Raw genomic sequence first — 72,089 nt, 5'->3', positions numbered from 1 at the left:
AGGAGAATCTGTGTGTATTTGGATTTTCAGAAGGCCTTTAATAAGGTGCCGCACACGAGGCTGCTTAATAAGAGACCATGGTATTAGAGGAAAGATACTAACTTGGATAGAGCATTGGCTGATTGTCAGGAGGCAAAGAGTGGGAATAAAGGGAGCCTTTTGTCATTGGCTGCTGGTGACTAGTGGTGTTCCTTAAACACTGCGCTAATGGCTGACTACAATTTTTACAATGTTCAATCAGTGGTTCCAGAATATTTCAAGTCTCCAATTATTCTAAGTTATTATTCTAGTCTCCAACTAAAAATCAAAGATCACTGGACCTAATGACTACAGGCCAATTACAGTCACCTATCTCTAAATAAAATAAATTTTTAAAAAAATCAGTCATGATGAGGACTTTTGAAAGGCTGGTCACGTCATTTCTCAAATCCATAATTCAAAAATTTTTTAGGTCTGCTACAATTTCCTGCAGAGCCAACATATCTGTGGCTAATGCAGTTAACATCACTCTGGACTTCATACTACAGTACCTCCACTCCCCGAAACATATGTCAGGATTCTCTTTGTTAATCTTCATTCAGTCTTCAATACCATCATCACTGAGCTTCTGCCAGAGAAACTCTGTAAACTTAACGTATCAGATCCCATATGCAGATTGATCACAAACATCTTCTGTGACAGGAGGCAGGAAGTGAGATGAACAAGCACATCTCAACATCCCACTGACTCAACGACGGTGTGCCACAGGGGTGTGTTCTCATCCCTCCACTATTGTCTCTATACACCAATGACAGCATCTCCAGTGATCCATCAGTTAAACTGATAAAACCTATGGTCAACATCACTGTCATTGGGCTAATCACCAGAGACGTCAAATACAAGTACCACTCGAAGTAAACAAGGTAGTGTCCTGGTGCAATCACGACAACTTAGAGACGAATGCCCTCAAAACAGCAGAGATACAACCGCTTCAGGAGAAATGTGCCCCTCTCCACCCACTCATCATGATCAACTCTACAGTTTGCACCACTTCAATATTCAAGTTCCTGGGCACCATGACTTCCCAGGACATCAAGCAGGAGAACGTATCTCCTTCATTAACAAAAAAAGCTTAGCATTGAATGCATTTCTTCCCTGGAACATAATGGAGCAAATCCAAACTGCTCTATTTGAGAGTATCCTCACATCAGCCATTATTGTCTGCTTTGGTGCAGAAGTCTCTCACAATACATAGAAACTACAGTGAACTGTCAGCTCAGCAGAAAACATCATTGGCTGCAGTATATCATCACTGCAGGATTGAATGTGTCCAGGACAAAGAAGCAGGCAGGAAAAGTGATTCTCAACACTACCTATTCTGCAAACTGCCTTTTCCAAAAACTCTCTTCTAGAAAGTGCTATTAGTATTAAAACTGCCATCTTAAAAGTTTGTTTCCCCAGCTTAATCATTCTAGTTGGCTCACTCTCATTGCAATGCACTGTAAACACTTAAAACACTTTTTCTTAATAAATGCCCCTAATATATCTGCTTCTACCACCATCTGTGGCAGCATGTTCCACACACCCACCACTCTACCTGTAAAAAACCCGCCTCTGACATTCCTCCCAACAAGTTAAAACTGTTCCCCCTCGAATTAGCCATTTCCACCCTGGGAAGAAAATCTCTAGCTGTCCGTTGGATCTATACCTATCATCTTGTACACCTTTATCAAATCACTTTCTCTTCCTCTTGTTTTCCAAAGAAAAATGCCTCAGCTCACCATACATCATGCTCTCTAATCCAGCCATTATCCTGGTCAATCTCCTCTGCACCTTCTCTAAAACTTCCACATCCTTCCTATAATGAGACAACCAGAACTGAACACAATTTTCCAAGTGTGGTCTAAGCAGACTTCTACAGAGCTACGACATAACCTCATAGCTGTCAAACTCAACCCTGACCAATGAAGGCCAATAACACCAAAAAACTTCCTAACCACACTATTTACTTTTCAATTATCAATCTATCTGTCCTTTTGCAAAGAAATCTAAGTTAGAGCACAACTACTTCACATAATATAATTTCCTGTTAAATTTAGTCTGGCACCCCACCCACGTTTAAAGTTCCTATACTTAAGCCAGTGCTTTTGGCTTGTAAAACCAGTGAGGTTATGGGCTCCTTGCATATCAAGTGGACCAGATCTCCTGCCAAGTTGAAATTCAAACCTTGGCGCACAGGGACTCTCCAGTCCTCAGGCAATGCTGTATTTGGGCATTTCATACCCAAGGGGGCGGGTCCACTTGGCACTCTACAATTAATTGAACATTCAAAGGCAAGCAGGGTCCCGTTGTTGTGTGTAAAATTCAAACAGAATCATAGCAGACACTCTCAGCAGATGCCGGTTGCAGGCCTCAGTCCCCGGGCCCACTTACTGTGAAACTCGGCGCTCTTGGTGCCCCGCACGATGTCCTTGTGCTCCGAGCCATCTCTGCGGCTCAGCCGCACCAGGATGTATTTGAACACCCCATCGGGGTCGATTTCCACGTCCGCGACGCCAGCTAAGGCAGACATGTCCCTGCGGTGTTGCAGTGGACCGGATGAAGGGGCAGCGGGACGCCGGGCGGACAACACGCCAGACGGAAGACAGCGCGAACATTGCGCCGGGAGCAGGCGGGACTTGGCTGGGACACCAAGCATTGTCCTGCCAGCTGGAGGTGTGGTCTCCATAGGCAAATAAAAACACCTTGGATATGGAGCAATTGACATTAATCCGGGACCCCGCCCCCAAGGAGCCAGCTGTTGAGTTAAAATTAGAAAACACAGTGCGGGCTCTTCGCCCCACAACGTTATGCCGATCTATATAAACATAATCCATGATCAATCTAACCCCACCTACAGAGCCCATAACTCTCCATTTTTCTTAGATCCATGTGCCTATATCAGAGTCTTCTTAAGTGTCCCTGTTGTATCAGCCTCTACCATCATCCCCTGCAGTGAGTTCCAGGCACTGACCCCCACCCCCTCCATTCCCCCTCCTCCATAATCTATCACTGACATAGCCCCTAAATTTCCTCCCATCCGTTTAAAATGATGCCCCTGGTATTAGCCATTACAACCTTGAGAAAAAGGTGCTGGCTGCCAATGCTGTGTCTCTTAATCATCTTGCACACCCTTATCAAGTTACCTGTCATCTTCCTGTGCTTCAAAGAGGAAAGACCTAGCTCAAACTACCTTCATAAGACGTGGTCTCTAATCTAGACAGGTCCTGGTATATCTTCTCTGCACTTTCTCTTCAACATCTTTTGTGAAATGAGTTGAACAGAACTGAACACAATACTCCAAGTGTGATCTATGCAAAGTTTTATGGAGCTGCATAATTACCTCATAACTCTTGAACTCAATCTCCAACTAATGAAGGCCAGAACACTACACACCTTTTAAACCTTCCTAACAACACCTAATCACCATACCAAATCCCACTTTGAGGGATCTGTGGACTTGGACCCCAAGATCCTTTTGTTCCTCCACACTGCTAAGAATTTTGCCATTAAACTTGTATCCATCTTCATATTTGGATGTGTTGCCCAGCTCTGTAAAATGTTTTATTTCAGCTTTTCAATGTTTTCTGTCTAATTTTCAGCTGCCTCTGGAAAGCAGCCAGCATAATCAATGATCCCACCCACCCAGGTCATTCTCTCTTCTACCCCACTGGGCAGAAAATGCAAAAGCTAAAAAGCACAGACCACCAGAATCAAGAGCAGCTTCTACCTCAGTGTTTTCAGACTTTTGAATGGACCTCTCACATGCGAAAGGTGAATTCCTGATCTCCCAGTTTACCTTATCTTGGGTCCTAGACTTTATTTGTTCACCTGTAATGCACCTTCTCTGTAGCTGCTACATTATATTCTGCATACTGTTTTATTTTTATGACCTCAATGTACTTATGGTATGATCTGCAATAGTTAGCACATAAATAAAAGTTTTCCAATGTATCTTGGTGCAAATGACAAGAATAAACAAATTCCAATTCTGAATGCAGTTTGCATGTACCAGAAGTAAGTTTACCGTGATAGATTGAGGAGCCTCACATGAGAGGAACATTTAAGAAACAAATTCAGATACTGAACAAATACGAGGAAATCTGCAGATGCTGGAAATTCAAACAACAACACACACAAAATGCTGGTAGAACACAGCAGGCTAGGCAGCATCTATAGGGAGAAGCGCTGTCGATATTTTGGGCCGAGACCCTTCGTCAGGACTAGAAGGAATTATAGATGGGGAGCAGCGAGAGAGGGTTTCACTGAACTCCCGTCGAAGAGAAGATTTAAACTTCTTCAGTGTAGACATCACTGGCAGAGGCTTCGCAGTAGTGAATTTAAAGAGCAAACATGAGGAAATCTGCAGATGCTGGAAATTCAAACAACAACACACACAAAATGCTGATAGAACACAGCAGGCTAGGCAGCATCTATAGGGAGAAGCGCTGTTGACGTTTTGGGCCGAGACCCTTCGTCAGGACTTTGAAGGGTCTCGACCCGAAACATCGACAGTGCTTCTCCCCATAGATGCTGCCTTGCCTGCTGTGTTCTACCAGCATTTTGTGTGTGCTGTTCAGATACTGAAACTTTTACATACCTTCTGGAGCACAAACATGAAAGGAAAATGCTGGCATACAAAAGGTGGTGAGGGTTGTATGAGAACTGAAGAAGAAACAGACACTATCAGGCATAGGAGCCAGCCTGGGAATTTGAAGCTGTTATGAATTCAGCAAATAAGGACTAAGACTTTGATTAAAAGAGGAAGAGCAGAGTATGAGAGTAAATTTTTAAGGAACTTAAAATAGAACCAGAAAAATTGCAAGCATATGAAAAGAAAAAGGTTAGAGAAAACTAATGTAATCCTTTACAGTCAGAAATGGGAGAATTTACAATGAGGAAGAGAGACTTGGAAAGCAAGTAAACAAATATTTTATTTCAGTCTGCAAGTGAGAAAAAACAAATAATTTCCTGAATTGTGAGGAAAAGAAGATCATGAAAAGGAGAAATTAAAGACAATTGTTAGTAAAATGATAATGCAGGAGAAATAAAATAGACAGTCAGTAAAACTTCTCTGATCATCTGCATCTCACAATTCTAAAATAGTGGAAGCTTTGGTTGTCATCTAGTGGAGGGTAGCAGATGTAATTCTACAATTTAAGCGGTAAGAGAGAGAGAGACACACACACACACACACACACACACACCACCCCCCCCACCCTCCACCCCGATCAGTAGTTGGGAAAATATCTACGTTATGCTTACTGAAGATGTAACATAAAATTAGCAGGAGAACCTGGAAAAGATTACCTTAACAGTGAGGGATCGAAGAGGTCTAAGACAGATAATCTGGGAAACCTAATTCATGATTCAATTAAGGTTATAATAGTTATAGCAAATAATTGGGAATGCTTACACATTATTATTAATTGGAAATCAAATACAGAAGGAGGAAGGTCATGCTTTAGTTTTATAAGATTTTTATAAGGTCACATCAGGTCACTACTGAAAATGGTATTGATCTTTTCACTTAAAGAAGGAGTCAGATAGAGAATTAAAGTGGCCTTACTTCTTCACTTTGATTCACTTTGGCCTACCTGTCTGTGGACAATGTGCTTCATTACAAAAAAGTCCAGTGTAAGCACTAGGAAAAAAATCAACTTCTGTATCAATAAGTTGCAGGTGTTTGGACTTAATATTAAACTCTTCCATTTTAGATATGTTCTTTTTATCAAACATTCATTCTAGGGATGTAGGCTCATGGGCTAAGCCACCATTTAATTGCCTATTGTTTGGTTGCCATCTACAGTTCACAGAGTATGCTAAAAAAGAATAGAAGGTGTTAACTCCAAACCCTCAGTGGTTGATATATTTGTTCAATGGTTTTTCAGCAATGGCAGCCTTGACAAGGCAATGCTCTGTGAGGATGCTTACTGGATGAAGAATGGTAGAATCTGCAGGCCTGCCAGCTGCTGTTCCTCAGTGTCACTCATCTCTACATAACAAAAGGTAAGAAAACATTTGGACTTTGCCAGTATGTTCAGAATAATTTACAACAATAATTTTTAAAAATTACATATAATAGTAGTTACTAACCATAATAATTGTTTTCAACTTGAATTGTAGTACATTTCCCACTTACAATGCTGTATGTGGGTATTGATATCCTACTGAAAGTCAATGGGCTGAGTAAGTATCCCCTGTGACTTGTCCCTGGCTACTACCTTTGCCTGTGATTATGAAGAGAATCCCTACTTGCCCTATGTGGGCCAACTTCAGACAGCTACCCAGGGCCAATGGAAGGATAACTGGTTGTGGGGCATGCTGTTTGGAGGTACTGGTGGACAGAGACTTGAATCTCACATGAAGAAGGATACTGATGTCCAGAACCTACAGGTGAGGGCCACAGTCTGCTGGCACTCAGACTAGAACAGGCATGAACTGGTAGGTTCCCCATCTTAACTCATTGCCATGGAGTCCACTCTCAGGACTTCCTCCAGCTGTGCAACGGTGTCAGGGGATGGCCACCTTGGAGGGTGTGTGGAGTGAGGACACAGTGCTGATTCATTTGCTGGGTTGATGACAATCCCATCACGTAGACCCCACAGGTTCAGGAGCTGTCTGATGTGCACACACTGATAAAATCCACACAGTCTTTCTACTTACATTTATGCAGTTTCATCCAGCTGCAGATGAATCTTATGGAAAAGGAAAATGAGCTGGCTATGTGGGCCCAGAGTTACCCTGTCACTGAGCACAATTACGACTAATTTGATTTTGGCCTTAAGTCCACTTTTCTACTTGTTCCCCATGGCCCCAATCCTTTATAGTTACCTCAGCCCTGAGTGAGTCTTCACATCTCCTTGGAGTAGTGAATTCCAAAACACAAATTGCTCCTCATCACCAACTTAAAATGGGTGTCTGATTATTCTGAAAATGGCTCAATGATTGAATATTCCTCGAGAAAGAAAACATCCCTTTGGCATTTATTTGTGTCAATCACTTACAAACTTATCTTTTAAAGCTTACCTACATTTTTCTGAACCCCAGTCAGTCCAAAGCTAATCTGCTCAGTCCCTCATTTTAAGACAGCCCCCATCTCCAAGTGTGCTGATCACATCCCAATTGAGCACATGTTTCAGAGTATAAGTCACCTGGACACTGATTTAAATGTCTTTTTGGCTCCTCATTATTAATTTTATGTGGATTTGCAAGGATGTATCTCATTTTAAACACTATCTCAAAGCTGGCTGAAAGCTTTGGAGATTAGTTCAATATTTTCAAATAGTGACAGTTAAGCAGGTTGGATATGAAGAAGTACACCTTCAAATGTTCACTGCTCGGGACAGCAGTCACTAAACAAATTTAGCAACTGAACAAGTTCAACATTTGTTGTTGGCTCAATGAAAGGTGGTGACGAATCAGCATATAGAAAGGACATTGAAATTCTGGTTGAATGGTGACACAACAGCAATATCTCACCCAACACCAGCAAAACAGAAAGGCTGATTGTCGACTGCACGAGGAACAAACCAGAGGTCCATGAGCCAGTCCTCATTAGGGGAATGGAGGTGGAAAGGGTCAGTAACTTTAAATTCCATGATGTTATATCAGCTGATCTGTCCTGGGGCCAGCACGTAAGTGTCAGCACAAAGAAGGCACAGGAGTTCCTCTACTTTCTTAGAAGTTTGCGTAGATTTAGCATGTCACCTGAAACCTTGACAAACTTCTATAGATGCACAGTGAAGAGCATCCTGGCTGATTGCACCCTAGCCTGGTATGGAAACACCAATGTCCAGGAATGGAAAAGTCTAGAGAAAGTGGTGGATACAGCCTTGTCCATCACAGGAAAAGCCCTCTCCACCACATGGATGGTGCACTACCACAAGGAAACAGCATCCATCATCAAGGACCTACATCACCCAGGCCATGCTTTCTTCTTGCCACTGCCCTCAGGAGACTTTGGTCCAACACCACTAGGTTTAGGAACAGTTATTCTGGCTTCTGAACCAGTGTAGGTAACTTCACTCATCTCAACTCTGAACCGATTCCATAACCTACAGATTCATTTTCAAGCACTCTATAACTCATGTTTTCAGTATTATTTATTTGGAAACTTTCTCTTCTTTTGCACATTGGTTGTTTGTCAGTCTTTGTTTATGTTCATAAATTCTATTGTATCTCTTTATTTACCTGTAAATGTCTCCAAAACTGGATCTTAATGTACTTGGATAATAAATCTACTTTGACTTTTATTGCTAAACTGGCATAGTTAGGCATTTAATTGTACTCATATTTTTAATAACAAGTTCACTGGGTGAAGTAATTCAAACATCATTTCTGATAAATGCTTTCCTGTGTCCATCAAGGCTTCAAAAGATTTTTTCCTGAGCCTTGCAAAGGATGTTTTCTTTTCAGACAGCTGTTTTCTCGCTTTGGGTCTTTCATAACTGTGACTTTTTCCTTCCCTATTCTGAATTTATAACTGTATCATTGTTTGATACTGTTCCACATTTGAGTTCAATTATGTCAATAATCAGAATTTGGAGGAAGAACATGTTTATCTTTCGTGGAATTAGGAACTGAAATCAGAGCTGATTCTGAGTATTCTTCATATTTATTCCCCACTGATCCCTGTTCTTGGTCAGTGATTGGAAGTGTAATCTGATGGGAATATTCTTCAGTTTTTACTTTTTTTGATATATTTTGGTTTGACTTACTGGAAGTAGGTTCACAGATCTTTATTTTTCCAGAATATTCCACACTTATAGTTTGTTTATCATCTGAAACTCAGATCTTAGAAACATAGAAACATAGAAAATAGGTGCAGGAGTAGGCCATTCGGCCCTTCGAGCCTGCACCGCCATTCAGTATGATCATGGCTGATCATCCAACTCAGAACCCTGTACCTGCTTTCTCTCCATACCCCCTGATCCCTTTAGCCACAAGGGCCATATCTAACTTCCTCTTGAATATAGCCAATGAACCAGCCTCAACTGTTTCCTATGGCAGAGAATTCCACAGATTCACCACTCTCTGTGTGAAGAAGTTTTTCCTCATCTCGGTCCTAAAAGGCTTCCCCTTTATCCTTAAACTGTGACCCGTTGTTCTGGACTTCCCCAACATCGGAAACAATCTTCCTGCTTCTAGCCTGTCCATTCCCTTTAAAATTTTATACGTTTCAATAAGATCCCCCCTCAATCTCCTAAATTCTAGTGAGTATAAGCCTAGTCGATCCAGTCTTTCTTCATATGAAAGTCCTGCCATCCCAGGAATCAATCTGGTGAACCTTCTTTGTACTCCCTCTATGGCAAGAATGTCTTTCCTCAGATTAGGGGACCAAAACTGCACACAATACTCTAGGTGTGGTCTCACCAAGGCCTTGTACAACTGCAGTAGAACCTCCCAGCTTCTGTACCCAAATCCTTTTGCTATGAATGCCAACATACCATTTGCCTTTTTCACCGCCTGCTGTACCTGCACGCCTACCTTCAATGAATGGTGTACAATGACACCCAGGTCTTGTTGCACCTCCCCTTTTCCTAATCGGCCACCACTCAGATAATAATCTGTTTTCCTGTTCTTGCAACCAAAGTGGATAACCTCACATTTATCCACATTAAATTGCATCTGCCATGAATTTGCCCACTCACCTAACCTATCCAAGTCACCCTGCATCCTCTTAGCATCCTCCTCACAGCTAACACCACCATCCAGGTTCGTGTCATCCGCAAACTTGGAGATGCTGCATTTAATTCCCTCGTCTAAATCATTAATATATATTGTAAACAACTGGGGTCCCAGCACTGAGCCTTGCGGTACCCCACTAGTCACTGCCTGCCATTCTGAAAAGGTCCCATTTACTCCCACTCTTTGCTTCCTGTCTGCCAACCAATTCTCTATCCACATCAATTCCATACCCCCAATACTGTGTGCTTTAAGTTTGCACACTAATCTCCTGTGTGGGACTTTGTCAAAAGCCTTTTGAAAATCTAAATATATCACATCCACTGGCTCTCTCCATCCACTCTACTAGTTACATCTTCAAAAAATTCTATAAGATTCATCAGACATGATTTTCCTTTCACAAATCCATGCTGACTTTGTCCGATGATTTCACCTCTTTCCAAAAGTGCTGTTATCACATCTTTGATAACCAACTCTAGCATTTTCCCCACCACCGATGTCAGACTCACCGGTCTATAATTCCCCAGTTTTTCTCTCCCTCCTTTTTTAAAAAGTGGGGTTACATTAGCCACCCTCCAATCCTCAGGAACTCATCAAGAATCTAAGGAGTTTTGAAAAATTATCACTAATGCATCCACTATTTCTTGGGCTACTTCCTTAAGCACTCTGGGATGCAGACCATCTGGTCCTGGGGATTTATCTGCCTTTAATCCCTTCAATTTACCTAACACCACTTCCCTACTAACATGTATTTCCCTTGGTTCCTCCATCTCATTAGACCCTCATTTCCTTACTATTTCCGGAAGATTATTTATGTCCTCCTTAGTGAAGACAGAACAAAAGTAGTTATTCAATTAGTCTGCCATGTCTTTGTTCCCTATGATCAATTCACCTGTTTCTGACTGTAAAGGACCTACATTTGTCTTGACCAATCTTTTTCTTTACACATATCTATAAAAGCTTTTACAGTCAGTTTTTATGTTCCCTGCCAGCTTTCTCTCATAATCTTTTTTCCCTTACCTAATTAAGCCCTTTGTCCTCCTCTGCTGGTCTCTGAATTTCTCCCAATCCTCAGGTGTGCCGCTTTTTTTTGCTAATTTATATGTTTCTTCTTTGGACTTGATACTATCCCTAATTTCCCTTGTCGGACATGGGTGTACTACCTTCCCTGGTTTATTCTTTTGCCAAACTGGGATGAACAATTGTTGTAGTTCACCCATGCGATCTATAAATGCTTGCCATTGCATATCCACCGTCAACCCTTTAAGTATCATTTGCCAGTCTATCTTAGCTAATTCATGTCTCATACCTTCAAAGTTACCCTTCTTTAAGTTCAGAATCTTTGTTTCTGAATTAACTATGTCACTCTCCATCTTAATGAAGAATTCCACCATATTATGGTCACTCTTACCCAAGGGCCTTGCACAACAAGATTGCTAACTAACCCTTCCTCATTGCTCAATACCCAATCTAGAATGGCCTGCTCTCTAGTTGGTTCCTCGACATGTTGGTTCAGAAAACCATCCCACATACATTCCAAGAAATCCTCTTCCTCAGCACCCTTACCAATTTGGTTCACCCAATCTATATGTAGATTGAAGTCACCCATTGTAACTACTGTTCCTTTATTGCACGCATTTCTAATTTCCTGTTTAATACCATCCCCAACTACTGTTAGGTGGCCTGCACACAACTCCCACCAGCGTTTTCTGCCCCTTAGTGTTATGCAGCTCTACCCATATCGATTCCACATCCTCCAGGCTAATGTCCTTCCTTTCTATTGCGTTAATCTCCTCTCTAACCAGCAACGCTATCCCACCTCCTTTTCTTTCCTGTCTATCCCTCCTGAATTTTGAATATCAATAGACAATAGGTGCAGAAATAGACCATTCGGCCCTTCGAGCCTGCACCACCATTCTGAGATCATGGCTGATCAATTCCTATCAATACCCGGTTCCTGCCTTGTCCCCATATCCCTTGATTCCCCTATCCATAAGATACCTATCTAGCTCCTTCTTGAAAGCAGCCAGAGAATGGCCTCCACTCCCTTCCGAGGCAGTGCATTCCAGACACCCACAACTCTCTGGGAGAAGAAGTTTTTCCTTAACTCTGTCCTAAATGACCAACCCCTTATTCTCAAACCATGCCCTCTGGTACTGGACTCCCCCAGCATCTGGAACATATCTCCTGCCTTGATCTTGTCCAATCCCTTAATAACCTTATATGTTTCAATCAGAGCCCCCTCAATGTCCTTAATTCCAGCGTGTACAAGCCCAGTCTCTCTAACCTCTCTGCGTAAGACAGTCCAGACATCCCTGGAATTAACCTCGTGAATCTACGCTGCACTTCCTCTACAGCCAGGATGTCCTTCCTTAACCCTGGAGACCAAAACTGTACACAATACTCCAAGTGTGGTCTCACCAGGGCTCTGTACAAATGCAAGAGGATTTCCTTGCTCTTGTACTCAATTCCCTTTGTAATAAAGGCCAACATTCCATTAGCCTTCTTCACTGCCTGCTGCACTTGCTCATTCACCTTCAGTGACTGATGAACAAGGACTCCGAGATCTCTTTGTATTTCTCCCTTACCTAACTCTGCACCATTCAGATAATAATCTGCCTTCCTGTTCTTACTCCCAAAGTGGATAACCTCACACTTATTCACATTAAACACCATCTGCCAAGTATCTGCCCACTCACTCAGCCTATCCAAGTCACCCTGAATTCTCCTAACATCCTCATCACATGTCACACTGCCACCCAGCTTAGTATCATCAGCAAATTTACTGATGTTATTTTCTATGCCTTCATCCAAATCGTTAATGTAAATGGTAAACAGCTGTGGTCCCAATACCGAACCCTGTGGCACCCCACTAGTCACCACCTGCCATTCCAAGAAACACCCATTCACCGCTACCCTTTGCTTTCCATCTGCCAACCAGTTTTCTATCCATGTCAATGCCTTCCCCCCAATGCCCTGAGCTTTGATTTTACCCACCAATCTTCAATGTGGGACCTTATCAAATGCCTTCTAAAAATTGAGGTACACTACATCCACTGGATCTCCCCCGTCTAACTTCCTGGTTACATCCTCGAAAAACTCCAACAGATTAGTCAAGCATGGTTTACCCTTGGTAAATCCATGCTGGCTCAGCCCAATCCTATCACTGCTATCTAGATATGCTACTATTTCATCCTTGATAATGGACTCTAGCATCTTTCCCACCACCGACGTCAGGCTGACAGGTCGATAGTTCTCTGTTTTCTCCCTCCCTCCTTTCTTAAAAAGTGGGATAACATTAGCCATTCTCCAATCCTCAGGAACTGATCCTGAATCTAAGGAACATTGGAAAATGATTACCAATGCATCCGCAATTTCCAGAGCCACCTCCTTTAGTACCCTAGGGTGCAGACCATCTGGACCTAGGGATTTGTCAGCCTTCAGTCCCATCAGTCTTCTCATCACCGTTTCCTTCCGAATGTCAATCTGTTTCATTTCCTCGGATACCCTATGTCCTTGGCCCATCCATACATCTGGGAGATTGCTTGTGTCTTCCTTAGTGAAAACAGATCTAAAGTACTCATTAAATTCTTCTGCCATTTCTCTGTTTCCCATAACAATTTCACCCAATTCATTCTTCACAGGCCCAACATTGTTCTTAACTATCTTCTTTCTCTTCACATACCTAAAAAAGCTTTTGCTATCTTCCTTTATGTTCCTGGCTAGCTTGTGTTTGTACCTCATTTTTTCTCCCCGTATTGTCTTTTTAGTTAAGTTCTGTTGTTCCTTAAAAACTTCCCAATTCTCAATATCCCTGGATGTTGAGCTCCCATCCTTGGTCACCCTGGAGCCATGTCTCTGTGATCCCAACTATATCATATTCATTAATAACTATCTGCACATTCAGTTCATCCACCTTGTTATGAATGCTCCTCGCATTGACACACAAAGCCTTCAGGCTTGTTTTTACAACACTCTTAGCCCTTATACAATTATGTTGAAAAGTGGCCCTTTTTGCTTTTTGCCCTGGATTTGCCTGCCTGCCACTTTTACTTTTCATCTTACTACTTTTTGCTTCTACACTCATTTTACACCCCTCTGTCTCTCTGCACTTGTTCCCACCCACCTGCCACATTAGTTTAAATCCTCCTGAACAGCAGTAGCAAACGCTCCCCCTAGGACATTGGTTCCAGTCCAGCCCAGGCGCAGACTGTCCTGTTTATACCAGTCCCACCTCGCCCAGAACTGGTTCCAATGCCTCAGAAATTTGAATCCCTCCCCCTTGCACCATTTTTCAAGCCACATATTCATCTGAAATATCCTCCTATTTCTATTCTGACTAGCATATGGCACTGGTAGTAATCCAGAGATTATTACCTTTGTGGTCCTACTTTTTAGTTTATCTCCTAACTCCCTAAATTCACCTTGTAGGACCTCATCCAGTTTAGTGGTAAAAAAGTGGAAGCAATAAATCAAACACAAATTGATAAAGCAGAAAGTTTTTCCTCAGGTAATATTTTCATACAGTGATTTATTATAACAATTGGATAAACTTTCAACAAATACTTGTAACCCTTACCCAACAGGCTGGTATATGTCTAGGGGAAAAAGGAGATCCAGCCACTCTCCAACCCACCTCCCGTACACGCAGGTGCTGTGAGAATCGAGTTTTATGCCTCGCGCCCGCCAACAGTATCAAACCCACAACAAATACCGTTATGACACACACTTTAAAGAGTTTACTAAAATTAAAAGAGTAGTAGGCAATACAATATATATATACAAGGAAAAAAACAAAAGGCGCCAGCTTATCAAAGTTCAGTCTGTTTAGTGCACTCGTTGGAGCTCAACCATCGAACCATTCGACCCCTCGTCGCTTGCCTCCGACCTCCACGTCTTCGCACCTAGGACCACGCCCGGGGGTCTTCCGAGCAGTGCAGCGCACGTCCACCTTCCTCGACGTCTTCCTCCCGCCAAAAAAAACTGCGAAAACCCCTCCCCCAAGTTCCCAGCATCACAAGACACAATAACATTCCCCATTGATTAACAAATGAATACAATTACCATATCAGCCATTCTAAAGTGAAACAACGGCGAGAGAAACACTTATCCGACAAAGAAGCATTCCTACTTGTAACAAACCAAAGAGGCCATTTTGAGTAACATACACAGGACATTGTACATACTTATTCAACTTTCTTGTGCCCTTTTTGTATGAGAGTTTTATTTTTCTAGGTGGATGCCATTAAATTAATGATGATAGGGACTACATGCAATATGTCAAATGATGATACAAGTCCTTTTAGGAAAGGGAAGTCAAGCAAGAACACATCAGAAGAGTCTGTAGTGGAAAAGATCAGTAGCTTCAAGTTCCTGGATAGCAACATCTCAGAGAACCTATTCTGGGCACAGCATATAGAACCTATTCTGGGCACAACTGTAAAGAAGACCTGCCAATATCTCTACTTTCTTGGAGTTTAAGGATATTCAGCATGTCTTCGAAAACTCTGGTGCATTCTTGATGATGTACAGTAGAGAGCATTCTGACTGGCTCCATCATGGCCTGGTATGGAGACTGCAATCCATCGAAATGCAAGGAGCTACAGAAAGTAAAGGACTCAGCCAGTGAGTTAAAACTCTTTCTATTATCTAAAAGAGGCAACATCTCAGGAAGTTGGCATTCATCATCGTGGATCCCATCATCCGGACCATGCCTTCCTCGTCTTTATGGTGCCAAAAGGCCAGAGGTGCAAGAGCCTGAAGGTGCATACTACTTCTTCCCCACTGCCATCAGGCTCTTGAACTGACCTGAAAAACTCTAACACCACCTAGAATATTTATCTTTCTCCTTCTCAATTTGAATGAGTGTTAATATGTTTACTTTTGTCCTATATGTACAGTATAATGTATTTTAATTCAAGTTTATGTTAACTTATGTTTGTCACATTTGTAATCTACTAGGCTGCCACTACAGAAAGCTAATTTTTATGGCATTTATAAACTGTGTATGTATGCCTGTGACAATAAACAAAGTTGAAAGATGCATCTATTTTAATCTGTTGTGTCAGACAAGTAAAATCTGATATTAATGCATAGTTTGTGGCTGAAACCTTGAGCTCAGTTAAGTCTGTTGTGTGAAATGTCTTCAAGCAGCAGAGGTACAAAGAAATAAACAATGATACCATTTTTTTGTATGGGGCAGAAGATATTGATCATACACTACAGATGTAAGAGGGAAAACTGAAAGTTGTGAGCCTCTGGACATAATGTTAATTTTGAATTTCAACATGAGAAGCAATATGTGAACAAGGATGAACATCTACAAACTCTTAGATGGTCAATCCATTACAATCAAACACAAATGCAATTATTACCCTTTTCTTATGATATCTAATTATATCAAGATTATCTTGGCTAAGTTGTTCACAAAAGTAGGTTGACAGGCATGAATCCCTGACTTTGCTCAGTCAGTTGAAGCTAAAGAGTACACATAATTAACCTGTGCCCTAGCAAATTGAACTAAAGCAAAGTGAGAGTTATCAGTTTAAACAATTTGATTATTTCCAGATACAGTACAAATTCAGAGGGCATTTATAAGTAAAAAAAAAAGACCAGATCCTTAATTATATGAGATTGATGTAAAGACACTCACTTGTTAATGAGAATGACCACCATTATGAAGCTCAATAATGATGTTACAGAATATTATAGCTCAGTGTTGGCTGGGAAGCTACATCAGCTCCTGTAAATCAATGAATAACTGAACTGCTGAATCAATAAGCAGACAACCTCCAACATATCTAAGGAAAATACATGTCCAATCTTAATCTGTTTCTTTCTTCTAGACCAGTGGTTCCCAACGTGGGGCGTACGCCCCACAGGGGGGTAATTTGATTTTTAAGGGGGGCAATTCGAGAATGAGTTATTAACAGTGAATTTTTTCTAGTAAGTCTGTGTGAGTATGAGTGTGTGTGCGCGAGTTAATACATATGTGTATATACAGTATGCATACATAAAAATACTTGTGTATGTACATGTGTAATTGCGTATGTACTGTATATATAGTGTATCACCATCATTACAACCATCAAATGGCTTTCATAATTAAATTAATGAATTGACTGATGTAGGAAGGAATGAATGAACAAGTCCAAACGCGTAAGAAACTCGTACGAGGACGCACCAATGCTGCTTTTTGCAGTAGCTTTCGGTTCTTGGTGGTGTGAAGGTGTGTACATTGCGTCATCTCTTTTAAACGGTGTATCTGTCTTTGTATGCTGTAGAAACGATTCGGCATTGTTTTATTTATTTATTATTATTATTATTATTTTAATATCACTTAATGTTCTTTTTTTTACAATTTCTTAGTAATTTCTTCCTCAGAATGTTAACAGTCCTTTGGTTCTTTTATTTTTCTCTTTCATGAATGCCATGTTCTTTGGAAGCTTGTTTAAACCAAGCTAATGGTCTTTTAGGCTTCCTCCAGGTGAATAGGAGTTCTCTTTTTGAATAATAAGAATTATATATCACCACAGGGGGCATCAGGATTTTAGAGCTGATTAGGTGGGGCATGACCAAAAAAAGGTTGGGAACCACTGTTCTAGACTCTCTTCAAACTGATGAAACGGAAAACAAATACGTAGGTCTGAGATAGATAGAGTTAATTGGTTTACTGCGCCAGTGTGTAGAAGTGTATAAAGTGAAACACTAAGGGGAGATCCCATAAATTGTCATCACAGGAAAAACCTGACTACCTGAAACATTAAATTCTGTTTGGCATCTATATAATGCCTCAGGGTATCTTAAAGCACTTTGAGACCAATGAGGCACGTCTGTCTTGGAGTTCTGTATTCCTCACGTATTTCAAGCTTTCATGGTAGCGAACAATCTAATTCTCTTCAGAACATCAGACAAATCAAAATGTTTGTTTTCCTTGCACTTCTCTCATAATTAAAAGGAGTAATAGGTTTTCCCACACTATCTATGGCTTTATTGCGATTTTCTTTCTTTCAGTTGTTTGTCTTCAGGCTTTATCTTCTAACTAAATTTCTAGCGTGTGCAACTTTATTCTCATGCCTCATTTCAGGGATGGTGATTACACTTTGGTGCCTCAGTAAATGTGGAGCCTAATCAATAATTGCCAGCTTTTTCCCCAATCCTGTCACAGATGCCTCACCAGAGATCACTGGATATTACATGGACATGGCATCTGCTCATTCCTTTCTCTCCTACATGCTAGTGATCAGGCACATCTTAGCACAATAGCTCAACAGAGATTAGGAATTCCATTATAGAATAGGAATAGGGATTGAACTTGGTTCTTTTTGCTTAGCTATAAGTGTACTTAAGATGCCAGCTTTGAGTATTCAGTCACTCTAATAAGGATTCTTAATTTTAACATCAATCACAATACATATTGGAGAAGAACACTTTTTATTTTAACGTTATCTTTTTCCACACTAGAGACAATGATTTACTATATTAGAGGCACTTTATACATGGAAGATCTATATGTTCAAATACAGTTTCTGTTTTACGCATCAGCCAAGCAAGCAAATGACTAAAACAAGGAAGTTAATTCTATCAATATTTTATGCATTTAAAATAGCATCTATAAAACTGATCCTTAATAACTAAGTGCAGGGGATATAAACGTTGCTATTTTCTTCCAGCTACCATTGGAAACTTTGAACGTTGCAACATCGTTTTTAAACACAACCTTTGTTCATAGCTTTAAATGATAACATTATTTGGTACTTCAGTACTTTAATCCATTTATTCTGTTCAGGTGATCAATATAACAAAAAGCCTCATGTCACTTGTAAAGAAGATATCTCAAGCTTTCCAATTTTGTCTGGTTGAGCCTTGTATTTGCTACTTTGTGATCTGTAATTAAGGAAACAAATTTGTTACTATTTTAGCATAGCACTTTAAACATAATGCTTACATTTCTTGAGAAGACCTCACGACTGTCATCTAACAGTGCTGTCTGTTAATTGCTTATATATATAAAATTATTTGTGGTTCTCCATTGTTAAAATTTGAAGAAAAAAAATTACATTGTAAATTTCTTATTCAGAAAGTCAGAAGGCATGGGATCCAGGGAAGTTTGGCCAGGTGGATTCAGAATTGGCTTGCCTGCAGAAGGCAGAGGGTCGTGGTGGAGGGAGTACATTCAGATTGGAGGGTTGTGACTAGTGGTGTCCCACAAGGATCGGTTCTGGGACCTCTACTTTTCGTGATTTTTATTAACGACCTGGATGTGGGGGTAGAAGGATGGGTTGGCAAGTTTGCAGATGACACAAAGGTTGGTGGTGTGGATAGTGTTGAGGATTGTCGAAGATTGCATTGAGACATTGATAGGATGCAGAAGTAGGTTGAGAAGTGGCAGATGGAGTTCAACCCAAAGTGTGAGGTGGTACACTTTGGAAGGACAAGCTCCAAGGCAGAGTACAAAGTAAATGGCAGGATACTTGGGAGTGTGAAGGAGCACAGGGATCTGGGGGTACATGTCCACAGATCCCTGAAAGTTGCCTCACAGGTAGATAAGGTAGTCAAGAAAGCTTATGGAGTGTTAGCTTTCCTAAGTCGAGGGATAGAGTTTAAGAGTCGCGGGGTAATGATGCAGCTCTATAAAAATCTGGTTCGGCCAGACAATTGGAGTACTGTGTCCAGTTCTGGTCACCTCACTATAGGAAGGATGTGGAAGCATTGGAAAGGGTACAGAGGAGGTTTACTAGGATGCCGCCTGGTTTAGAGAGTATGCATTATGATCAGAGATTAAGGGAGCTAGGTCTTTACTCTCTGGAGAGAAGGATGAGAGGAGACATGATAGAGGTATACAAGATATTAAGAGGAATAGATAGAGTGGACAGCCAGCACCTCTTCCCCAGGGCACCACTGCTCAATACAAGAGGACATGGCTTTAAGGTAAGGGATGGAAAGTTCAAGGGGGATACTAGAGGAAGGTTTTTTACTCAGAGTGGTTGGTGTGTGGAATGCACTGCCCGAGTCAGTGGTGGAGGCAGATACACTAGTGAAATTTAAGAGACTACTAGACAGGTATATGGAGGAATTTAAGGCGGGAGGTTATATGGGAGGCAGGATTTAAGGGTTGGTACAACATTGTGGGCCAAAGGGCCTATATTGTGCCTGTACTTTATCCAAAATATATTTCTCAAGTGATCATAGAGCTCTTTCCATTTATAGTGTTCCACTGCATTTGATGTTGAAATTAATAATTCCTTAACAAAGTGAATAATGAAACAAAGTACCGTGCTTTCATAGGAGAGCATGTCTTTCTGGGGCAGTTTCCCAGGATTAATCATTTTGGCCTTAAAAACAGGTTACTGATTTGAAGTTCTCAGATACTGTGAACACTATTAGCTCAAACAATCCTTTCTTTTAACAGATTTAAGAATCAAGACAATAATAAGGTGTAAATAGGGGAATGGCAATATAAATAAAATACAACCATTTGTTCACCAGGCGTTTTAAGTGAAGGTATCCAGACAAAAATCATCATTACCTTACAGTGACAAACGTTCATTCATTGCTAGAAAGCAAAAGCAGAAATAGGTACCAATTATTATTTAAGAACAGCACAAAAACCAGGCTCCCCTCATTGACTCTTCTACGTTTTCTGCTGCCTTGGGAAAGCAGCCAACACAATCAAAAAACCCTCCCACCCCAATCTCTCCTCTCCCCTTCCATTCCATACAAAAGCTTGAAAGCTCAAGAACAGCTTCTGTCCCATTGTTGAAAGACTCCTCAATGGCCTCTGATATGATGAAGATGAACTTCGCAATTTACCTCATTGTCTTCCTGCACTGCCCTTTCTCTGTAGCTGTTGCACTACATTCTGCATTGTACCTTGATGTACTTACATTTTGAAATGGTCTGTGAAAGAGTTTTTCATTGTATCTCAGTATAGGTGACAATAATAAACCAACTGACAACTGAATTGATGAGTTTGGAAAATACATTTCAAATTGCTTGCTATGATAGAAAATGCTGGTAGTACTGAGCAGGTTAACCAGTGGAGAGCAAAATAAGAGCTACCATTTAAGGTTATCTGAACGAAAGTTTAGTGACTTTCTATCAACTTCTAAGTTTTAATGGCTGTCGGTTGGGAACTGATTTATTATGGTAGATAATCCTGGTTATGAACAAATGAGAAATTGCAAAACAGACTGAGCAAGTGAAGCTTGGACCTTATTCTGTATATTTCACAGAATAAAAGATCCTAAAGGAAGGTTATACCACATTTCTCTTTTAGTTTTTACAAAATAAAGAAAGATCAGGGAATCTGTCCATTAACTTATTTCCATTTTACTTGTGTTCTAAAGCATGAAAACATTTAGTATTAAGAGTCAGGACTGAACTTGCTTTATTCATTAATTGATCATAATATTTTCAGCTATCAAACTCCATTCTAGACTGGAAATCCAATCAATTGTTTTTAAATCACAAATGCTGATGCTTATCAGTTGCTAATCATCAACAACTGTTCATGAGTGTAAAGTTTAGGCTTTGATAGGACCACTCAGTTCCAGAACTCCTTTCAATCTTGGCCCAAATGTAACAAAAGAATTTAATGCCAGAGGTGAGTTACTGTCCTTGATATCATGCCACATCTGGTTCAGTGTGACTCAAGGAACCCTGGCAAAACGTACATCAATGGAACTTGAGGAAAAGTCTCTTCAGTTGATGTATTCATATCCTTGCACTAAGTTCAGAAGGGATGATGTTCACTTATTCAATATTCAATCTGATTTTCAGCTTCCCAGCAAATGCAAAAGCCTTTGCCTGCATGCAACAAAACCTGAACAACATTCATAGATGGGCTGAAAATTGGTTTGGAATATTTGCCTTGCACAAGTGCCAAACAATAATCATCTTCAATATGAGAAACTCTACCCTCAACATTCATTAGCATTAATATCTTCTGGGCCCCACTTTTCTGGGGTTCACTACTGACCAGAAACCAAAATAGATTTATCACATCAATATTGTGGCTACAAAAATACAGAGGCTGGGTATCCTGGCACCCCAGAATCTTTCTACTAGCCATAAAGGTCACAGCAGAATTGTGATGAAACACTCTCCCTTTGTCCAACACCAACAACACTTAAGTAGCTTGATGCCATCCTGCACAAAACTATCCATTTGATTGGCATGCAGTACATCACCCTAAGCATTTACCCCATCTATTAGAGCTCTGTAATTACTCATCAGGTCGACTGCAATAATACCATTCAGTTGTTGACTTCAGGCACCAAAAAGGGCAAGGTCAACAGGACTTGTCACTGGGTCTAAATCCTGACAATTTCCTATCCAATGCCACTGTGGGAATACCTTCATCAGAGGGACTGCAGAAGTTCAAGAAAGTGCCTTGCCATCACTTTCTCAAGGGCCATTAGAAATCAGTAATAAATGCTGGCCTTGCCACTGGAATCTTCAGTGAATAATTGAATAAGAAAATAACTCTCAGATTCCACTCAAAAGAATAGACTGAGATAAATTTGTATAACATTGATCTTGCACAGAAACTAGGCACTGTTGCTACAGAAAAGGAACAAACTGATGCTAAGATAATAAATGCTAATTCTTGGCATAATTAACTTGGATGAACATTTAGGTATTGTACTGGACAGTGCAATGCATAAAATCCTTATGATCACCAGGTACTCAGTCTGCAGGGTTGATCTTGAACTTCGTATTGCACCCCACTTTAATTCTCCATCTCACTCCTACTCTGACCTGTCTTTCTGTGACCCCTTCCACAGGGTCCACATAAACTAGAGAAACAATATCTCATGTTCTGTCCGGACAGTTTGCAACCTTCTGGAATGAACACTGAATTTTCCAGCTTCAGGTAAACTGCTCTCTCATTCTTTGCCATTGTTCTGCTTAAGTCCTTTCTTCATCTCATTTCTATAGAACGGTTCCCTAATGGCCAGTGCTCATGCCAATCTCCATATGCTCTTCTGTCTTACACTTCATTCCTCCTCACAGTTCAGCTTTGAAAACTGATAACTGTCATTTCCTCCCCCAGTTTCAAGGAAGGATCCCTGACTAGAAGTACTAACTGGTCTCTCTTCCCACAGATGCTGCTTGACTAGCTGAATTCTTTCAGCATTTTCTGCTTTTGTTTAAGATTCCTGCACCTGTTTAATTTGTTTTCTTCCTGGAATACTCATCAACAGGTCCAAAAACAAAGGGTCATTGTTAACTAAGTTCAATTTGGACAACATCGTCTGGTGAGTGGAATGAGGCAGTTTGAGGCAAAACTCTAGAATTTGCTGCTCAATGAGCTTTTTGTAAATGGTGCCTGATCTCTGCTTTAGATTTAGTAGACCACCTGAAGTTACTATCCTATTGGAGTGCATATGTTCCAAGTTTATTTCTGAGACTGGCTGGCCATTCCAAACTAGGGAGATATTTCAATGTGTTAAGTTTTAAATATTAGACACAGCCTGCCTGAACCCAAAATGAACTTTGACAAAATAGATCTCAATATTTCAGCAAAATATAGTTGGCGATTGGAGGTCAATGTGATAATTCAGCATTCAGTCTTCAAACTTTTTTTTCGTTTGCACCTCCCTTTCTCTCACTCAATACTTTCTTTCCCCTATTAATTTTGTTTCTTATACTTAATTTGACAGTTTTGTGTCTTCTAGGTCTGACTCTGTGCACCACAGTACAAATTCTTCGGTTCAATAGCTACGCTATTGCTTGCCATATTTATATAGGGTCCAGGTGTCCTGCACGGGGTACTGGTGTTTTTGGACCTACTAGCAACAATTTGCTCTAGAAACCCCCTCCAAGCCACATGGGAGGCTAATAAACCAGAGATTCTAATAGCAAAGCCCCAGTTATGTAAATTGGGTTACACCAGCTATAAACAGCACTGAAATGTGGCCTGTTTAGCTCTGAATATAGCTGTTTGTGCTCTCTTACTTACATTAATAGCCTCAGTGCAAACTCAAAATGGTCTGTATTGCTAGCTCAATAAAGAACAGAAAAGAGAAAATTTAGGAGGCTTACCTTTTCTTCGATACAGTTTAATTAAATATCCAATAAAAGGCAGGGAAAGCAAAGCCGAAGCCCCTCCAGTGCCAATGGCCACCTTGGTTACAAATTGGTTTTGCTGTATCTCTAGAATAAAATACAGAGATATGATGTGGAGCTTTGCAGGCAGAACAGGAAAGTCAGGACTCAGATATTGATTAAAAAAATCAAGTCAACTTAAAAGGTTGCTCCTGCTGCATAGATTATTAGAAATGAGGGCCTGATTACTTTCAGAAAACAAAGGTAATAGATAATTATGGTGGACAATCAGAATTGTATCGCAGGGTAGAAATAGCAAGTACATAGGACTTAGAACAGTACAGTACAGAGACAGGACCTATGGCCATGATGCTGTGCCAAGCAATATAAACCTACTCCATAATCATTCCAACCCTTCCTATTTTTCTTGCATCCCTGTGATGCAGGACATACATTTAAATTGAGAGGGGGAAAGTTTAAAGAAGATGTAAGGAATTTATTTTTACACAAAGAGTGAAGGCTTCCTGCATTGCACTGCCAGATATGGTGGATGGATGTAGATATGACAGAGGCTTTTAAGAGGAGGTTAGGTAGACACAGAATAGGTAAGGAATGGAGGGATGTGGATTATGTTGTTTAATTCTGCATTGTGCTTGGCACAGGCATTGTGGGCCAAAGGGCTTGTTCCTATGCTGCACTGTACTGTTCTATGTGCCTGTGCCACGTGACAGTGAGTATAGGAATAGAGTGAGGTGGAGAATAAATGCATGGCTGAGGGATTGGAGCAGCGGGCAGGGATTCAGAATTCTGGATCATTGGGACCTCTTTTTGGGCAGGAATAACCTGTACAAAAAGGAAAGGTTGCACTTGAGTCCTAGGGGGACCAATATCCTGACTGGGTGGTTTGCTAAGGCTACTGGGGAGAGTTTAAACTAGGATTGCTGGGGGGTGGACCCAAACTGGAGAGACAAAGAAAGAGGTGGTTGGCTCACGAATAAAGAAAGCTTGGAGACAGTGTGAGAGGGAGGATAGGCAGGTGATAGAGAAGGGATGTGCTCAGACTGATGGTTTGAGATGTGTCTACTTTAATGCAAGGAGTATTATGAACAGAGCGGATGAGCTTAGAGCATGGATCAGTACTTGGAACTATGATGTTGTGGCCATTACATAGACTTGGATGGCTCAGGGGCAGGAATGGTTACTTCGATTGCCGGGCTTTAGATAACTGTATTTCAGAAAGGACAGGGAGGGAGGCAAAAGAGTTGAGGGCGTGGCACTGTTGATCAGCGATTGTGTCATGGCTGCAGAAAAGGGGGAAGACATGGTGGGATTGCCTATGGAGTCTCTGTGGGTGGAAATTAGGAACAGGAAGGGGTCAATATCTCTTCTGGGTGTTTTGTATAGACCACACAATAGTAACAGGGACATCAAGGAGCAGATGGGGAGGCAGATACTGGAAAGGTGCAATAATAACAGGGTTGCTGTGGTGGGAGATCTTAATTTCCCAAATGTCAATTGGCATGTCCCTGGAGTGAGGGGTTTAGATGGGGTGGAGTTTGTGGTGTGTTCAGAAAGGTTTCTTGACACAATATGTAGATAAGCCTACAAGAGGAGAGGCTGTTCATGATCTGGTATAGGGAAATGAACCTGGTCAGGTGTCAGATCTCAGTGGGAGAGCATTTTGGAGATAGTGATCACAGTGCTATCTCCTTTATCATACCATTGGAGTGAGATAGGAACAGACAAGTTAGGAAAGCGTTTAATTGGCATAAAGGGAAATACGAGGGCATCAGGCAGGAACTTGGAAGCATAAATTGGGAACAGATGTTCTCAGGGAAATGTACGGAAGAAATGTGGCAAATGTTCAGGGGATATTTGCATAGAGTTCTGCATAGGTACATTCCAATGAGACAGGGAAAGGATGGTAGGGTACAGGAACAGTGGTGTACAAAGGCTGTTGCAAATCTAGTCAAGAAGAAAAGAAGAGCTTATGAAAGGTTCAAAAAACTAGGTAATGATAGAGATCTAGAAAATTATAAATCTAGCAGGAAGGAGCTTAAGAATGAAATTAGGAGAGCCAGAAGAGGCTATGAGAAGGCCTTGGTGGACAGGATTAAGGAAAACCCCAAGGCATCCTACAAATATGTGAAGAGCAAGAGGATAAGACGTGAGAGAATAGGACCAATCAAGTGTGACAGTGGAAAAGTGTGTATGGAACTGGAGGAGATAGCAGGGGTACTTAATGAATACTTTGCTTCAGTATTCACTATGGAAAAGGATCTTAGCAATTGTAGGAATGACTTACAGCAGACTGAAAAGCTTGAGCATGGAGATATTAAGAAAGAGGATGTGTTGGAGTTTTTGGAAAGCATCAAGTTGGATAAGTCACCAGGACGGGATGAGATGTACCCTGGGCTACTGTGGGAGGCGAGGGAGGAGATTGCTGAGCCTCTAGCGATAATCTTTGCATCATCAGTGGGGACGGCAGAGGTTCCGGAAGATTGGAGGGTTGCGGATGTTGTTCCCTTATTCAAGAAAGGGAGTAGGAATAGTACAGGAAATTATATACCAGTAAGTCTTACTTCAGTGCTTGGTAAGTTGATGGAGAAGATCCTGAGAGGCAGGATTTATGAATATTTGGAGAGGCATAATATGATTAGAAATAATCAGCATGGCTTTGTTAAAGGCAGGTTGTGCCTTATGCGCCTGATTGAATTTTTTGAGGATGTGACTAAACACATTGATGAAGGAAGAGCAGTAGATATAGTGTATACGGATTTCAGCAAGGCATTTGACAAGGTACCCCATGCAAGGCTTATTGAGAAAGTAAGGGGGCATGGGATCCAAGGGGACATTGCTTTGTGGTTCCAGAACTGCCTTGCCCACAGAAGGCAAAGAGTGGTTCCAGACGGGTCATATTCTGCCTGGAGGTCAGTGACCAGTGGTGTGCCTCAGGGATCTGTTCTGAGACCCCTACTCCTCACGATTTTTATAAAAGATCTGGATGAGGAAGTGGATTGATGGGTTAGTAAATTTGCTGATGACACAAAGTGGATAGTGTGGAGGGCTGTCAAAGGTTACAACAGGACATTGATAGGATGAAAAACTGGGTTGAGAAGTGGCAGATGGAGTTCAACCCAGACAAGTGTGAGGTGGTTCATTTTGGTAGGTCAAATATGATGGCAGAATATAGTATTAATGGTCAGACTCCTAGCAGTGTGGAGGATCAGAGGAATCTTGGGGTCCGAGTCCATAGGACATTCAAAGCTGCTGCACAGGTTGACTGTGGTTAAGAAAGCATATGACGCATTGGCCTTCATCAATCGTGGGACTGAGTTCAAGAGCCGAGAGATAATGTTGCAGCTATATAGGACCCTGGTCAGTTCCACATGGAGTACAGGAAGGACGTGGAAGCCATAGAAAAGGTGCAGAGGAGATTTACAAGGATGTTGCCTGGATTGGGGAGCATGCCTTTTGAGAATAGGTTGAGTGAACTCGGCCTTTTCTCCTTGGAGCGATGGAGGATGAGAAGGGACTTGATAGAGTGTACAAGATGAGAGGCATTGATTGTGTGGATAGTCAAAGGCTTTTTCCCAGGGCTGAAATGGCTAGCATGAGAGGGCACAGTTTTAAGGTGCTTGGAAGTAGGTACAGAGGAGATGCCAGGGGTAAGATTTTATGCAGAGAGTGGTGATGGGCTGCCGGCGATGGTGGTGGAGGTGAATACAATAGGGTCTTTTAAGAGAGTCCTGGACAGGTACATGGAGCTCAGAAAAATAGGGCTATGAGCTAAAAGAGGACATATTTTTCACCAATTACAAAAGAATATACCATAATGATAACGTTTAAACAGCTGTCATTACAGATGCTTGCTCATCAATGTCTTATTATGCAGGTATTTGAAACATTAACTTGTTACCATCAAAAAATGTGAAAACGAATTGAAATCAACGACCAATCTACTTGAGGAACTCATTGGGTCAAACAACATCTTTGGAGGGAAAGAAATTGCCAAAGTTTTGGAGTGTGACTCTTTATCGGAACAAGTAATTCCTGAGACAGGATCTCATGCTGAAATGCCGATAATACCTTTTTCCTGACAGTTGCAGCTCAACCTGCTGAGTTCCTCCAGTATTTTGTGTGTGTTGCTGCTCAACCTGTTGAGTTCCTCTAATAGAGTGTATTTTGCTCCAGCTTGCAACATCTGCAGACCCTTTGTCTTTTACACTACTTCTGAAAACACATACTGAAAATCAATACTTTTTGGCATTCCAGTGTGAGCAACATTCATTAAACAAAGACTACCTTCACAAGCTGGGATGGGGGATGACCACCTTCCAGAGTTGTCACACTGCAGACTCTCCGAACCATTCAACGAGAACCCTGTTGCACAGCTATAAACACAGACCGAGCGGAAAGTGAAGTCTCCACCTACGTGCGAACAGTTCTGATATCCATTCTTGGGAAGCTTTGGAACCTCACACCTTACAGCTGAAACAAAAAGTTAAGAATTGAGTAATAATTGCACATGCAAAGCATGGCGCAGTGACACACATTACTGGGCAAACCTGCAGTTCATTGTATATGCAAATCTCACAAACAAAAGGTTAACTGGAGGATAATCTGCACTTCATTGCATTGGGTATTTTACCATCAGCTCTCACATGGGTGGATGCACAGTGTAACTAGCAGCTCATTCATAGTACATTCACATCACACCCAACCCTCATGACTGCACTGGAGAATCACTCTGGTCCATTCATGCTACGACTAATCCCAAGCTCTCCAATGAAAAATGGCATCACATAACATAACTTAAACACTGGCTTGCACAAAATTAGGTTTCCCATAACACTAACACAATATCTTATAGAGGGAAGGTTTTCTTAAACCATGTTATTAAGTTGAATACTTCAATTTGAAATCTCCAGTGCTCTCATAGACTGTTTTAATGCTATTTGTTTACTGATACTTACGGACATTTAAGAATAGTCAACCTCATAAGTAATTTTAAAAAAAGCTAGAAATTTATAAATGTACTTCAATGCAAGTTTAATTAATATAGAAAGAAAGACTGCTATTTCTCCTGATCCTCATGTAGTCAAAAAATAAACTTTCAAGTTAAACATAAAGCTAGAACATTCCTAGTCAGGAACCTCAATTTGTTTCTCTTGGAGTTACTGTATAACAATACATATTCTCATCTCCCACATCTGTGAAAGTGACAACTTGCTAGGGGATTTTAGAGGCAGTGTAATCATTATCAATTTGAAGGAATGGGATAAATCTAGTTGTGGTTATTACATAAAGGTTTCCCTGCAGTCTTCCACAGGGAACGTCATTGCCAGAGTCCTTCTCAACCACTACTCTCAGATAGGTTGCTCCCATCCAGCTATAAGATGGAGTCAAGATAACTACAAAGATTATATCAGTTATCTTGCATGTCTTTATCTTGGTCTATTAATTGAGAGTGACTGTGGTGTAGCAGTCGAAAGTTTGCCTTCTGGCAGAAATAATTTCTATTGAATATCTGTCATACAGGGTGAGATCTGGTGTCATCAGCCCAATACTTTAGAGTCATAGACTGGGATAGCTCAGAAACAAGCACTTTAGCCTACCATGTCCATCATGATGTTCCTTAATTTTCCTCGCTGCAATACTGTGATTCTCCTCTAATGTGCTTCCAAGAGGAGTTGAACTAATCTACAGGGCAAAGGGAAAAGGTGTAATATATGTCACCTCCACTCCAGAACCAAGGTTACCCCAAGCCCAGGCATTGTGTTACACTATGAAGCCAACACCTGGGTACACACATTTTTCAAAGCTGAGCTCCAAGTCACTGTTGCTTTGTTGACTGAGCCATATGATATTATGGGCTTTGTAGTTAGTATGTACAAAGCAAATGTCCTCTGTCACTCACCCCTGCAGACAACACTATCCACAGGAATTAACTGTTCATGATGAGATTTCGGAGGAGATGGATTACCTCCCATACCTCAGGAGCCATCTCTCAACGAAGTCAGCTTTCTGAACAAAAGAACATTTTGAGATCAAGGCATCAAACCTGATACAAAGATCATGGCTTACCAGTAATCGTCTTGTCCTCTTGTACACTGTCTATCTGAGAACAAGGCACCACAGAGTATTATAGAGATATCACCAACATTCACTCTGCAAATTCCACTAAAGGCACTGGCAGGAGAAAGGAAGAAACATTTCTGTTCTCTCCCAGGACGACAAGCAGACCGTCAAGGCTCAAACTGGACTGTTTCCTTTGACAGGTAGGCCACATAATCTGATTGCCTAACAGCAGAGTCACAAAAAGAACACTCTGCAACAGTAAGATTTCAAACCATCTTTGAAATGTTTCCCCTGCACATCCAGTAACAGTAGGATTTTAGGATGAAACATTTCAAAGATGTTTCTAGGGTTCAGTGAAAAAATGTAACATTCCCATTGGCCCATTTGGATCCCTAGCCCATGAGCAAAATTAAAAAGGGGCTGCCAAGGGGGTGGAAAAAATCTAAGGTCTACTTATTGACAGAACAATAGGCCCATTATGAAAGGATAAAGGAGTCCTGCACCTCACAAACAACCCACCCCATCTGTTCCTGCAAACATCTACTGCCCCACTTATGCTGATTCTGAGATAGTCTACTGGCCTCAAACAGAACGGAAACCAGTTATCCTTGACCTCAAGAGAGCACCCAGGATGAAAAATACACAGCTGGAGTAAGCACTCCTTACCACTGGAAGACAACTTACAATTCACAAGATAGTACTGCATTGATAAACCTTGTGATAGCTGTTATGTTTTGTAAATTCAGAACATCAAATTAATTCAAAAAACACAGGAGTCCAGGAATGCAGGTCTGACTTTGTGTTTACTTTGTGAAACACACGTTATCATGTGGTAGCAGTATAATGCTTGCAATTCGAGTTTTTCATGTACCCCATAATGAATTATTGAAACAATGCTTAATCAAACAAGATATTTTCAAGACTGCTGAAATATAATTCAGATATTAAATACACAACACCACTGCTGCTTAGCTATAAACTCTAACTCAAAAGCAAATGCATCTCAACTATATACACAATATAGTATACAATCCAACTACTATCTACAGACATCCACAACATAGTAAAGTTTTAATTGCCCCATTCGGGCCTGAAGATTTCATTGCTGCGAAGGCTTTCTTACTCCTGTGGGATAATGTCTTTCCTGAGAGGGGGGAAGGGATCAATCTGCTTGTGAGGAGAGACCTGTGGCTGTGAAACAATTTCAGGTTCTGGTGGTTATAGTTGTTGACTCTGAGACTGCAGGAAGTGGTTCTGACAGCAGTACCACCTTTCTTCTCTTACATTTGATTCTGCTTTCCTCTAACGGATTGGTGTGTTGCCTCCAGGTGATATCAGATGCAAACTTCACCTCATATGACAGTAGTCCAGCTCTGTCCTTAATCTTACTGAGTACCCACTTTTGATCACGTCTGTAGTCCTTCACCATTGAACCTCCAGTTTTGAGGAGCATTCGGTTTGTCTCAGCTGTTTGTCCTGCATACTCCTTTTGAGATTGGATTTGAAGAGATCCAAGCGTGAGCACAAGGGAGGACCCAGGAACAGCATTGCTGGTTAGTTGTTGGTTATGGACTACGTTGCATTGTGATATACAAGAAGGAATCTGGTGAGCTTCTAATTCTGTGTCAGTCCAGCATATTTTGCTCATTGTTTGTAGTGCATTCTTTAGACTCTGGACAAACCTTTCCATCAAGCCATTTGTAGTTAGATGATATGCTGCAGATGTAATATGTCTTATTCCATTCATTTTTAGGAATGTTCCGCCACAAACTGGTCCAATGTCACTGACTCTGTGTTCTGGAACAGTCCTTGAGAAGATGCTTATCAGCACATCAGAGAGTGTGAGGCTGTAGTGGAGGCTAATGGGAAAACCTGGCCACTTCGTAGCTGCATGAATTACAACCAAGAAGTGTGTGCCCATGAATGGTCTGGCAAAATTCAGATCAATCCTCTGCCAGAGCAATGCATGCCATTCCCAAGGATGGACAGGTGCTACTCTCGGCATCTTCTGGATGTGTAGGCATCCCAAACTGTGCATGGTAAGCTGCTCGATCTTCTGATCTATACCAGGCCAACAAGCAAAGCTTTGAGCTAATACTTTCATTATTACCATGCCTGGATGATGCCTAGGAGCATGTAGCTCCTCCAATGCTTTAGCTCTCAACTTGGATAGTACAACAACTCTCAAACCCCACATAAGGCAACCTCCATGAAGGGCAAGTTCATCTTGGTGCTGGTAAAAATGAGGGAACTGGAGTCCCCGATACACATTCCAGCCATTATGGTAGTCCTGAAACAGTGTGGGGTCTTTTCTGGTGTGCCTTTGTGTCATTTCTGCCATGATAGGGTGACTTTTATTTTGCATTAGGGAGAATATGTCAAGAGTAGAGTCTATTTTTGCCATTTTTTTCTAGTATTTTCTTCCAAGGGCAGACAGGACAATCCATTAACATTTCCATGATTAGTCATCCTCTAGAATTCATTCTTGTAGTTGTATACTCTAAGACACAGAGTCCAGTTCTGCATTTGTGAGCTGCTGTTAGTGGGACACCTTTCTGTGAATTGAAAATGAACAGTAGTTTTTAAATATCAGTAATGAGGGTAAACTCTCTCCCATATAAATACTGGTTAACATATTTTACCCTCCAAACCAGACTCATGGCTTTTCTGTCAATCTATGTGTAATTTTTCTCTGCAGCAGTAAGGGAACGTGATGCAAAGGAAAGTGTAATTTCCATCACACATAAATTGTGACATGACTGCCTCTATTCCATGAGATAAGGCGTCACAGGCAAGCTTCACTGGACACTGCAGGTCATATTATGTCAATTCATTCTCTGCGGTCACCATTTCCTTTACCATTTTGAAGGCCAGTTTGCACCTTGCTTTCTCCATTGCCAGATCTTCCTGATCTGCAGTAATGAGTTCAAGGGGAGGAGCATAGTAGCAAGATTTGGCAGGAACATGTTATAGTAGTTGGCAAATTCTAAAAAGAACTGAAACTGTGACATGTCCTTTAGCCTTGGGGCATCCACCGCTGCTTGAATTTTCTCAACACACTTGTGTAATCCTTGTGCATCAATAGTCTGACCACAGTAAGTGATGCTTGATTTAAAGAATTCATACTTGTTGCGTCATGCTCTGAGCTCATAATCTTCTAATCTTTTAACACTGTCTTGAGGTTTTGGAGATGTTTCTTTCATCCTTACAGTTAACAATGATGTCATTCAGGTAACACTGAGTTCCTGGGCAGCCTTGTGGCACCAAGTCCATAGATTTCTGCCAGAGTGCAGTTGCAGATACTACTCCTATTGCAGTGATAAAGCCCCTTGTGAGGGTTTATAATGAGAAACACATTGGAGCCTTTATCTATCTCCATCTGTAGGTGTGCCTCAGATAGGTCCATTTTGCTGAAGTGCTTCCCTCCAGAAAGGTTTGCAAAGATATCCTCTATCCTGAGTAGAAGGTATTGATCTACTTTCAGAACTGGGTTGATAGTGACCTGAAAATCACCACAGATCACAACAGACACATTCTTCTAGGCTACTGGAACCAAAGGTGTTACCATGAGCTCCAGTCAGCCTTGGAAAGAATTCCTTCAGCCTCCATGCGATTTAGCTCGCTGGCTACCTTATCACAAATGGTATAAGGAACTGGACAGGCTTTGCAAAATTTCTGTGCGGCATTTTCATTTAACACTATTTTACCCTTGATATGTTGGAGTTTTCCAATGCTCTCCTTGAATACTGCTGTGGTATCATCCAGTACCCTTCTTAATTCGCTTTCAGCTGGCTCTATTACAGTGGATGTGGCTTGCAAATGGTGGATGGATCTCCAAATAAATTGTAGTTGGCTTGGCCAACCACATCCCCACTTTCCTGTTTTTACCACATACAAGCTCAATGTGATTTGTTGGTTGCTGTATTTCACTTATGTATGTCATTCCCACAGGAGTTATCTTTTCTCCAATGTAAGTTCTTAGTTGAATATCTGCAGGCTTCAATTTGATATCTTTGAAATGCTGTTCAAACTCATTTTCTGGAATGACTGTAACAGCTGAACCAGTGGCCTAATGTTCATGCAGATTAATGCTCTTTCTGGAACTGCAACCTGACTTTTTATCCTTTTCTCTTTCTTGCACAGACCACTTATTTTGGTCAGCCTGAAATGCACTTCATCTGTGTCCTACTTTGTGAGATTTTCTGTAAATTTCACCTTTAGATCTGCATTGGTCTGGTGTATGTGAGCTGATGCCACAATGGTAACACAATTTGTTTGGCCTGGCTGGTTTCTGCTTAGGTGTTGCAATTCTGATCACGCTCACTTCCATTCCTGACCACAACTCAAATGCCTCTGTCTGCAATTTTCATTGAAACAGCAATTTCAGCTGCTTTTTTAAGTGAAAGCTGAGCTTCAGTTAGGAGCCATTCATGTATGCTTCTTTTTAAGATTCCACATTAAATGATTAAGGCCATTCCAAACTGACAACACTCAGATAATCTCTTCAATTCAGTCACATACGCTGAAATGGACTCTCCTTTTTGATTCCGTTTATAAAGTGTTTTGCTATCAACAGTGGCTTTGTTTGTAAGTGTTCCTGCATTTCTTTGACATTATCAGCAAAGTTCATATCTGTTGCTTTGGATGGAGCAGTCAAACTGTTTGCCTTTAAACCAAACGCACTTAGCAGCATTGACTCTTGCTTTCATAGGCGACTTCATTTGCTTCAAAATACTGTTCAATTTGCTCAGTACATAAAATCTAGTTATCTGTTGTGTAATCAAACTCACCAATCTGTCTGATGTAGCCAGCCATTTCTGCCATTATATATGATTATTATCATTTGGTACTCACTCTTTATGAACCCATGAATTATTCTGTTTTTTGCCTTTTTTTAATACTCGATCGTGTCTTCTCTTCTGAAGAACACGCACTGCGCTGTTTTTAACTTGACTGTCTCTGCACATGCTGGGCTGTATTCTTTACTTATATAGAACATAGTACAGCACAGTACAGGCCCTTTGGCCCACAATGTTGTGCCGACCCTTAAATGGAATGGAACTCATTCCTAGAAAAACATCACTCAAAGCTTGTTAAAAAAAAGTACAATGCCTCAAAGTGAAAGTGATACGCTGGCCAAGTCTAACACTTCCTAATCATGGATCATACTATCATGTCTTTAATGAGCTACCAATGCTCCTGAAAAACTGATCATTCTAGTAAGTGTTCTAAAATTATACTGCCTATTGCACTAACTCTCTGTTCCTCTTTTTTTCAAAAGTTTCACAGGCTTCTGGATTTTTACAGTCTAAGCCCTTTTATTGGGAGACACAAGAGATTACAGATGCTGGAATTCTGAGTGAACACAAAGGAGGTGGAGGAATTCAACAGAATCAAGCAGCATCTAGAAGAGAGATGGACGGCCAATGTTTCAGGTCGAGACCCTTCACAAGTCCTTATGAAGAGACTCATCCCGAAGCAATGACTACTCATTTCCTTCCACAGATGCTGTCTGACCCAGAGTTCCTCCAGCTTGCTTATGTGTTAGTAAATGGAAAAAGCTCATCAGGACCAAGTAGCCCATAAGTGATGGTTCTTCCTTTCAATGGATACATGGGCTACATGTCACACCAAACAGAATCCTAGGTAAGGTCAACCATTTAGATCAGCTTTATTTATTTATTTATCTATCTATCTATCTATTTATTTCTATCAAGTCACTCCTTATTCTTTTCAAAAATGTCTTAAAGTCAATAGTTCACATTGAGAAACAGAGGGGACAGTCACAAAGTTTAACATTAAATTCAATCACTCATGGTGATTGTGATTGTTATGTCATGACAGTTGTAGGCCTCTTACCTAAGAAAGGATGTTCTGCCATTGGAAAGGAGGTTCACAAGAATGATCCTGGGAGTGAAGGGGTTACTATATGAATAGCTTTTGATAGCTCTAGGCCAGTACTCACTGGAGTTTAGAAGAATGAGGGGAGATCCAATTGAACCTGTCAAATATTGGAAGGCCTATACAGAGTAGACATGGAAACGATATTTCCTATAGTGGGGGAGTCACAGTTTCAGAAAAGAGGTGCCGTCTCTTAGAACAGAGATACGGAGGAATTTCTTTAGCCAGAGTGGTGAATGTATGGAATTCATTGCCAAAAAAGGCTCTGGAGGTCAAGTCACTGGTATATTTAAAGCAGAGATTGATAGGTTCTTGATTAGTCAGAGTATCAAATGTTATGAGGAGAAGACAGGATAATGAAATTGAGAAGGATAAAAAAAAAATCAGCCACGATGGAATGGCAGAGTAGACCTGATGGTCCAAACGGCCTAATTACTTGCTAGTCCTCACTGTTTTTTTTAGTTTGAACATCTCGCTGCACTTCAACAGGTCAATAGCCATCTCAGGTTATTTTTTAAAAATACCTCGCTACCACGGTTATGTTTTGTAACTTCAAAACATTAAAGTAATTCAGGAATGCAGGTCTAACTTCGTGTTCACTTTAAGCAAGGCACACACATATCACATGATAGTGTAACGATGTATGCAATTCACGTATTTATGCATATACCCCGTAAACCATTACTGAATCAACAGGAAGGCTCAGTCAAACAATATGTTTACAAGATTACTCAAATATTACTTAAATTATTAAATACACAACAATAGCTGACTAATACTGCTATTTACAGCCCATCTCTTGTGACAGGATAATATTAAAGAAAGATGGGGTGGCCAACCACTCAGAAGAGAGAACAAGACCCAGCTGGCCAGGTGATTAGCACCACATCAGTCCAAAGTGAGTGTAAACATGGCAGGAATTTACACTGCTCCTGCCATCAGAGGAGGCAACATATCCTTATTCACTTGGAATAGTTTCTTTATGATCATTTTAGGATTATTTTAATAATATGACAACTCTCTAAATCATGAAGTGGTAAACTCTTGGCAGGTTGTACCCGAATCCTTTGAAAATCAACTGAAAGCTGTGGTGTGGGGTTGTGTAGACAGAGCAGGGCCCAGCAGCTTAAATTATTGGAAAATAGATCCTGATTGCTCTCAGAAAAAAAATAAAGCTAATTACAATACTAAAGCAAAGAGAAGAGGATATATTAACTGTCAACTTCCAATAACGGACAATGATGATAATATTTAAAGGGATCAACATCAGTTTCTCACTCATTAAAATCATTTCATGCATTGCACAATAGGAAAATTGCACAGTGCACTCTACATACAAATGCTCTAAGTTTCTTAATAACTAATCATAACCTCAAATGATGGGTGGAGTTTGCTGAACTGCACAATATTTACAGAATAGCTGCACTTACATTATTTGCAAAAAAATCTGTGCAAAATACTTAAAACCCAATTGCCAGTAACCAACAGGAATTCAAGAAATGCAGCTGCAATGTGTGCAAAGTCATCAAGGCAGCAAAACATCAACACAGGGACAAGATCCAGACACAACTCTCCACCAACAACACATACCGCTCATGGCAAGGTCTGCACACCAACACAGACTTCAAAGCTAAGTGCACTCTCTCCTGAGTAAGCTAAATCTTTTTTATGCTCGATTTGATATCAGCAACACTAGGCCCCGAAGAGAGACGCCGAAGAGACCCGCACCTTGACCATCTCTGAGGCTGAAGTACGCAGCTGTTTCCAACACTGTCGCATTCACCTCAATAATAAGCAAATGCTTTGAGAGACTGGTCAAGGACTACATCTGCAGCACACTACCACCCACACTGGACCTGGTACAATTCACCTACCAACACAACCAACTGACAGACGACGCAGTAGCCACAATCCTACACACTGTCCTTACACATCTGAAGAAGAGGGATGCTTATGTGAGAATGCTGTTCTTGGATGACAGTTCAGCATTCAACACCATAGTTCCCTTCAGGCTTGGCAAGAAACCTTGGCCTTCACCCTGCCTTGTGCAGCTGGATCCTGGACTTCACATCAGATCCTCGGAAGGTGGTAAGAGTGGGCTCTCTCACCTCTGACCCTCAACACAAGTGCCCCTCAGGGCTGTATCCTAAGCCCCCTCCTTTACTCTCTGAATACCCTCTGTCATCACCCACAGCTCCAATCTGCTAATTAAATTTCTTGACAATACCACATTGATTGGCCTTATCGCAAATAATAACAAGGCAGCCTACAGAGAAGAATTCATCATCCTGACACTGTGGTGTCAAGAAAACAACCTCTCCCTCAATGTAGCAAAAACAAAGTAGCTGGTTGTGGACCACAGGAGGAATGGGGGCAGGCTATCCCCTATAGACATCAATGGATCTGGGGCTGCGAGAGTGAACAGCTTTAAATTGCTCGGCATACACATCACCGAGGATCTCACATGATCTCTACATAGCGGCTGTGTGGTGTAAAAAGAAAACAACAGCACCTCTTTCAACTCGGACAGTTGAAGCTTGGTAAGGGCCATCAAACCCTAAAAACTTTCTACAGGAGCACAATTGAGAGCATCCTAACTGTATGGGATGGGAACTGTACTTCCCTCAATCACAGGACTCTGCAGAGACAGCCCAGCAATCTGTAGATATGAACTTCCCATGATTCAGGCATTTACAGAGACAGGTGTGAAAAAAAGGCCTGAAGGATCATTGGAGACCTGAGTCACCCCAATCACAAACTGTTCCAGCTGTTACCATCTGGGAAACAGTACCACAGGATAAAAGTGATGAACCAACAGGCTCTGGGGCAGCTTTTTCTGCCAGGCCATCAGACTGATTAATTCTATTTCTATGCTATATTGACTGTCCTGTTGTACATACTATTTATTATAAATTACTATAAATTGCACCATTGCACATTTCAATGGAGAAGTAACAAAGATTTTTCTTCTCATGTATGTGAAGGATGTAATAAAGTAAATTCAACTGAATTCAATTCATTTCTTGTCCTAGTTTCTAATATATGCATATAAGTGACTTACATTGCACATAAAATTATCTATTTTTAGGCCAGAAACTTAGCTAAGCAATAATTACAGATTTATCACACCACTTAAAAACTCGCTCAGACCCCTTGCATCAAAATATTACATTCATAGGTTCCTTTACATTAGAAATGGCATGCAAAAAACCTTCATTCACATCAAAACAAGAGATTCCTATTTGATTGCAGTGGTGACATTTGAAAGCAGCAGAGCTTGTGAAAGGATTTTGGATTGCTGATAGTAGTTGAATTTTTGGTTTAGTTTTACATGCTCAAAATGTTACTACTGCAGAGATGAGGGCAAAGAGCAACACCTGTGATTCCATTATTACCACAGTCCTATTACAAATTAAAAATATAATTGTATACCATGAAAATCAAATTATATCTACTAGCACAAATTATTGGAAAAGTAATCCTGGTTATTCTTAGAAAAACAGGTAATTAATAGTGCAGTTGTAAAGCAGAGAGAAGAGGACCTATCTGCCAATTACTTAGTAATAGACAATGATGATAATATCTAAATGAACTGATTTCAGTTTTTCTCACTCATCATCAAAAAATCATGGTGTAATTTGAAACACTTGATTAACAATATCAAGAAACAGTGAAGATAAATTTGAAGCAACAATCGATTAGAAGAAGTTAGTGGGCCAAACAGCATCTGCGCAGGGAATGAATTTGCCAATGTTTTGGGTTGAGACCTTGTGTCAGGACAAATAAGTCCTTTCTCCACATAGATACTGCTCTACTCTGAGCTCTTCTAGCAGACTGCTTGTCGTTCCAAACTCCAGTATCAGTATCTGCAGACCGTTGTGTCTCAGATACAAATGTGTCTTCTGTGTTTTACATACTATTCTTGAAACCACATATGCAAAATTAATACTTTTCTGTACAGTACTCCTGTATGATCCAGAACTCCAATTGGAGATGGACAGAATTATGTAAATGCATACTAAACAAAGACCACCTTTGCAAGTTGGGATGGGTGATGACCACCTTCCGGAGCTGTCACACTGCAGACTGTCTGACCCGTTCAACGAGAACCCTTTCGCATAGCTACAGACACAGACTGAGCGGAAAGTGAAGTCTCCACCTACATGCGAACAGCTCTGATAACCATTCGCTGGAAGCTCTGGAACATCACACTTCACAGTTGAAACAGAAAGTGAAAAATTGAGTGATGAGTGCACTTATGCAAAATGTGTGACATTAAAAATTCTCAAAGCACCTTATCCAGTGTAGTGATACACATTATGTGGGGAAATTGGTGGACTCTTCATTTTATTCCACTGGGTATTTCAGCATCTGCTTTGTGTGGGCGGTTGCAAAGCAAGGCACTTCACTTATAGTGTTCTTGACATTAGACCTGACTTTCATGACTGCACTGAAGAATGGCTTGGGTTCATGTGTGCAGTCACACTATGGTCTCGGTGTATTGTGATCATACTCAAGACATCCATTTGACAGTGGTATCACTTATCAAAACAAACACTACTCTGACTAAGCTAGGTTTCCATACAATGTTTTTATCAAAGATGGGATTTTCTAAGTCATGTTAATAAGAAGAACATTTTAATTTTGAGAGCTCACTGCTGTCAGAGGTCTTTGTAGAGCTTTGTATTCTTTTCTGATACTTAAAGGAATTTAAAAAAAAGTCCAACTAAACTTAATGAAAAGCAGAAATAAAGAAGTGTATTAATGTCAAAGTCAGGGTTGAGTTTACTGTCATGGAAAGGGACATATATTTTGCAAACACATATTAAACAAAGACCACCTTCGCAAGTTGGGATGGGTGACGACCACTTTCCAGAGCTGTTACACTGCAGACTCTTTGACCCGTTCAACGAGAACCATTCTGCGCAGCTATGAACACAGACTGAGCGGAAACTGAAGTTTCCACCTACATGGGAACAGTTCGGATATCCATTCGCTGGAAGCTCTGGAACATCACACTTCGCATGATGAAACGGAAAGTTAAGAATTGAATAATAAGTGCACATACACAAAATGTGTTAAATTAGAAATTCTCAAGGCATCTTATCCAGTGCAGTGACACACATTATGTGGGGAAACCTGCATTATACTGTACTTGCACATCTCACAAACAGGTGCGTAAATGGAGACCACTCCATACTTCACATCATTGAATATTTTAGCAATTAGGAGCAATCAACCTGTCTCTAGCCGCCATTTGTTAACTCCAGCTACACCCACTCAGCCTCTGATGCTATTTTCATTCTTCCCTTCTCCATCTGCCTATCACCCACCCCTCCTTGTCTGCATCCTCCTATTGCTTATCAGCTCTTGCTCCGCCTGTCCCCTCACCTCTTTATTTTGGCTATCTCCCCTCTTTCTCTTGATCCAGAGTAAGGGACGTGGCCCTAAATATTACCTATCCACTTCCCTGCAAAGGAGCAGTCTGACCAGCTGGGTTCGTACAGAGGCTTGCTGGATAAGCTAGCATCTGCAATCTCTGGTGTCGCTGTTGGAGAAAGATGTTACTAGGGAAATCAAACTTTTATAGCATTGGAAAGACTTCCCACGTTCAATAAGGTAAAATCTAAACGGAAAAACATCCTTTCATTTATACGAGTGTGTCAATTCAAATACAAATGCCCTGTATATACTGGCATGGGCATGTGATGAGTCAAATCTGGAAAAATGTTGAGAGGTTTCACAGAAAATGCATTTGGCCTTACCCACCGTTAACTCACTGCTGCATACAGAGGAAGAGAGGGAGGTGAGATGTGCTGGCACCTCACCCTACGTTGGTTTAAGTGCAGGCATCAGCAATGTGCTAGCTTTTACACTATAGCTAGCTGGCAACTCTCCATCGACCCATTTGCAATTTGAGAGCTCACACCTGTCAAAGGTCTTCGGAAGGCTTTGTATTTTTTCTGATACTTAAAAAAGTCCAACTGGGCAATGAAGTAGAACTGTACTAAGGTCACAGTCAAAGTTGAGTTTACTGTCATGGAAAGGGACAGGATTGTGGAAATGCAGATTAATGAAAGATCACCTTCACACGTTGGTACAGGTGATGACCACTTTCCAGAGCTTTCACATCGCTGTCTCGGCGACCCGATCAAGGTAAACCCTTCTGCACAGTGATAATCACAGGCTGAGCGGAAAGTGAAGTCTTCACCTGGATGCGAACAATTCCGATACCCATTTGCTGGAGGCTGTGGAGCATCACACCTCACCGCTGAAATGGAACATGAATAATTGAGTAATAAGTGCACTTTAGATATTCTCAAAGCACCTCACCAGTGCAGTGACACACATTACATCGGGCAAGCCTGCAGCACATTGCACTCGCAGGTCTGACAAACGAGAGGGTAAACTGGGGCTCACTGTGTACTTCACTGAATTGACTGTTTTAGCATCTGTTTCATATGAACAATCAAGCTGTCAATCAGCCGTTCTTTGTTAACTCCAGCTACCACCACCCAGCCTCTGATGCTATTCTCATTCTTCCCTTCTCCATCTGCCTGTCACCCCCCTCATCAGCATCCTCCTGTCACCTATTAGCTCTTGCTCCACCTGTCCGCTCACCTCTTTGATCTGGCTATCTCCCTTCTTTCTCTCAATCCAGAGTATAGGTCTTCACCCTAAATGTTACCCATCTCCTTTGAGGTACCTTCTGACCATCTGAGTTCATGCAGAGATTTGCTTTTTGCTGCATAAACTAGCGTCTACAATCTCTGGTTTCTCCGTGAGTGTTGTCCAGAGAGACTAGGGGTACAAGTACATACTTCCCTGTCAGTGGTGACAGAATGGTGAAGAAAGCACATGGTGCGCTGGCTTTCACTGGACAGTGTATTGAGAACAAGAATTGGGTTGTCATGTCACACCTGAACAAGATGTTGGTGAGACCACACCTGGAATGCTGTGTACAGTTCTGGTCACCATCTGGGAAGGATGTGATTAAACTAGAAAGGCTGAGAAAAGATTCAGAGGAATGTTTGTGGGAGAGGACTGCTTGAGTTTTAAGCAGAAAGTGAAGTAGGCTGAGGAGGGAACATAGAAGTTTATAAAGTTATGAAGGGCATAAAGAGGGTGAATTATCACAGCCTTTCTACCAGGACAGTCATCTAAAACTAGAGGGTATTGGTTTGAAGTGAGAGGAGAAAGATGTTACTCGGGAAATCAAACTTTTATAGCATTGGAAAGACTTCCCACGTTCAATAAGGTAAAATCTAAACGGAAAAACATCCTTTCATTTATACGAGTGTGTCAATTCAAATACAAATGCCCTGTATATACTGGCATGGGCATGTGATGAGTCAAATCTGGAAAAATGTTGAGAGGTTGCACAGAAAATGCATTTGGCCTTACCCACCGTTAACTCACTGCTGCATACAGAGGAAGAGAGGGAGGTGAGATGTGCTGGCACCTCACCCTACGTTGGTTTAAGTGCAGGCATCAGCAATGTGCTAGCTTTTACACTATAGCTAGCTGGCAACTCTCCATCGACCCATTTGCAATTTGAGAGCTCACACCTGTCAAAGGTCTTCGGAAGGCTTTGTATTTTTTCTGATACTTAAAAAAGTCCAACTGGGCAATGAAGTAGAACTGTACTAAGGTCACAGTCAAAGTTGAGTTTACTGTCATGGAAAGGGACAGGATTGTGGAAATGCAGATTAATGAAAGATCACCTTCACACGTTGGTACGGGTGATGACCACTTTCCAGAGCTTTCACATCGCTGTCTCGGCGACCCGATCAAGGTAAACCCTTCTGCACAGTGATAATCACAGGCTGAGCGGAAAGTGAAGTCTTCACCTGGATGCGAACAATTCCGATACCCATTTGCTGGAGGCTGTGGAGCATCACACCTCACCGCTGAAATGGAACATGAATAATTGAGTAATAAGTGCACTTTAGATATTCTCAAAGCACCTCACCAGTGCAGTGACACACATTACATCGGGCAAGCCTGCAGCACATTGCACTCGCAGGTCTGACAAACAAAAGGGTAAACTGGGGCTCACTGTGTACTTCACTGAATTGACTGTTTTAGCATCTGTTTTATATGAACAATCAAGCTGTCAATCAGCCGTTCTTTGTTAACTCCAGCTACCACCTCCCAGCCTCTGATGCTATTCTCATTCTTCCCTTCTCCATCTGCCTGTCACCTATTAGCTCTTGCTCCACCTGTCCGCTCACCTCTTTGATCTGGCTATCTCCCTTCTTTCTCTCAATCCAGAGTATAGGTCTTCACCCTAAATGTTACCCATCTCCTTTGAGGTACCTTCTGACCATCTGAGTTCATGCAGAGATTTGCTTTTTGCTGCGTAAACTAGCGTCTACAATCTCTGGTTTCTCCGTGAGTGTTGTTCAGAGAGACTGGGGGTACAAGTACATACTTCCCTGTCAGTGGTGACAGAATGGTGAAGAAAGCACATGGTGCGCTGGCTTTCACTGGACAGTGTATTGAGAACAAGAATTGGGTTGTCATGTCACACCTGAACAAGATGTTGGTGAGACCACACCTGGAATGCTGTGTGCAGTTCTGGTCACCATCTGGGAAGGATGTGATTAAACTAGAAAGGCTGAGAAAAGATTCAGAGGAATGTTTGTGGGAGAGGACTGCTTGAGTTTTAAGCAGAAAGTGAAGTAGGCTGAGGAGGGAACATAGAAGTTTATAAAGTTATGAAGGGCATAAAGAGGGTGAATTATCACAGCCTTTCTACCAGGACAGTCATCTAAAACTAGAGGGTATTGGTTTGAAGTGAGAGGAGAAAGATGTTACTCGGGAAATCAAACTTTTATAGCATTGGAAAGACTTCCCACGTTCAATAAGGTAAAATCTAAACGGAAAAACACCCTTTCATTTATACGAGTGTGTCAATTCAAATACGAATGCCCTGTATATACTGGCATGGGCATGTGATGAGTCAAATCTGGAAAAATGTTGAGAGGTTGCACAGAAAATGCATTTGGCCTTACCCACCGTTAACTCACTGCTGCATACAGAGGAAGAGAGGGAGGTGAGATGTGCTGGCACCTCACCCTACGTTGGTTTAAGTGCAGGCATCAGCAATGTGCTAGCTTTTACACTATAGCTAGCTGGCAACTCTCCATCGACCCATTTGCAATTTGAGAGCTCACACCTGTCAAAGGTCTTCGGAAGGCTTTGTATTTTTTCTGATACTTAAAAAAGTCCAACTGGGCAATGAAGTAGAACTGTACTAAGGTCACAGTCAAAGTTGAGTTTACTGTCATGGAAAGGGACAGGATTGTGGAAATGCAGATTAATGAAAGATCACCTTCACACGTTGGTACAGGTGATGACCACTTTCCAGAGCTTTCACATCGCTGTCTCGGCGACCCGATCAAGGTAAACCCTTCTGCACAGTGATAATCACAGGCTGAGCGGAAAGTGAAGTCTTCACCTGGATGCGAACAATTCCGATACCCATTTGCTGGAGGCTGTGGAGCATCACACCTCACCGCTGAAACGGAACGTGAATAATTGAGTAATAAGTGCACTTTAGATATTCTCAAAGCACCTCACCAGTGCAGTGACACACATTACATCGGGCAAGCCTGCAGCACATTGCACTCGCAGGTCTGACAAACAAGAGGGTAAACTGGGGCTCACTGTGTACTTCACTGAATTGACTGTTTTAGCATCTGTTTCATATGAACAATCAAGCTGTCAATCAGCCGTTCTTTGTTAACTCCAGCTACCACCTCCCAGCCTCTGATGCTATTCTCATTCTTCCCTTCTCCATCTGCCTGTCACCCCCCTCATCAGCATCCTCCTGTCACCTATTAGCTCTTGCTCCACCTGTCCGCTCACCTCTTTGATCTGGCTATCTCCCTTCTTTCTCTCAATCCAGAGTATAGGTCTTCACCCTAAATGTTACCCATCTCCTTTGAGGTACCTTCTGACCATCTGAGTTCATGCAGAGATTTGCTTTTTGCTGCATAAACTAGCGTCTACAATCTCTGGTTTCTCCGTGAGTGTTGTCCAGAGAGACTAGGGGTACAAGTACATACTTCCCTGTCAGTGGTGACAGAATGGTGAAGAAAGCACATGGTGCGCTGGCTTTCACTGGACAGTGTATTGAGAACAAGAATTGGGTTGTCATGTCACACCTGAACAAGATGTTGGTGAGACCACACCTGGAATGCTGTGTGCAGTTCTGGTCACCATCTGGGAAGGATGTGATTAAACTAGAAAGGCTGAGAAAAGATTCAGAGGAATGTTTGTGGGAGAGGACTGCTTGAGTTTTAAGCAGAAAGTGAAGTAGGCTGAGGAGGGAACATAGAAGTTTATAAAGTTATGAAGGGCATAAAGAGGGTGAATTATCACAGCCTTTCTACCAGGACAGTCATCTAAAACTAGAGGGTATTGGTTTGAAGTGAGAGGAGAAAGATGTTACTCGGGAAATCAAACTTTTATAGCATTGGAAAGACTTCCCACGTTCAATAAGGTAAAATCTAAACGGAAAAACACCCTTTCATTTATACGAGTGTGTCAATTCAAATACAAATGCCCTGTATATACTGGCATGGGCATGTGATGAGTCAAATCTGGAAAAATGTTGAGAGGTTGCACAGAAAATGCATTTGGCCTTACCCACCGTTAACTCACTGCTGCATACAGAGGAAGAGAGGGAGGTGAGATGTGCTGGCACCTCACCCTACGTTGGTTTAAGTGCAGGCATCAGCAATGTGCTAGCTTTTACACTATAGCTAGCTGGCAACTCTCCATCGACCCATTTGCAATTTGAGAGCTCACACCTGTCAAAGGTCTTCGGAAGGCTTTGTATTTTTTCTGATACTTAAAAAAGTCCAACTGGGCAATGAAGTAGAACTGTACTAAGGTCACAGTCAAAGTTGAGTTTACTGTCATGGAAAGGGACAGGATTGTGGAAATGCAGATTAATGAAAGATCACCTTCACACGTTGGTACGGGTGATGACCACTTTCCAGAGCTTTCACATCGCTGTCTCGGCGACCCGATCAAGGTAAACCCTTCTGCACAGTGATAATCACAGGCTGAGCGGAAAGTGAAGTCTTCACCTGGATGCGAACAATTCCGATACCCATTTGCTGGAGGCTGTGGAGCATCACACCTCACCGCTGAAACAGAACGTGAATAATTGAGTAATAAGTGCACTTTAGATATTCTCAAAGCACCTCACCAGTGCAGTGACACACATTACATCAGGCCATCTGGGAAGGATATGATTGAACTAGAGAGGCTGAGAAAAGATTCACAGGAATGTTGCTGGGAGAGGAGTGCTTGCATTTTAAGCAGAAAGTGAAGTAGGCTGAGGACTGAGCATGGAAGTTTATAAAGTTATGAAGGGCATAAAGAGGGTGAATTATCACAGCCTTTCTTCCAGGCCAGTTATCTAAAACTAGAGGGTATTGGTTTAAAATGAGGAGAAAGCTGTTACTCGGGAAAATCAAACTTTCATAGCATTTTTTTATACTATAGCTTGCTGGCAACTCTCCGTTGAACTACTATATGAACCTCAGCACATTCTGGGTCAATGAGTGTGAAACGAGCTGCTAAGAGAAGAGAAATACAGAAGCTCCTAAAAGGGAACTGTATGTGTATGCCACAGTACAAGGGGCATTATTCCACTGTGATCCTGCTGCTCTTTTCTTGCCAATGCACAGACTGTAGTCATTAGCAATTTAAAAACATCTTCCTCCTGTGCTGTACTAATTGCTGTCAGGGCTCCAGCTCTCAGTAGCATAGTCTACTAAGCCACAAGTCTATCGAAAGTGTTAGTGCTGTTGATTTTTTTTGAATTGGCTGAGAAGGAGGCTGTGCAGGGGAGCCAGCATGCTCCCCGTTTACTGATGTTGATCTGAATGCCATAGCGAGACATACAAGGGCTATAAGGTGCCAGGAAGTGGTTGCAGAATAAGTTCCTGGAGTGCTTTGCAATGCAGAAAGAAATGCTATTATCTTACAAGATGAGCCAAGGTTAGTGCTCTGATACATAGAACCACAATTGCAAAAGCTCAGTGAAGGGCAGTCTTAAATGAAAATACAATCACACATATCCTTTATTGTCAATGTTCTAAGTTCTATGTTCATTTATTTAGCCTAACACATGGTACATGCAGATAGACTGTCTTGAGATGCTTGGGAAAGAAGGGGTACTGCATATCTCAGTACGTTTTCATTGGCTGTATCTGAAGTGGAGATCACTTGGTTAGAAATACGAGTTACCAGAGACACCTTAGCCTTCCTTTCAGCACTGATATGAACTGCTCCAAAGGCTGAAGTGAACTCTCTGCCATTTATTCATACATTGGCATGTTGTGATACTCTGAGTCAAGGCTGATTTCTTCTTGGACTTTATTCTTTCAGAGAGGACATCTTGCGCAGAATCAAAGCAACCACATTCTGTGAGGCCTTCCCTTGGAGGAATTGTGTTGTAAAATTGCATGGAGATAAAAATAAAATGCAGTTAAATAGATGACGGGATTCCGATGACAAAGTAATCAGGCGTAACTGGTATAGTGAGATAAAGCTTTTAGATGGATCAGGCAGTGTCGTCTCCTGTATTACACCGAGTACACTCCTCACCATCTCGAAACAAATGATTTCCTGAATGGGAATTGAAATGCTTCAGATGAAAGGGAAACTGTCTTTACAGGTTCAATCTTTAGACTTTAATACAGTAGGCAACAATGCAGATACCATCATCTTTTTTCTCCCTATGATGTGCTTAGAAAGTAGATTGCAGGGTGTGCATTGGTTCACAATCTTCACAGCCCCTGCTCCTTGTACTGATGAAGGCTTAGTCCACCTACTTGAAAGGCAAATACTTGCAGTGTTGTGGGGAGAGGGCAGGAAGTAGCACAGGCTGAATTTCCCTTGCACAGAGATTGCACTACCTTACTGGACTAAACAGACTGACTATACTGTAGCCAATCTGTGATTCTTCTGGTGAAGCTGTGGAAGATTAAGTGGATAACAGTGAGGGATCTGATTCTCTCTACTGCAAGCACCCCCACAAGGGTCAGCTCAGAGTCTCATTTTCTGGAGTCCTGTAGCATTCTCCTCTAGGCTTCTAGATGGGGTTAGTCCAGTGGCTATTGTTATATGATCTGTATTTGCTGGAATATAGACAGGAGTCAGAAGTTAAGATATGGTCCTCTTGAGGAATGGTAGTTAACATGATGGTTGAAGAATTGTGTGAAGACCTTGCCTACACAGCATTGTGCATGAATAGTAGTTTGTCATAGTCAACAGGGAGTTTGCACTCGGAGAGATAGACCTTATGAATCATCTGGAGGTCTTGGTTCTGAAGGAAAGGCCAAAGTTCCACAGTATTGTAGCTTATTACTTGATATACTTTTGGAGATTTGTGTACCACTCAGCCCAAAGCTCAAAAAATGGGGGGGGGGGGGGGGGGGAGAGCTGTGCATCATGGGAGTAGCCACCACTACAAGAATGACTTGGAGGGTAGTAAGTTTAGAGTGACTGCCACCTTCATACCTAGGACTTTTTCCATAGAATAGGAGCTTGGGGTGGTAGGGGTGGGGTAACCTGATAGACTTACTATACAAGTTCATGAGCGGCATAGACTAATTGAAAGCACATGTTCTTTTTCCCCCAGGGACAGGATACTAAAAACAAGAGATTTAAAAGGAACATCAGGTGCAGTCTCCTCATGTATGGTGTGTATTTGCCAGAAATTGTGGATGAGGTGGGAATCTTAATGAATCTAGATAACTAGATGGATAAAAGAGGTTTAGAGAGCCATAGGCCAAATATGGGCAGATAGGACCAGACTATGGGCCACACAATCAGCATAGATGAGTTGGGACGAAGGTCCTGTTTCCATGCTGAATGACTCTACGATTCAGTACGAGTGACATCTATTGGATTGCAGTGAGGGAATTTGAAAGCAACACAGTCTATGATAGAGCTTTGGATTATTAACAGCTGAACTTTTGTGTTCATCTTTACATGGTCAAAATGTTACTATTAGAATGATGAGGGTAAATAGCAACACTTTCACTTCCACTGTTATGACATAAATTAGGTTTATTCCAAACTATAAAATTAATTGCATGTTAATTATAAAATTATATTTGCAATTGGATTGTAACTGAAATATCACACATTATGACAACCACCCTTGAATCTGCAGTCACTGACCAGGCTAATGCAGTTCTCTGCTTAAATGGTCTTTGACATGTCCTGACAGATGTTCTGTGCTTACCATGTTCGCATTCTGACCCATGGAACCCTTCATTGCACTGGCAGGTATAATTTCCTATAGTTTCCACACATTTTCCATTAACACATGAAGTAGGTTTGCATGAAGCTGTCAAAAGAAAACAAGATATGTACATGTCTGCAGAAACTACAATCCTAAAGAAGGACTCTTTACACATCCATGTTCCTAACCATAGTTGGAGCACATTTTGCTCAATTCAAGCACTTGAGTAGTTTTTCAAAGTTTCTGTTTTCAATGAACTTCAAGAAAATGCTGAATATTTTAAATGATTGTATTTACATTTTACTGACAAGTCAGAAAGTACAGTATTGTAATGAATGATATCAAAAGCACATTGGTCTAATGAGAAAGAGCAATTATTAAAAGTGGAGAGAGCACAGAAGCTGGTTCTGCTGATCGTAAGAACAAATGTACTTTAATAATACCATGGGAGCTCAAATGTGCTGTATGTGGACATGTTCATAAATTGGGTGTTTGGTAACTAGGGGGATGACCTGTATGTAAGAGTACAGCCAACACTGGGTAATTAATGAAAAACAATTAAAAAAATCTTTAAGCACTAAAACTGTACTGAAAATAGAGAAAGAAAAAATAATGCAAAGCAATATAATATTTCACAAGTAATGTGATTAGTTGATTTTACCCTGTTGCCCTCCTGTCAACCCAGTAATTTTTGTTATCCTCTTACCTTTGGAAAGATACAGAATTTATACACCAAAAGCAAATTGAAAATGGGAATGTCAGTAAAATATAAATACAATCATTTAAAATATTCAGTATTTTCTTGAAGTTCATTGAAAACAAACTTTGAAAAACTACTCAAGTAAAAAAATTGCAAAATCTGCAATGCCAGTTTAGAGGAAGTAGTTCCAGTTGTGGCTGGATCAAGAGACAAGTTTCTGTTCTTGAAGTGTACATAACTAAACGTCCCAAACACACCAGCTGGATAACATCCCATGACCATAGCACAGGTCCTTGCCGAGAGGTTGAATCAGATTTTATGGAATAAGTGGCCCTTGGGATACCTATATTGAGTAATCACAATCTAATTTATAAATTTGAAGCAGCTACTAGTTCTTGCCCGAGGTCCTTCATTAGTTTTCACACCACATTCTGTGGAATTTAGCAGCTTAGGAAGACATCTTGCATTTAATGAAAACTAATCAGCAACTAGCCTTCACTAATGGCATGCTGATCTACTTGCCCTGCTGATTACATATTTAGCTGACCAACTTTAAGAAAGCCAGAGCATTAAGATCCAAGTGGCAGTCCTGGCATCAAATCAGCACTGCCTGCTCATTTTAGTAACTATTTTTTTAAACTCCAAATACATTTAAAAGGAATAGGCCAACAGAATCTTACCCAAGTAACACAGAGCTCGTTTCTGTCTTTCTGTACAGGGATCGTTATTCCATTTTCCTGCATCTTTCTGTCTCTTTATATAGATTTCCACACAATCCTCTCCGCCAGGAGTTGGTTCACCTTCTGCCCAGTTTTCTGCTTTTTTGTCCAGTGCTTTGTTTGTTCCAACCCAGGTCCAAACACCAGCAATCTTCCTTATCCCAATCCAGTAGTAAGTTGGATTTTTCGGTATCACCCGATTTAGATGATTAATTTCCTCTTGGTTCTGAATTGCAACCAGGTCAGTGTACAACTCTTGGCAGTACGCTCTGGCCGCTGGCCATGTCATATTTTTCTGTGAATATTCATAATTCCATGTCTGGACTCCTTCCCAATTTACAAATGCTGTGAAAGCAATACATTTGCAATAAAATTGAGGATTCTGGGCATAGGCAAGAGATTCAACAGCACTTGTAAAGTAAAAAGTTGTGTCTTGGAGCTGGCCTTGAAATAGTCTCAGTGACCTACTATACATGGTGTGGTCTTCCCTTTTTCCAACATAATCTGCTGTTGAAAATTGATTCAAAGGGATTCCTCACAACTCAGATGACAGCAAGCCATCTAAAGAGCCAATCACATTAAAGAGGAAACACTCTGTCATAAGTCAGGTGTTGAATCAGGACACAGACATTGGAGTCCCAGAAACAGGACCCAAGGACAGGACAGGATGCAGTCTAGGCTGGGGAAGCAGGTCCAGGACAAGGGACTTGGAACAAGGAGCCTGGGGTGGACTCAGAGCCCGAGACTGGACAAGGACCCAGAACCTGGGTCTTGCCTTGGGCTCAGACCCCAAACCCAGGTGAGGACATGACAAGGCTTGGCTAGGGACTTGGGGTCTTGAGGCTTGGGTCAAGGCTTGAGGCTAGAGGTTGCAGGCTTGGAGCTTGGGGAACTGAGGCTGGAGCTAGGGGCAGACTAGGAACTGTACATCAATATGGAGCCAGGACTTAACCACCAACAAGCCAGGACTCATCTATAACTCCACATCAAGGTGGGGCAGAACCATCCACAGGGCAACAGCAGAGCAGCCTGACTTACCCCACAGAGGCAAGGACAGGAAGAGACAAACACCAAGGAACAACAGACAGTTCCACCTCTGCATCAGGGTAGCTCCAAGTAGCTGTTACAGCCAGCTGCCTTGGCTGGCTACAGAAGCAACCAGATCCCTACCTAGCTCAGAGTGGCTGACAGCCACCCAGCTGGCCCAGGAAACAGCTGAATCCATACCACAATGGCAGCTCTGACTAATACCAGCAAGGCTCCCAGAAGCCACAATTCTCCAACACAGCCCCAAGGATGGCAAGAGCCCATTCCAGCCATCTGTACCATGAGTATCTTGACAAGACAACCCCCAACCACACACCATACCAGGGCCACTTATATTCCCAGTTCCAATATGAGCCTCAGGTGTTTCTGGTTAAGTCCAACCGCAGCAAGGGACTGCCGGAAAACCTGGAGTCCGGAGTCCGCGGACCGGACCACAGACTTCGGATTGAACCACCACACTCTGATGTCTAAAAGGAAGAAAATTACAACTGATAAAAAAACAATGAGCCACATGCAACAAGACAGGTAGTCGCAGAACCTGTTGAGGTGAGAAACTCAGTATGATGGAGCTCGACATTAAAAAGGAATAATGAAATAATCATACTAGTAAAGCACTTTCCATGACCTCTGTACATATCAAAGCAATCTGAAACCAATGGATTGTGGTCATTATGGCAGTATATACCGAAGAGCCGCCTGCCATGATTGTATTGAAGGATGGAGCAGGTTCAATGTGTCAGATTATCTACTCCTGCTCATATTTCTGTGCTCTTATGGAAGTTAAAACTTGATCAGGATACTGGGTAAACACGAGGAAATCTGCAGATGCTGGAAATTCAACCAACACACACAAAATGCTGTTGGAACACAGCAGGCCAGGCAGCATCTATAGGGAGAAGTACAGTCGATGTCTCGGGCCGATTCCCTTTGTCAGGATTAACTGAAAGTAGAGATAGTAAGAGATTTGAAAGTGGGAATGGGAGGGGGAGATCTGAAATGATAGGAGAAGAGAGGAGGGGGTGGGATGAAGCTAAGAGCTGGAAAGTTGATTGGCAAAAGGGACACAGAGCTGGAGAAGGGAGAGGATAATAGGATGGGAGGCCTAGGGAGAAAGAAAGAGGGAGGGGAGCACCAGAGGGAGATGGAGAACAGGCAAGGAGTGATTGTGAGAGGGACAGAGAGAGAAAAAAGAGAGAGAGGAAAGAAGGAAAAAAGGGAAGAATAATAAATAGATAGATAGATAGATAGATAGATATATAAGGGGTGGGGTAAGAAGGGGAGGGGGGCATTAACAGAAGTTAGAGAAATCAATGTTCATGCCATCAGTTTGGAGGCTACCCAGATGGAATATAAGGTGTTGTCCTACAACCTGAGTGTGGCTTCATTTTGACAGTAGAGGAGGCCATGGATAGACATATCAGAATGGGAATGGGACGTGGAATTAAAATGTGTGTCCACTGGGAGATCCTGCTTTCTCTGGCAGACAGAGCGTAGGTGTTCAGCGAAACGGTCTCCCAGTCTGCGTCGGGTCTCACCAATATATAAAAGGCCACACCGGGAGCACCGGACGCAGTATATCACACCAGCCGTCTCACAGCTGAAGTGTTGCCTCACCTGGAAGGACTGTCTGGGGCCCTAAATGGTGGTGAGGGAGGAAGTGTAAGGGCAAGTGTAGCACTTATTCTGTTTATAAGGATAAGTGCCAGGAGGGAGATCGGTGGGAAGGAATGGGGGGGTGGGGGAACTAATGGACAAGGGAGTCACAAAGAGAACAATCCCTGTGGAAAGCAGAAGGGGGAGGAGGGAAAGATGTGCTTGGTGGTGGGATCCCGTTGGAGGTGACGGAAGTTACGGAGAACTTCCGTAAGTTACGGAGTCAGGATACTGGGGATAATTTCCATTCTCTTCTTTAAAGTTTTCCTTTGAAGCCTTTATATCCATCATAAATCAGAGCACTGTGTACAGGAGAAGGGATGTTATGCAGAAATTGTGTAAGACATTGGTGAAGCCAAATTTGGAATGTTCAGTGCAGATGGTCAGATATCTGCAAGAAATAATCTATATGCTTGAAAGAGTACAGGGAAAATTTCCAAGGATGTTGCTGGGACATGATGTCCTGAGTTGTAGAAAAAGGCAGAATAGCTTGATTTTATTTGCTGGAGCATAGGAGAATGAGGAGAGATCTTATAGAGGTATAAAAATTATGAGTGGTATAGACAGGCCCTTTCTCTTCATGTTGGGTGAGACTAGAACTAGAGGACAGGTTTGGGCTGAAAAGTGAAATATTGAAGAGGAATCTGAGGGGGAGCTATTTCACTCAGGGATGGTGTGAGAGTGAAATGAGCTGTCAATAGAAGTGTTAGATGCTGTTTCAATTTTAGGATTTAAGAGAAGTTTGAACAGGTATACAGATAAGAAAGATATGGAGGGGTATGGGCTGGGCGCTGATAGATGGACCAAAGGGCCTGTTTCGGTATTGTAGTGGTCAATGATCCTATGAATTACAATAGCCTGTAAAAGAAGGCTCATGTATACACTTGATGCTATGCTGAAACCTGGATTTTCTGCTCAGAGCTTAAAACAGGATTTGAAGCTACGAGGATCTGAACAAAGAAAATGTGTTGACGTTAACTTCCTATTCCTGATTCAAAAAAGAGAGAATCTATGCCAAAATTACAATTTTTACAGAGAAATGGAAAAGTAATAATGTACCATATATGGCCACCAAAAGCCCAGCATGAGAAACACTCTTCTGAAAGCAGATTTTGACACGAAAAGCCTATTGAAAGAAATAAAACATTAAATCTCTTCATGTAAATAATAAATGAACAAAACATGCACATAAACATTGAAAAATACATACAGGTATTCTATATTATTTATCTTGATGTATTAATCAAATTTTACACTAGATCCTACCCCTCAAACTCATTGATAATAACGTCTTCATCACATCCCTCAACATACTCAACAAAAGTATCACGATGTTCTTCCCTGCCCACATTGAGTGTCATTACAGCCCTCCCCTCACTCACCAAGGGTGTCACCCTTCCCCACACTCACTGGGAGAGTCACCACCCCACGTTTCCTCCAAGAGTGACAACCCCCTCCTGCACTCACGGACAGACTGTGAAACCCCTCCATTGCCACAGCGAGGCACACAGTTATTGTAAGATAATTCTCATCAACTCACTCCCCTTCTGCCTCTTTGTCTCATTCCAAATGTGCCCTCTAACACTCAGGGCAGAAGTAGGGTTCTCTCTGGGTCAGAAAGTGACACATCTCTGGGACGGGAATTTCCTCATGGACATCCCTGTGGTTTACCCCCTCGTCCTGGGCTCAGCAGAGCAGTTTATTATCTCTATGGTAGGTAATTACCTTACGTTCCTTCCACACGTCTTCCTTCTATATTGAAATGAGCACTCGGTCTAAAGCGTGCGCAGGACACTCCTCAACAGGTTACTGTGCACACTGTATTTGCTGCCCTTATCAATCAGGCAGAGAAAACCAGGCTGCCCCAGAGGAGGCTGAGCTGGCATAGAAAGGCATTTTGTGCCATTGCATCTATCCTCTCCAAGCAGCAGCTCAGGCTATGTCCACAATACACCAGATAAATCCATAACCAAAGCATTTTTGCTTCGTTTTTACACTCCGTCCACACTAAAACGGCATTTTCAGCCCCCGAATCTGAAGCTTTTCAGAAACGCTTTCCAGAGTGTGTATTTTTGAAAACACAGTTTGGGCAGATCAGTGTGGACGGGGTAACCAGAGAAATCTGAGAACACTGTCAGACGGCAGTGCACCATTTCATTGTTTTCTTGAATGCAAACTAACAATTTCAGAACAGACAGCAACAAGACTGAAGCCAGAAGAGTTAGAAATGTACTCACCAAATACTTTGACCCATAACTTACTGAATAAATAAGTATACTCACTTTGCCCTGTTTTCTGTCCTTGCTCGTATGAAGGTGGTTTACCTATTTATGCAAGTACTTCTCTGACAATAGATGTGTAACAACCTAATGTAACTTTGTATGGAAATGCAAGATAATACTGATGCAGACATGTTTTACACATTTAACAAAGTGCTTTATTAATGCAACAGAGTTAGTCAGTTTGTCAATGTTCGTCGTCAGCCAGATCATACAATCTGTGAACTCCCTGTCAGTTGCCTCCATATGCTTCAGTATTTTTTTTTACTTTTAAATCCTCCTGCATGAGAGCCAACAGTTGCCTGTCGTTTAAGTTTTTCTAGTCCGTAATTGAACAAACACGCACCGTCTTTCACAGTGAGATTTGACACTAAACATGTGGCTTGTTTACAGTAGATGTGTCCTGTGCATGCGCAGTAGGAGGAGATTCCCCGAAATCTCCATTTCAATGTGGACGGAGATATTTTTAAAAATGCATAGTGTGGACGCCTATCGTTTTTACGCGAAACCGACGTTTTCAAAATTATCTGGTCTAGTGTGGATGTAGCCTCAGAATCAGACTGTGCAAAAGGAGGTTGAGCAGTCACGTTGGAGAAGAGTTTTTAATGATGGATTTATATGAAGAAGTATAGGAGTGAGCTTGGACACCTGAATGTGCTTGTCGCCTGTTCGTATGTCTTTGTAATCCCATGATAGTTGCTGCTAATGTAACTGCTACAGATGCCACTCATATAAGATCATTCAAAAGTTTAAAGAATCTCCCAAAATCATGTAAGTGATCCATTGAATGCCTATAATTCAGTGCCTGTTGCCTTTTAGGACATGGTCAAAAATGCATGAGCTCCCCATAGGAAACAATGGAACTTTACTATCTTGCCAGTCATAGGAAAGTGGACACCAGTTTGCCCTGACTCTCCCTAAATCCCATATGTAGGAACTGATTTAGTCTCAACAGCAGATAAGAACAATGACAAAGATCTACTTAACAAAATATAACCTTCTAAAACAGAAAATGAATTACAAATCAGAAACTGGTTTCATCTCAACAGCTGTTATGCAAATAACAAAAATCCATTTTAAAAACCCTCTGAAAGAAAAAATGAGTGAAAATAATATACAAAACCTACCATTTTAGGGGAATGTTCTGCCTTTGCTTTCTTCTCCCTCGTTTTCCTTCTGTTGGTGTTTTGATAGTTATAAGAACTTCATGTTATTTTGCCTGTACAGAAACGGAGAGCAGCACAGTGACTGTTAGTAAGTCTGATGCCTCTGACCACGAATGTATCCTCCCTGTCATCAGATTCTCTAATGAGAAAAACTTCCTGCAAACTTGTTGAAAGAAAATATTTCTGCAACCCAAAAGTTAAGCACCAATTGCTGCTGAACACCAGTTTTAATTAATCACCAGATCATTTATATTCAGAAACCAACTTTAAATCAAGCAGTTTGTTGACAACACACAATAAATTTGTAGAAATATGTCATGATACTTTTAACTGCAGCTATGCAAAGGGATGCTGGACCCAACACTCTTGATTATTTTATTTAAGAAAGAATTTAAAAGGAGGAAGTTGAATTCAGGAAGAAGATTACTTGGACTATCCTGAATTCAGGATTGCTCAATTAAGACACTTGAGGAGAGGCTCAATATTTTGGACCATTTAACTGTCCCTAAATTCTGAAGATGCGGGCAGAATTATTCTGTTGATTGAAATATTGAGGCAGAGCAACCTGATTGTACTCGTTTTGTACTGATGATGGCATGAAAGTCAGGTTAAGGGTTTGTATCTGACTATTTCAGAAAATGATTCTGATGATCCAATAGCACTTAACCAGACCTTTGTTTCTTTCACAAACAAGAGAAAATCTTTGGATGCTGGAAATCCAAGTAACACACACAAAGTGTTTGAGGAACTCAGCAGGCTAGGCAGCATCTAAGGAAAAGAATACAGCCAATGTTTCAGGCCAAGACCCTTCAGTAGTACTACTGGAGAAAAAAAGATGAGGAGTCAGATTTAGAGGGTGGGGGTAAGGGGAGGGAGAAACATAAGGTGATAGATGAAACTGGGAGAGAGAGGGGGGCGAAGTAAAGAGCTGGGAAGCTGATTGGTGAAAGAGATACAGGGCTGGAGAAGGGGGAATCTGATAGCAGAGGACAGAAGGCCATGGGAAGAAGAAAAAGGGAGAGGAGCATTTGAGGGTGGTAATGGGCAGGCAAGGAGATAAGGTGAAAGAGGGAAATGGGAATGGGGAATAGAGAAGGAGGGGGGCCCATTACTAGAATTTGGAGAAATCGATGTTCATGTCATCAGGTTAGAGGCCACCCAGAGGGAATATGAGGTGCTGCTCCTCCAACCTGAGTGTGGTCTCCTCTACTGTCACGATAAGGCTACACAAACATGTAGTAGGCTGTATCTCAAATAACAGTAAGTCAAAGTACAGAAAATAGTAACCTATCTTGATGTTAACAAAACAAAATAGCTGGCCACTGACTTTAGGAAGAGAAGAGGTGCATATGATCCTGTTTCCATTTACAGTGCAGTGGTCAAGAAGGTTGAAAGCTTCAAGATCCTGGGAATGAACATATTCAATAACCTGCTCTGGTCTAACCACATAGATGCCATGGCCAAGAAAGTGCACTAGCACATCTACGTCCTTAGGATTCTGAAGATATTTGGCATGTCCACTTTGATCCTCACCAATTTTTAGTAATGCACTTCTCTGTATGCATCAAGTTTTCATATTGGATTTACACTGCCTGTGGTCACAAGAAACTGCAAAAAACTGTGGACCCAGCTCAGCATATCACAGATTCTCTGGTATGTTAAGAATCACTCTTCATCTAACAAATTTCTTCGTTATGTACCTGCATTTTATTGTCCGCCGGTATTGCAGTTTATCCAAAACTGTTATCGAACCAGAGGGGATAACTTCACACATTACATCACAGAACTGTTCCCACAACCTATAAACTCACTTTCAAGGACTCTTCATCTCATGTTCTCAATATTGACTGTTTTTATTTATTTATTTATTTATTAGATTATAGCTATTGTTGTATTTTTATTCTTTCTCGGTAAAATCGGAAGTATGGGGGTGTAGCCAAGCACACTCATTTCTCAATTTCTAGGAACGTTCAGACTATTCAGTTAGTGATTAATATTGTGACTTTCTGGGGATTTACTGTAGATAAATATTGCTGTGTAGGCCTAATTGTTTAATGCTATTGTGTAGTGATTTTGGGATGACACCAGTTGTAGATACTATTATTGGGAAAATGTATCTACCCTATTCATGTTCCAGTCTTTCAATTTCCTCTTTTAATTCAGCGTACTTCTGTCATTTTTCACTTAATGATTTCTCTGTTATGTATGTTTTGAAAGGATATATGTATTAAATAAGTTGTTCTTTCTTTTTATCCTGCATTATTATATCTGAACAGTTACTATGGGTTGTCATATCTGTAATAATGGAGCAGTCATAATATAATTTTTGGGACTCTTGATTCTAAAAGTCAACATGGCTTTGTGAAGGGAAGATCGTGTCTCACGAACCTGATAGAGTTTTTTGAAGAGGTAACAAAAGAAGTTGATGAAGGTAGGGCAGTGGATGTGGTCTACATGGACTTTAGCAAAGCATTTGACAAGGTCACTCATGAGAGACTCATCCAGAAAGTCATGAGGCATGGGATAAGTGGAACCTTGGCTGTTTGGATAAAAAATTGGCTTAAAGGAAGAAAACAGAGGGTAGTTGTGGAAGGAAAGTATTCTGCCTGGAGGTCAGTGACTAGTGAAGCGCCGCAGGGATCTGTCCTGGGACCCCTGCTATTTGTGATTTTTATAAATGACCTGGATGTAGAGACGGAAGGATGGGTGAGTAAGTTTGCGGATTACATGAAGATTGGAGGAGTTGTGGATGGATCTGTAGGTTGTCAAAGGTTACAAGAGGATATAGACAGGCTGCAGAGTTGGGCAGAAAAATGGCAGATGGAGTTCAATCCGGATAAGTGTAAGGAGATGCATTTTGGAAGGCCAAACCAGAAGACTGAGTACAGGATTAATGGTTAGTTACTTAAGAGTGTAGATGAACAAAGGGACCTTAGGGTTCAAATCCATACATCCCTCAAGGTCGCTGCACAGGTTGATAGGGTAGTTAAGAAGGCTTATGGGATGCTAGGCTTCATTAACGGGGGATTGAGTTCAAGAGTAGAGAGGTCATGTCGCAACTCTACAAATCTCTGGTGAGACTGCACTTAGAGTATTGTGTTCAATTCTGGTCAGCTCATTATAGGAAGGATGTGGAAGCTATGGAGAGGGTGCAGAGATTTACCAAGATGTTGCCTGGTTTGGAGAACGAGTCATATGAAGCAAGGTTAGCAGAGCTGGGACTTTTCTCTTTGGAGCGTAGAAGAATGAGAGAGGACTTGATAGAGGTCTACAAGATTATGAAAGGCAAAGATAGGGTGCATATCAGTACCTGTTTCCCAGGGCACGAATAGCAAACACCATAGGGCATATGTACAAAATAAAGGGAGGGAAGTTTAGGGGAGACATCAGGGGTAAATTTTTTTTTACACAGAGGGTTGTGAGTGCCTGGAATGACTTGCCAGGGATGGTGGTGGCTAAAACATTAGGGGTATTTAAGAGCCTCTTGGACAGGCACATGGATAAAAGAAAAATGGAGGGTTATGGGATAGTGTGGGTTTAGTACTTTTTTAAAGGATTATATGGGTCGGCACAACATGGAGGGCTGAAGGACCTGTACTGTGCTGTAGTGTTCTATGGTTCTATGGTAAAACTGGATCAGCTTTGTATTTATAGTAAGGTATGGTTTCTTTTATGAGTTTGTATTTTAAAGCAAGATTTCAGTGAATGGTGTTTGCCATTTGATCATGCCTGTGTGAGTAATCAGATTGAGTTAAACTGCTTCAGGATCCTGTTTCTGGTGTCCCTTGGCATTTTTTTGCATTTATTGTCTTGAATTTATTGGTCTTTTATTATGTAATGTTGATATTTTTGTGTTAAAACCTGGTTCTATATTGCCACAAGGAACCATTCTGTTTCTGGGAAGAGGTCTCCAACTTTGAGCTAGGCATTCATTGCTTCCTTGTCAATACCTATACTGCTCAGATCATGGGGATGTCTTCCATGGCGGGTCATGCTTTTCCTCTGGTTAACTTTTTCTTCTATACTGAGAATTTCTTCATTTTTCTGGGCTGTGCTTTCATTTAAGTTTAGTGGTGAGTACTTCTTATCAGAATTGTGTATGCTAACATGGAGTGCTGAATCATGTTTTCATTGATAAAAATATATCCTTATAAGTTTTATCTAACTATTGTGTAATTTTTTAAATGTCTGTTATTCCTCTTCCTCCTTCTGTCCTAGGTAGTGTTAATCTGATTGTACATAGTGTTTTCTAAAAAGTAGTCATTTCAGTTCTTACTTTTCTTTGTAAAATCTCCACATTGGTTTCAGACCAAAATATTATGCCAAAAGAATACATTAATATGAGTACTGAGAAAGTGTTAATTTCCTTTGTTATATTTTCAGTACTGAGCTCTGTTTGGCAGATTTTCTCAAGCCTTGAAGCAAATTGTGTCAGAAGTTAGCATTCTTTCTCTTTCTCTTTTGATATTTGCAGTGTGTTGTCTTTTGTGCATTGGAAATGGGTGTGGTCATTCTTTGATTCTATTGTGTTTCTTGTATTTACTGTGAATGCTCGCTAGAAAATGAATCTTAAGGTTGTATATGGTGACATGCTGTATATGTACTTTGACAATAAATTTGCTTTGAACTCTAGAACTTTATTCTACATTCTGTAATTGTTTTACCTTGTTTTAGCATTGCAATGAATTGATCTGTATAAATTGATTTGTGTCACTGTACCTCAGTACTTGTGACACAAATGAACCAATTTACTAATTTACCAAACTGGGGCTAAGTGGCATGATTCCTTTGCTTATGACACAGATAAACTGTACTTTAAAATTTTACTAATTAATCCACCATGTCAGAGACTTATGTAAAAATATTGGACATTGATTTGGCTTCTAGAGAAATGATTTTATTTGGCTATAAATAATTCTAGTGAAATCATAAATATGAGGAAGATCGCAATGCTTTCTGCATTCTCTATTTCAGTATAGTTGTAAACAGGTGCCAACAGATTGATAGAGTTCAAATCTTTCCATGTTGCTTCCTCTCCCCATAACTTCCTTTATACAGAGCAAGCGCTGCATATCTTGCGGATTTTAAATGAGGGTGCAGGCACCTGCACTAGGTTTTACCCCTGCCTTTACAAGCCTTTAAAGCAACTGCCAACAGTGTAGAGTGCTCCCCTCACTGAGCGCGAAAACCATCTCACTACTGGTATTGTTAACAGTTGGATTGAAACAGCAAAACCAACCTCTAAATATTTTCATAGAAGTCCAAAGATTGTGTTTAAAGGTTAAGCTGCAGGTGGTAACTTCAAAAAGAATTGGATTATTTGCAAGACTGGTAGGTGATTTTAGGGTTTTGCTGATTTTTGTTGACTTTGAATGTGATATCAGGGTGGATTTGTAAAGGGCAGATCACTCCTGATAAATTAATTTATTGAAGAAGTGTTTAAGGTAGTGGTAAAAACACCTACAGATATTAGTTAACAAACTTCTCAGAGTCATTTGATGAAGTACTCCACAAAAAAAAACTGAGCTGAAGTGACAACTCATAGAATTGAAGACAATTTGTTGACATGGCCAAAAGACTAACCAAATGACAGGACACTAAAATGTCCTTCAGAAGGGCATGCAAATAGGTAGATTGTTGCTAGTAATGCCCCATAAGGATCTATAACAGCAACCACCACTTGCCTAATTACTAAAACAAAAGATGGAAATTATTTACCAATGACAGAAAGATGGAAGGTCTTGTAAACTATTGAAATTTAAGCATTAAGTTACTGAAAAGGAATAAATTGGTCCAATTTCATCAGAAGAACATTATCTTTGGACCATACAGGATAGAACAGAATACTTTTTAAATGATAGAAAGCTGCTTTCAGTGGAGATCAGAAGTCCCTTATGGATATTTTAACAGAATGGATTGGAGTCATAAAAAAGTAGAGCACAGACACAGGCCCTTTGGCCCATCTAGTCCATGCCCTGCCCTTTAAGCTGCCTACTCCTTTTGACCTGCACTGGGACCATAGCCCTTCATACCCCTCCCATCCATGGACCTATTAAATGTTGAAATCGAGCTCTCATGCACCACTTGCTCTGGCAACTCATTACACATTCTTATGGCCCCCTGAGTGAAGAAGTTTCCCCTATGTCCCCCTTAAACTTTTCACCTTTCACCCATAACCCTTGGCATCTAGTTGTAGTCCCAAACAACAGTGGGAAAAAGCCTGCTTGCATTTAGATTATGAAAGATTCACAGACATTTTGAAAACATACATTATAAAATAGCCATGAGGAATACTAACCTTTCAGAGGACAGAAAATAGGAAATAGTGCAGCTAAAGAAAGCCCTAATTCCACCAAGCTGGAGGCTGGAAGCATTTCTGAGTACCTGCGCTTCAGTCTGGGAACCTGTTGTCGATTTAACACAACACCTCAGCTTCAAGAGTGAAGTTGTGAAGAAAAATTACACATACGAGGATTATATCTTCTGGAATTTAGAAGAATTAAAGAGTGATTAAGGTACAGAAATAGTAGTTTCGTGGATAAAAAGGAAACATGTTCTACTGGTTGAAAGTCTGCGACTGAAGGGTATGGACTTCAACTTACAGTCAAGCCTTTCAAGAATGAAATTAGGAATTACTACCATGCAGAAAAGCTGATAGATATCAAAAACTCTCTGCTGCAAATTCCATCTGATGTTAATGCTCAACCTGAGTCTGATTATATTTTATTAATTGAAAGGTTTGGAGTTCAGTCATTTATCAACCATAACCTCATGGTAGATTGGGCTCCAAGAGTCCTACTGATCCAATCCACTTTACTCCTTTTTTATCCATAGTTCACTTAATCTCTGTTCAGAATCAAAATTCAGATTTAAGGCTGATTTATACTTGTGCATAAGTATTGTGTACCCTACGCCATATCTACACTGCACCCTATGCTGGGTGACGTGCACCTCTCCAGAAAAGTTACTCATGTGTCGCGATGACGCAGACTGCAACAACTGTGATTGGTCCGCTTGATAGCATGGCATTTCCTCCTGTGCATTTCCAGTTGCTTCTTCTCCGCCATGTCTGTAGGCTGTGCGTACACTGACACAAAATAGATTAACCAAATCTTCAAATCTACCGGCCGACATGCGAACATGTTTGAAATGCATTTCCTTGTCCACATCTCTCATGAAGAAACTCAACACAGTGGCATAGAAACCCCACCGCCAACTAGTGTTTTGGCGCACACCAATGCATGCTCGCTACGGTGTACAGCAACGCAGAAGTGAAAATCAGGGTTATGGTGCAGGCTGCAGCATAGCCTGTACACACAAGTATAAATCAGCCCTTAGTCAAATACTATTCTTATTGCTTATGCAGAATAAATGGAATAGATCTGATTCCATTATGGTTTCCCAAAGAAGATTTTTAAGTTCAGGGCTATAGAATTTTTAAAAAGAACATTAGTGTTTGCTTCAGTAATCAATGCATTCAATTAGAGTATTAATCTAGGTATCATCATACATAATTAACTCTGTATCTACAATCTGAAACAGCATTGCTTGCAAAACTAAAACATCCCGTTAGTGAGAAATGTATTCTGATTGAATTTATTAATCTCTGCTTTTCAGAATATCCAGGCTATTGTGTTGTAGAGCTGCTGGGCAAATTGAATTAAGTTTAAATAGATGAGTTAATAACGGGAATTAATTTATATTTGAGAATGCACTGGAGAATTACAGGCAAAAGTTGTACTGGAAATCAGGGAAATTTCTTTTAACATATTTGTTTTCAACAAAAGTTATAAGAAGAAGAGTCTTTATAATGACCTCCTCTTCTGATAATTTTATTTCAACTGTAGGCACTGCTCAGAGACTCCAGCTTCCTGCATGTGTTGCTTTTTCTCTTTCTGCCCAGAAGACACATGAGAGACAGTTATGAAACAAAAGTGACTGAGCCATAACTAAAGGAAATGGAGCCGGATTGCCGAACAATGACTTGACTACCTAACAAGATGCAAGAGGCGGCAAGAAATAACATCTGCTTATTGTGTATGAGAGTTTTCAGGAAAGGTCATAAATTTGCTGAATCCGTCTCCAAGACGCCATACAGCTTCCAGGCACTAGACTTCAATTCTTTGTCTGTTCCTCATCTTTGCATATTAACAGGGGAAGCTTAGAGACAGGTAAAAATATTACAGTGATATTTTCAGTGAATCATCCCACTGAAGGTCGGACCTGAATTTTCTTAACACTACTTAAGGAAATGTTATCTGAGGTGAACTTCATACTTTCTAAATTGAGTAATACTAAAGTGAGTAAAACAAGGATACTTTAAATATTAAGGTTAAAATGCTACTATATTGTACAAAAGCTAATGCTACATTCGTAGGCAATACTGATTCATTGGCTGGTTTCCACAGGAATTATCTAAGTACAGAAATGGCTAGTTGACCCCTGTTTGTTGTATTACTGGTCAGGTTATTTAATGGCTTAAATAATGATCTGGGTTCAAATCTGAAAAATCTGAAACTGATGAATTAAAATTAAAAATCAAAATGAATAATACAGTAGGTCAGACAACTTTTGTAGAAAGGAAGGTTAGGGATGAACTATAAATGCTAGCTGCCAAAACCCTACAAAGAATTTTAAAGATTGAGAATATCTTTTGAGAATTAAAACTGCTATTACCTACCAGATAGGAATTAAACTGGTTTTAACCTTATTGAAAACAGTTATTAAAAATAGATGATTTAGTAGTGTGGCAGGTGGCCCTTATAATTCTTCAAGGTCAGACTGACAGACTGAAACAGAAGGATGGCTTAAGACTCTGTCCCCTCAGCAGATGGTTCTGCTGTTCTCAGTAATCATTGTCTGAGGGTTAACATACGTCTAACTGAGAGGTACTCTGACAATCTTCAGCATAAGTAGTTGAGCTGAGGAAATTCAAGGTTCAATCTTCATATCTTTGGTGCTGGCGGAGACACAGGAGCATAGAAAATGGGAATGGGAAAGGTTATTTGTTCCTGTGAGTTTTCCCCTCCACTCAGTTTGATCGTGACAGGTCCTCGATCTCATTACTCTCTATACTCTTTGTATCTGAAAATCTATCCATCTGCTTATTAAAAATATCGAGAGATTCAATTTCCACTGTCTACTATATAGAGAATTCCATACGTTCAGCACTCTCTGAGTGAAGAAATTGCTCCTCATCTCAGTCCTAAATGATTCATCCTGCACCCAAAGAGTGTGTCCCCAGTTCTCAGCGGAATGAGGGAAACATACTCCTTGTATTCAGCCTGAAATAACCTGCCAGAAATTTGTATGTTTAGATGTGATTCCTTAATGTTGTCCTTGCCGGAGTGATAGTGGGGATAAGCTCCCATTATCTACTAAATGTCCCCCGTGGCGTGCACCTTATATAGTCTCTGACAACCAAGTCCAGCTCCTGGCCCTCACGTGTGACTTAGCTACTAAGCCTGGCAGAAACATTTCAACTGACAGGAGAAGGACCAAAAGCGGGTATCTGGCAGCTTAAAACCATTCGCTTTGGTCAGAGGGGCTTACTAGCCCTTGTTGGCAGCTCATCTAGGATAAGGAAACCTCTGATCTCAAACCGGCACTGTGTTGCAGCTATACCCAGGGATGGGGAACACTTTGGAAGTAAACATTGAGTAAAAATCTAGAGCTGGAGTCTGTAAGGCAGTCCCATGATAAGTTCAACACCAGCTGTGATGCCATTGGTGCCAAACTGTATTGGCTTTTGGCGTTCATTTGGATTCATCAGCTGGTTGGAGAGGGGGAGTCTGCTACATAGGCAACAGCTTGCTCTCTATAACATACTGCCCTGGCTTGTAAACCACATAGACAACTGTGGTGCAACATCTATGGTCGACCCTGTCCAAGCGAGGGCCTCAAAGATGTGATTAGAAACATAGAAATATAGAAAGTAGGTGCAGGAGTAGGCCATTCAGCCCTTAAAGCCTGCACCGCCATTCAGTATGATCATGGCTGATCATCCAACTCAGAACCCTGTACCTGCTTTCTCTCCATACCCCCGATCCCTTTAGCCACAAGGGCCATATCTAACTTCCTCTTAAATATAGCCAATGAACCGGCCTCAACTGTTTCCTGTGGCAGAGAGTTCCACAGATTCACCACTCTCTGTGCGAAGAAATTTTTCCTCATCTCGGTCCTAAAAGACTTCCCCTTTATCCTTAAACTGTGACCCCTCATTCTGGACTTGCCCAACATTGGAAACAATCTTCCTGTATCTAGCCTGTCCAATCCCTTTAGAATTTTATACATTTCAATAAGATCCCCCCTCAGTCTTCTAAATTCCAGTGAGTATAAGCCTAGTCGATCCAGTCTTTCTTCATATGAAAGTCCTGCCATCCCAGGAATCAATCTGGTGAACCTTCTTTGTACTCCCTCTATGGGAAGGATGTCTTTCCTCAGATTAGGGGACCAAAACTGCACACAATACTCCAGATGTGGTCTCACCAAGGCCTTGTACAACTGCAGTAGAACCTCCCTGCTCCTGTACTCAAATCCTTTTGCTATGAATGCCAACATACCATTTGCCTTTTTCACAGCCTGCTGTACCTGCATGCCCACCTTCAATGACTGTGTACAATGACACCCAGGTCTTGTTGCACCTCCCCTTTTCCTAATCGGCCACCACTTAGATAATAATCTGTTTTCCTGTTCTTGCAACCAAAGTGGATAACCTCACATTTATCCACATTAAATTGCATCTGCCATGAATTTGCCCATTCACCTAACCTATCCAAGTCACCCTGCATCCTCCTCACAGCTAACACCGCCACCCAGCTTTGTAACATCCGCAAACTTGGAGATGCTGCATTTAATTCCCTCGTCTAAATCATTAATATATATTGTAAACAACTGGGGTCCCAGCACTGAGCCTTGCGGTACCCCACTAGTCACTGCCTGCCATTCTGAAAAGGTCCCATTTACTCCCACTCTTTGCTTCCTGTCTGCCAACCAATTCTCTATCCATATCAATACCATACCCCCAATACCGTGTGCTTTAAGTTTGCACCCTAATCTCCTGTGTGGGACCTTGTCAAAAGCCTTTTGAAGATCTAAATATACCACATCCACTGGCTCTCCCCTATCCACTCTACTAGTTACATCTTCAAAAAATTCTATAAGATTCGTCAGACATGATTTTCCTTTCACAAATCTATGCTGACTTTGTCCGATAATTTCACCTCTTTCCAAATGTGCTGTTATCACATCTTTGATAACCGACTCTAGCATTTTCCCCACCACCGATTTCAGACTAACTGGTCTATAATTCCCAGGTTTCTCTCTCCCTCTTTTTTTAAAAAGTGGGGTTACATTGGCCACCCTCCAATCCTCAGGAACTAATCCAGAATCTAAGGAGTTCTGAAAAATTATCACTAATGTATCCACTATTTCTTGGGCTACTTCCTTAAGCACTCTAGGATGCAGACCATCTGGCCCTGGGGATTTATCTGCCTTTAATCCCTTCAATTTACCTAACATCACTTCCCTACTAACACGTATTTCCCTCAGTTCCTCCATCTCACTAGACCCTCGGTCCCTTACTATTTCCAGAAGATTATTTATGTCCTCCTTAGTGAAGACAGAACCAAAGTAGTTATTCAATTGGTCTGCCATGTCTTTGTTCCCTATGATCAATTCACCTGGTTCTGACTGTAAAGGACCTACATTTGTCTTGACCAATCTTTTTCTTTCCACATATCTATAAAAGCTTTTACAGCCAGTTTTTATGTTTCCTGCCAGTTTTCTCTCATATTCTTTTTTCCCTTTCCTAATTAAGCCCTTTGTCCTCCTCTGCTGGTCTCTGAATTTCTCCCAGTCCTCAGGTGTGCCGCTTTTTTTTTTGCTAATTTATATGTTTCTTCTTTGGACTTAATACTATCCCTAATTTCCCTTGTCAGACATGGGTGTACTACCTTCCCTGGTTTATTCTTTTGCCAAACTGGGATGAACAATTGTTGTAGTTCACCCATGCGATCTTTAAATGCTTGCCATTACATATCCACCATCAACCCTTTAAGTATCATTTGCCAGTCTATCTTAGCTAATTCACGTCTCATACCTTCAAAGTTACCCTTCTTTAAGTTCAGAATCTTTGTTTCTGAATTAACTATGTCACTCTCCATCTTAATGAAGAATTCCACCATATTATGGTCATTTTTACGCAAGGGGACTCGCACAACAAGATTGCTAACTAACCCTTCCTCATTGCTCAATACCCAATCTAGAATGGCCTGCTCTCTAGTTGGTTCCTCGACATGTTGGTTCAGAAAACCATCCCGCATACATTCCAAGAAATCCTCTTCCTCAGCACCCTTACCAATTTGGTTCATCCAATCTATACGTAGATTGAAGTCACCCATTATAACGACTGTTCCTTTATTGCACGCATTTCTAATTTCCTGTTTAATACCATCCCCAACCTCACTACTACTGGCCTGCACACAAATCCCACCAGCGTCTTCTGCCCCTTAGTGTTATGCAGCTCTACCCATATCGATTCCACATCCTCCAGGCTAATGTCCTTCCTTTCTATTGCGTTAATCTCCTCTCTAACCAGCAACGCTGTCCCACCTCCTTTTCTTTCCTGTCTATCCCTCCTGAATATTGAATATCCCTGGATGTTGAGCTCCCATCCTTGGTCACCCTGGAGCCATGTCTCTGTGATCCCAACTATATCATATTCATTAATAACTATCTGCACATTCAATTCATCCACCTTGTTACCAATGCTCCTCGCATTGACACACAAAGCCTGAAGGCTTTGTGATTCCATAAGACCATAAGACTTTAAGATCTAGGAGGAAAGTTAGCTCATTCAGTCCATCAAGTCTTCTCCACCATTCAACCATGACTCGTTTATTTTATCTCTCAGCCCCATTCTCCTGTAACTCAGCAGGTCGGGCAGCATCCGTGGAAACGCTGACTGTTCGTTTCCACTGATGCTGCCCGGCCTGCTGAGTTCCTCCAACTTGTTGTATGTGTTGCTTTGAGCCCAGCATCTACAGTGTACTTTGTGTTCTCCCATAACTTTTGCCTCCCTAACTAATCAAGAACCGCTTTAAGTACACCAATAACTTGGCCTCCACAGACATCTGTGGCAATGAATTCCACAGATTCACCACCATCTGGCTAAGGTAATTCCTCCTCATCTCAGTTCTGAAGTGACATCTACTCTGAGGCAGTACCCTCTGATGAAACATCCTCTCTATGTCCACTGTATCCAGGCCGTTCAATATTCATTTGGTGTCAATATCTCCCCACTCATTTTTCTAAATTCCTGTGAGCTCAGGCCCAGTTGCATCAAACATTAACCCTTTGATTTCCAAAATCATTCCAATAAACCTCTGGACCCTCTCCTATGTCAGTACATCCTTTCTTAGATGAGGCTCAAAACCACTCACAATACTCCAAATGTAGTCTAATTCCTTGTTTAACTTAAATTCCTTCCTTTTCCTCTTAATTTGGTGAATACTGACTTAGTTGGGCTAATTTTTCCTCATACAACAATCACTCCATCCCATAAATCGGAGCAGTGAACCTTTGTTGTGCTTACTTTGTAACAACTATACCTTTTTGTGGTTAAGGAGATGAAAACTGCACACAACACTTTAGGTGTGGTCTCTTCAGGACCGGTATAAATGAAACAAGATATACTTCCTCCTGCACTCAAAATATTTTACAATGAAGACAAACTTCCTACTTGCCTTCTTAAATGTGTGCTGCATCTGTATGTTTGCATTCAGCAACTGGTGTACAAATATACCCAAGTCTCTTGCATATCAATGCTTACCAATCTAGCACTATTTTAATAATACTTTTTCTGTCTACCATGATCATTTACACATTATCCCATATGCTTCGTGTATTTGCCCATTTACTCAGATGGTCTAAATCACCCAGAAGTCTCTTTGCATCTTCTTCACAATTCACAATTCCACCTATTTTTATTTATCACCAAACTTTAAAAAGACTGCATTTAGTTGTTTCATTTAAATCAGTGACATACAGTTTATTGAAAATAATTTTCAGACAAACACTGATTCCTTTGGTTCCCCAATAGTCACCACCTGCTGTCACATTTATTTCTGGCTCATAAGCAATTTTTGATCTGTGCCCGTTTCCATATTACACACTAACCTCTTACATGGGATTTTGTTAAAGATCTAACACAAGTCCAAATACACCATATCCACCGGTTTTCTCTTATTTATTTACTTGGTTAATTTCTCAAAAAACAACTCCAGTATGCTTGTTTTCCTTCCTAAAATCTATATTGACTGTCTAATCCCACTGATGAGTGCTATCACATAGTTCGGCATTTTCCTGTCTGCTGCTGATAGTCTTATAGCTCTATTGTTTACTGTTCTATTCCCCCTCATTTTTAAATAGTGGAATTGCATTCAGTGCTTCTTCCTATAGATGCTGCCTGGCCTACTTATGTTCCATAAGCATTTTGTGTGTGTTGCTTGA

General features: G+C 41.2%; 2 protein-coding genes across 2 annotated transcripts in view; both read right to left on the bottom strand.

Annotated features, from left to right (window-relative positions):
• The window catches only part of si:dkey-51e6.1, a 7,040-nt gene extending 4,384 nt beyond the window's left edge, over positions 1-2,656 (bottom strand). Inside the window, exon 1 of the mRNA XM_059984562.1 lies at positions 2,413-2,656. Within this exon, the coding sequence (XP_059840545.1) occupies positions 2,413-2,551 (139 nt within the window). The 5' untranslated portion in view covers positions 2,552-2,656. The remainder of the gene's footprint in view (positions 1-2,412) is intronic.
• A 15,539-nt stretch (positions 2,657-18,195) lies between these two features.
• LOC132401598 (L-selectin-like) lies at positions 18,196-57,691 on the bottom strand. The gene is made up of 12 exons (XM_059983619.1): positions 57,540-57,691; positions 55,193-55,259; positions 51,395-51,778; positions 50,015-50,119; positions 46,716-46,901; positions 45,077-45,262; positions 43,464-43,649; positions 41,825-42,010; positions 28,063-28,248; positions 23,755-23,865; positions 20,234-20,260; positions 18,196-18,591 (listed from the first exon to the last, which is right to left on the bottom strand). Exons 1-11 carry the CDS (start codon positions 57,540-57,542, stop codon positions 20,235-20,237), a joined length of 1,626 nt encoding a protein of 541 aa, XP_059839602.1. The 5' UTR covers positions 57,543-57,691; the 3' UTR covers positions 18,196-18,591; position 20,234.
• Positions 57,692-72,089: the final 14,398 nt, after the last annotated feature.

Source organism: Hypanus sabinus, chromosome 11 (assembly GCF_030144855.1).
Source record: "Hypanus sabinus isolate sHypSab1 chromosome 11, sHypSab1.hap1, whole genome shotgun sequence".
Classification (NCBI taxonomy): domain Eukaryota; kingdom Metazoa; phylum Chordata; class Chondrichthyes; order Myliobatiformes; family Dasyatidae; genus Hypanus; species Hypanus sabinus.
This window is presented reverse-complemented; position numbering and strand designations above follow the sequence as displayed.

Excerpts from the sequence above, each read along its gene's own strand:
- LOC132401598 (XM_059983619.1), bottom strand. Across the intron at positions 45,263-46,715 it reads ACCCGTACCAACGTGTGAAG|CGGTGAGGTGTGATGCTCCA; the intron begins GTGATCTTTCAT and ends GTTCCGTTTCAG. Across the intron at positions 28,249-41,824 it reads ACCTGTACCAACGTGTGAAG|CTGTAAGGTGTGAGGTTCCA; the intron begins GTGATCTTTCAT and ends TTTTTGTTTCAG.